This window comes from Herpailurus yagouaroundi, unplaced genomic scaffold (assembly GCF_014898765.1).
Source record: "Herpailurus yagouaroundi ecotype Mexico unplaced genomic scaffold, PumYag 428, whole genome shotgun sequence".
NCBI classification, from domain to species: domain Eukaryota; kingdom Metazoa; phylum Chordata; class Mammalia; order Carnivora; family Felidae; genus Herpailurus; species Herpailurus yagouaroundi.
The window spans coordinates 798,549-866,534 of NW_024412645.1; the positions used below are offsets into that span (position 1 = coordinate 798,549).

At 46.3% G+C, this 67,986-nt stretch overlaps 1 protein-coding gene across 6 annotated transcripts; it reads left to right on the forward strand.

Moving 5' to 3' along the window:
• The first annotated feature begins 29,153 nt into the window (after positions 1-29,153).
• PATZ1 (POZ/BTB and AT hook containing zinc finger 1) lies at positions 29,154-48,476 on the forward strand. Of its 6 annotated transcripts, none has more exons than XM_040464067.1 (5): positions 29,161-31,345; positions 32,750-32,813; positions 39,403-39,574; positions 45,366-45,503; positions 46,980-48,476. In XM_040464067.1, exons 1-5 carry the CDS (start codon positions 30,075-30,077, stop codon positions 47,393-47,395), a joined length of 2,061 nt encoding a protein of 686 aa, XP_040320001.1. In that variant the 5' UTR covers positions 29,161-30,074; the 3' UTR covers positions 47,396-48,476. The 6 variants fall into 6 exon arrangements, with proteins under 6 accessions (XP_040320005.1, XP_040320001.1, XP_040319999.1 ...); XM_040464065.1 differs by having other exon boundaries at positions 29,162-31,345; positions 46,977-48,476; XM_040464070.1 differs by having other exon boundaries at positions 29,162-31,345; positions 45,431-45,503; positions 46,977-47,122.
• Positions 48,477-67,986: the final 19,510 nt, after the last annotated feature.

Consider the following 67,986-nt stretch of genomic DNA (forward strand, 5'->3'; position numbering starts at 1 on the left):
TCTTTCTTTCTTTCTTTCTTTCTTTCTTTCTTTCTTTCTTTCTTTCTTTCTTTTCTTGCCAAGTGGGCGATTCCTTGACCCATATAATACATTCTGGTCATTTCAGTTCAGCATGTATTATGTGCCAGGGACTATGTACACTGGGGATACAAAGACAAGATACCTTGTATTTTTTCTCCTAGAAAGAGAAGAGGGGAGAGGTGAAGGTATGAAAATACTCAAACCTCAGTAATACAAGGCCCAGTGAATGAGGTAAGTATCAGAAGAGATATAAACAAGGAACCTTGTGGGCTTCAAAGGAGGTGCCCACATCTGGTTTGGGTCAGAAAAGGGCTCTGAAAGAGAGGAGCCTGGGAAGATAGAAACAGATGTGGAAGAAAGGAAACATTCCAGACAGATGAACAAGTACAGGGCAAAGGGAGGCACAGCACACATCTGTATTCTCCATGAGTACTGTTGGGCTGGGTAAGTGTATATGCTGACTTCCCCAAACAGAAAATTATCCTTGAACATCAACACACATCCTGCTCACCCAACTGAGATGGCATTGTGGTCACATAGGCAGTCTTCTTCTTCTTTTTTTTTTTTCTTTCTTTTTTTTTTTTTTTTTGGTAAAAAGCAAAATACTACTTTGTCAAAAAAGATAATTCACTTTCCTTCTTTAGCCACCTTCTGAGAAAGTTGTAAAGTGTTTAAAAAACTTGTTCAAGGGGCACCTGGGTGGCTCAGTCGGTTAGGCGTCCGACTTCAGCTCAGGTCACGATCTTGCGGTCGTTGAGTTCGAGCCCCGCGTCGAGCTCTGGGCTGATGGCTCAGAGCCTGGAGCCTGCTTCCAATTCTGTGTCTCCCTCTCTCTCTGCCCCTCCCCCGTTCATGCTCTGTCTCTCTCAGTCTCAAAAATAAATAAACGTTAAAAAAATTTTTAAAAAAAAGAAAAACTTGTTCAAAACAGAAGAAACGAAAAGTCACGTGGGTGGCTCAATTTTTCAATGACTTTGGCTAGGGTCATTATCTCACTCAGTGAGTTAGTGAGTTCGAGTCCTGCAGAGCCTGCTTCAGATCCTCTGCCTCTGAGAGATCCTCTTTCTCTTCCCCAACCCCTGCTCATGCTCTCTCTTTCAAAACTAAACATTAAAAAATTAGTAGGGGGGGCCTGGGTGGCTCAGTCAGTTAAGCATCCTACTCTTGGTTTTGGCACAGGTCATGATCTTCCGGTTTCATGGGTTCAAGCCCCGCATTGGGCTCTGTGCTGGCAGCATGGAGCCTGCTTGGGAATCTCTCTCTGTCTCTTTCTCTGCCCCACCCTGACTCGTGCTGTCTCTTTCTCCCTCAAAATAAATAAATAAATAAATAAATAAATAAATAAATAGATTCTCTTCCCTCCTCTTTAAAAAACAAAGAAATGGGGCACCTGGGTAGCTCAGTCGGTTAAATGTCCGACTTCGCTCAGGTCATGATCTTGCAGTTTGTGAGTTCAAGCCCCGTGTCGGGCTCTGTGCTGACAGCTCAGAGCCCAGAGCCTGCTTTGGATTCTGTGTCTCCGTCTCTCTCTGCCCCTCCCATGCTCATGCTCTGTCTTTCTGTCTCTCAATAATGAATAAACATTAAAAATTTTTTAAAAATTAAAAAACAAAAAAAATTTAAAAATTAAAAAAATAATAAAAAACAACAAAGAAATGAATTAAAGATAAATCTAATTAATCTAATTAAAATGGTAGAATATAAAAAACAAACAAAAAAACCTGGACTAGAAATGTCAATCTAGTGTAGCGAAATGGAGGCATTGAGAATGGGAAAGAACAGAGAAATAAATGTGCCCTAAAGACTTAGTCATTATTTAATTGTAGTATGTTAATAAAAAAAATACAGCTATGGGAAGGTAACCATGGTAGAAGTAAATAGCATAGTAGAGCTTCTAAAATAACAGGGAGAGTGGGGTGCCTGGCTGACTTGGTCAGAAGAACATGTGACTTTTGATCTTGGGGTTGTGAATTTGAGCCCCACTTTGGGTGTATAGATTACTAACATAACAGGGAGATAAGGAAATGTGATTAAGGCATAAAAGTAAGGAAAAGGACAAAGGGAATCATAAAGTAGAATAAATAGTAAGCATAAAATAGAACAAAAGGAATAACATCCGATGTATCTGTTATTATACAATAAACAGGCTGAATTCCCCCTTTCAAACAGATATTGTTAAATTGGATTTTTTTTTTAGACCAGTCTAAACAATGTGACAACGAAAGGTTATAAATAAATGAATGGGGGCACCCAGGTGACTCAGTTGGTTAAGTGGCCTACTCTTGATTTCAGCTCAGGTCTTGATCTCAAGGTCATGAGTTCAAGCTCATTGGGCTCTGCACTGGATGTGAAGCCTACTTTAATTAATTAATTGATTGATTAATTCAACAAATGGGGGTGCCTGACTGGCTCGGTCCATAGAGCAAGCGACTCTTGATCTCAGGGACATGAGTCAGAGCTCCATGTTGGGTGGATTACTTAAAAGAAAAGAATGAATGAAAACAGATTTATACATGGTCAAATATATGCCAGATAGGGGCGCCTGGATGGCTCAGTCATGGTATCAAGCTCCATATCGAACTCTGCACCATCAGGGTAGGGTCTGCTTGGAATTCTCTCTCTCCCTCTCTCTCTCTCTCTCTCTCTCTGCCTGCCCCCCCCAAAATAAATAAATAAACATTTTAAAATATGTTAAAATATATATGTGAGATAAATGCAAACAAAAAGCAAATGGCATTATTCATAATAGGTAAAAAGTAGAAATAAGCCAAATGTGTATCAACTGATGAATGGATAAACTGTAGTTATATCCATGAATAGAATATTATGCAACAATGAAAAAATGAACGAATTACTGATACATGCTACAAAATGCTTGAAACTTAAAAATATTATGTTGAATGGAAAAAGCCAACCAAAAATACCACATATTATATAATTCCACTCGTATGAAATGTTCAGAATAAGCAAATCTATAGAGACAGAAAGTAGATTAGTGGCTGCCTAGGACTTTAGGGGGTAAGGGCTGAGGGGAATAACTGCTAAGGGGTATGAAGTTTATTTTTGAGGTGATGATGTAATGTAATGATAGCTGCATAACCTTGTGAATGTGCTAAAAACCATTGTAGTAAAAAAATGCAAGAATACATATTTTAAGATTTTATTTTTAAGTAATCTCTATCTCTAAAATGGGACTTGAACTCATGACCCCCAGATCAAGAGCTTCAGGCTCCAGTGACTGAGCCAGCCAGGTCCTCCAATACAAGAATATTTTTAAAAATCTTTCAAAGACTCCAAATAGTAGAGATTACATAGGCTGCATTCTCTGAACATAATCCAGGAAAACTAAATATCAGCAACAAATATAGGAGGAAAATGTAACGACTTGGAAGTTAAGAAATACTTTCCTAAAGAAGTAAAATCAAAAAGTGAAATTTCAAGTTGTCTATAATCTTATGAATAAAACACTTCATACCAGACATAGGAATACTGCTAAAGATGTACTCACAGGGAATTGTAGAGTCTTTTTTTTTTTAACGTTTTATTTATTTTTGAGAGCAAGAGAGAAACAGAGTGTGAGCAGGGGAGGGGCAAAGAGAGAGGGAGACACAGAATCTGAAGCAGGCTTCAGGCTCTGAGCTGTCAGCACAGGGCCCAACATGGGGCTCAAACCCGCAACCACAGGATCGTGACCTGAGTTGAAGTCAGACACTTAACTGACTGAGCCACCCAGGTGCCCTGTGAGTTTTAGAGTCTTAAAGGTTTTTATTATTCAAAAAAAGATGAATGAATTAAATATTCAAAATTTAAAGTTAGTATAAGAACTGCGTAAACCCAAATAAAATGGAAAGAAAATTCCAAAAAAGTTAAAATCTAAAATTAACAAAATAGGGGCCCCTGGGTGGTTCAGTAGGTTAAGCCTCTGACTCTTGAGTTTGACTCAGGTCATGATCTCATGGTTTGCGAGATATGAGCCCCACGTGGGCCTCCTACTGACAGTGCAGAGCCTGCTTGGGATGTTCTCTCTCCTATCTCTCCACCCCCTCCCCCTGCTCTCTCTCAAAATAAATAAACTTTAAAAAATAACTAAACATAATAACAATTTGTCAAAAATAGTTTAAAGAATTTGAAAGGACCAATAAAATAGGAGAGAAAAAATATCTTGGCAAGCCTGAATAGAGGGTAAAGTATATAAAAAACAATAATAAACAGTAATCGTGAATGAGAAAGGAAATATAACCAGCAATAATAGCAATTAAAAGAGGATATTATGTGTAGCTCTATGCCAGATAATTAGAAAATCTAGGGGAATATATCCTGGCCAAAAAAAAAAAAAAAAAAAAAAACCAAAAAAAAAAAAAAAAAAAACCAAGAAGAAGAGAAAGAAGGCCTAAATAAATTAATAACTATAAAAGAGATGGGAAAGATAAGTATCAATCATCTTAGAAGGCACCAAGTACAGATGGTTTTACAACTGAACTGTCTTCAGTTTTAAAGAACAAGAGGAAACTTGGGGGTAGTAGATGTGTTCATTATCTTCATTTCTTCATTATGGTGATGGTTGCATGGGTATATGCATAAATCAAAATGCATCAATTATACACTTTAAACATGTACAACGTAGGGGCACCTGGGTAGCTCAGTCAGTTAATCTGACTCTTGATTTTGCCTCAAGTCATGCTCTCACAGTTCGTGGCTTTGAGCTCCACATTGGGCTCTGAGCTGACACTACAGAGCCTGCTTGGGATTCTCTCCCTCATTCTCTGTCCCTCCCCCTGGCCTCAAAATAAATAAATAAAACTTAAATAAGTAAATGTATACAATGTATTGTATGCCAATGATACCTCTAAAAAGATGCTTACAAAAAGACAAGAAAGATGTTACAAAAAGAAAGTAGGATGCCTGGGTGGCTCAGTTGGTTAAGCATCCAACTTCATCTCAGGGCACAATCTCACAGTTCATGAGTTCAAGCCCTGTATCAGGCTCTGTGCTGACAGCTTGGAGCCTGGAGCCTGCTTCCGATTCTGTGTCTCCTTCCCTCTCTGCCCCTCCCCTGCTCACACTCTGTCTCTCTCTTTCTCAAAAATAAATAAACATTAAAAAAAAAATTTTTTTTTAAGTAGGACTTCCACTCCAGTGATGATGAGCTAATCCTCTAATACTAAACAACTCTAAAACTGGAGATGATTGTTTTCAGGCATTGGAAAACAGGCAACATAGACTATGATTCTGGAGAAAAAGCGAAATAGACTAGATGAGTCCCACGTTTGTCCTGGCTTTCTGCCTGGGGATAATTACCCAACTGCAGTGAATCCCAAGCAAAGGAGTGGTCTTCCCAAGCTTAAGAGGCAGAAATCAGTATTCAGAGATGCTGAAGCAGCAGGAACTTGCAGGTCAGGGTACAGAAGAGCAGAGAATAATGCAACAGGGAGTAGGAGGAGGCAGAAGTCTACACAGACTTCTTGAGTCTTTGACCAAAGAAGGCTGGGCTGTGGGCTATGTGTGTACAGAGTGAGCCTCTGGGAGGATTAGCAGAGCACAACTGCTCAGGGCCGGGAGCTGATCAGAGATACCACAGTTTGCTCAGTGTTGGAACATGTTAGAGTTCAAACCTAACCAGAATAGGCCTGCTGAACATCTTGGGCATTCAGTTAAGACTCCAAAAGGCCGTGCGATGGGACTAAGGACTATGTCCTAGAGTAAGGGCCATGCCCTAGAACCAAAGACAATACCAAGAGACTCTCCCAAAGAAAACTTAAAACCAAACCTGATAGGTACAACAGGCTCCACCAGTAATTTCACCACCTACCAGAACAAAACTCAAACCACTAAAAAGCATGCAACAAAATTCAGATGCCCTACAATGTGTCATTCATGTCTACTATACAATAAAAAATTATTACCTTTGCAAGGATGAAGGAAAACAAGACACACAATCTACAGAAAGTCAATGGAAAAAGACCCCAAGAGGACCCAGATGTTGGAATTAGTAGAAGGATTTAACACAACTATTATAAACATGAGGAAACCACCCAGCAGAGAAATGGAAGATACAAAAAATGGGATCTATAGAATAGGTAAGTACAATCATTAAATGAAAAATCATTAAATGAAAAGATTAAAAAAGTGCAGAGTAAAGCTTGAAGGATCAATAACAATGATCTAAATTGAAAAACAAAGGGAAAAAAGTTGAGAAAAAAATGAAAAGAGTCTCAGTGTCCCTATAGGGTAATATCAAACTGTAACATATCTGTAATAAGAAATATTTAAAATGTAAAAAATATTAAAATGTAAAAAATTTTTAAATGTAAAACATATTAAAAATGTATAATATGTAAAAAATGTAAAAATTTTTTAAATGTAAAAAAGAGATAAAAGGATAGAAAAACCTTGTGAAGAAAGAAGGGCCCAAATTTCCCAAATTTGGCAGAAAACATCATCCTACAGATCTAAGAAGCTCAGCGAACCTCAAGGAAGATAAATACAAACACACTCCTGAAAACATAATATTCAAAGCACTGAAAACACTGATAAAGAGAAAGTCTAAGCAGTAGCCAGAAGGGAAAAGACACATTTACATATAGGTAGAAAAGAATAAATGTGACAACGCCCTTCTCAGCAGTAGCAAATGCCAGAAGATATCAGAGCAATATCTTTAAACTGCTGAACTAGGGGGTGCCTGGCTGGCTCAGCGGGTAGGGCATGTGACTCTTGATCTTGGGGTTGTGCTTTCAAGTCGAGTCCCACTCTGGGTAGATAGATCACTTAAAAACAAAATCTTAAGGGGCACCTGGGTGGCTCAGTTGGTTGAGCACTTGACTTCAGCTCAGGTTATGATCTTACAGTTCTTGAGTTCAAGCCCCATGTCAGGCTCTACACGGATAGCCTGGAGCCTGCTTCAGATTCTGTGTGTGTCTCTCTCTGCTCCTCCCCTGATCACACTCTGTCTCTCTTTCTCAAAAATAAACATTTCAAAAAAATTTTTAAAAGAGCACTGTAGGGGCGCCTGGGTGGCGCAGTCGGTTAAGCGTCCGACTTCAGCCAGGTCACGATCTCGCTGTCGGTGAGTTCGAGCCCCGCGTCAGGCTCTGGGCTGATGGCTCAGAGCCTGGAGCCTGTTTCCGATTCTGTGTCTCCCTCTCTCTCTCCACCCCTCCCCCGTTCATGCTCTGTCTCTCTCTGTCCCAAAAATAAATAAATGTTGAAAAAAAAAATTTTTTTTAAAAAGAGCACTGTAAATAATAAATACGTAGATAAATATTTTTAATTTTTTCTTCTAAATTATAGGTTAACTATATATCTCAGTGAACATGGAAAATTTGTGTTTTTTTTATTTTTTATTTTTTTTTTTCAACGTTTATTTATTTTTGGGACAGAGAGAGACAGAGCATGAGTGGGGGAGGGGCAGAGAGAGAGGGAGACACAGAATCGGAAACAGGCTCCGAGCCATCAGCCCAGAGCCTGACACGGAGCTCGAACTCACAGACCGCGCGAGATCGTGACCTGGCCGAAGTCGGACGCTTAACCGACTGCGCCACCAGGCGCCCCGGAAAAATTTGTTTTTTACATTTTCTTATTTTTTTAAGTAATCTCTACACCCAACTTGGGGCTCAAACTCACAACCTGAGATCAAGAGTCACATACTTTACCAACTGAGCCAGCCAGGCACCCCTGTTTTCTTATTTCTTTAAAAGACAACTGCTTAAGGGCGCCTGGCTGGCTCAGTTGGTTAAGTGTCTGATTTGGGCTCAGGTCACCATCTAGCAGTTCGTGAGTTCGGGCTCCGAATCGGGCTCTGTGCTGACAGCTCAGAGCCTGGAACCTGCTTGGGATTCTGTGTCTCCCTTTCTCTCTGCCCCTCCCTCACTTGCTCTGTCTCTGTCTCTGTCTCTCTCTCTCAAAACTGAATAAACATTAAAAAAAAAAAAAAGACAACTGGTTAGGTGCGCCTGGGTAGCTCAATTGGTTAAGCCTCTGACTCTTGATTTTGGCTCAGGTCATGATCTCAGTCATGAGATGGAGCCCTGAGTCAGGCTCTGTACTGGGTGTGGGGCCTGCTTAAGATTCTATCTCTTCCTCTCCTTCTGCCCCTCTCCCATGCTCAAGAGCTCTTTCTCTTTCTCTCTCCACAAAAAAAACCCAAAAAACAAAACAAAAAAATAAAAGACAATTGTTTAAAGCAAAAACAGTAATATCGTATTACAAGGTTTGTATATACACATGAAATATCAGACTACAATGGGACAAAGGATAATATTGGGGGTGTAAATGGAATTATAGTTGACCCTTGAGCAACATGGGTTTGAATGGAGCAGGTCCACTCAAACATCATTTTTTTCCACTAAATACAGTACAGCACTGTAAATGTATATTCTTACACTTTTTCTTTTTCTTTTTTTTCAAGTTTTTATTTAAATTCCAGTTAGTGGGGCACCTGGGTGGCTCAGTCAGTTAAGTGTCTTTTGGCTCAGGTCATGATCTTATAGTTCATGAGTTCGAGGCCCATATTGGGCTCTGTGCTGATAGCTCAGAGCCTGGAGCCTGCTTTAGATTCTGTGTCTTCCCCTTTCTCTGCCACTCCTCTCCTTGCACTCTGTCTTGCTCTCAAAACTAAAAATAAACAATTTTTTTAATAAAATAAATTCCAATTAGTTAACATACAGTATAATATTAGTTTCAGGTGTAGAATTTAATGACATTTTCTCTAACTTACTTTATTGTATGAATACAGCATATAATACATACAACATACAAAATATCTGTTAATTAACTGTTTATGTTATCGGTAAGGCTTCTGATCAACAATAGGTGAATATGTAAGTTCTGGAGGAGTCAAAAGTTATACGTGGATTTTTGACTGGGCATCGGTTGGCATCCCTAACCGTTGCATTGTTCAAGGGTCAACTATATATTGTTATAAGTCTTATATTTCACATGAAATGCTACAATACTAAATCTTTTTTAAAAATGTTTATGTATTTTTGAGAGAGAGAGAGAGAGAGACAGAATATGAATGGGGGAGGGGCAGAGAACGAGGCAGACACAGAATCTGAAGCAAGCAAGCTCCAGGCTCTGAGCTATCAGCACAAAGCCCAATGTGGGGCTTGAACTCACAAACTGTGAGCTCATGACCTGAGCCGAAGTCAGATGCTTAACTGACTGAGCCACCCAGGCGCCCCTTAAATCTTTTTTAAATGACCACAATTTAAAGTATTAGAAGAAACCATAAGAAAGCATTTATAAAACCGTGGGTGAGAGAAACCTTCTAAAATAAGGCAAACCCAGAGGCCTTAACGGAAATGACTGGCAAATTTAACTACCAAAAAAAATATGTATTTTTGGACTGCAGAAAACACCAAAACAAAGTAAAAAATAAATGACCAATTGGTAAAAAAATATTTGCCACACATATGAAAGACATACATTTACAATTACTACTATACAAAAAAGCCTCTATAAATTGTGAAAAAAAAGCTAAACAATCTGACGGAGAAGTGAGCAAAGGATATGAACAGGCAATTCCAAGAAGAAACTCAAATGGCCCATAAACATAAAAAAATCCTTACCCTGTCTACTGATCAGGGAAATTCCAGTTAAAGAAACAATGATGCTGCCATCATATCAATAAAAATACAGAAATGACATCCAAGGCACCCGGCTGGCTCAATCACTGAAGCGTGCAACTCTTTTCTTTTTTAAAAAAAATTTTTAATGTTTATTTATTTTTGAAAGAGAGAGAGAGTGAGTGTGCGTGTGAGCAGGGGAGGGGCAGAGAGAGAGGGTGACACAGAATCCGAAGCAGGCTCCAGGCTCCGTGCTCCATGCTGTCAGCACAGTGTCAAATGCAGGGCTTGAACTGACAAACTGTGAGATCATGACCTGAGCTGAAGTCAGATGTTCAACCGACTGAGCCACCCAGGCACTCCTGAAGTGTGTAACTCTTGATCTCAGGGTTGTGACTTCGAGCCCCACATTGGGTGTAGAGATTACTTAAAAAAATAAAATCTTAAAAAAAAAAAGAAATGATATCCACTGCTAATAAGAATGTGGAAAAAAGGGCACTTTCATTCCTTGCTATTAGAAAGGTGAATGGTTACAATCCTTTTGGGAAATGAAATGATAATATTTACTAAAATGCAAAACATACATGCTCTTTGACCCCACGTTCCCACTTTGGGAATAAGTACAAGAATGTTTATGGCTGTATTGTTTTTGACTACAAAAGAAAAGAAAAGAAAAAATCCTAAAACAATGTCCATCAGTAAGGCAACAGTAGAATCCATTATGTATATGAACAATATGATATGTTACATAACTACTAAAAAAGAATGTGTAAGACCTTTGTTATTTTTACTAAGAGTTATGGACATTGTATATAGTATATAAAATCAATTTAAGACTAATATGTACAGTTTACCTAATTTTTGTAAAAATACAACACAAAACCTCACCTAAAATCCTGTAGATACAAGTTTCCAATGGCTAAAGCTGGAACACTTTGAGCAACAAGATAAATATAGAAGTATTGGATTATAACCCAAAGCATAAGTAAGATATGTCCACAAGTCCATACTGATATAATTGATTGAATAAATATATCAATCGGAAGAGGAGACAAATCTGTGTAGAATTCCAAATGATTTATACAGACACTCCATCAACAAGGAAAGGGAACATAAGTGTGGGCTCTACATAGTGACTTTTCTAAAGAGTACAGTATGGGGGCGCCTGGGTGGCTCAGTCGGTTAAGCGGCCGACTTTGGCTCAGGTCATGATCTCACGGTCCGTGAGTTCGAGCCCCGCGTCGGGCTCTGTGCTGACAGCTCGGAGCCTGGAGCCTGTTTCAGATTCTGTGTCTCCCTCTCTCTGACCCTCCCCCGTTCATGCTCTGTCTCTCTCTGTCTCAAAAATAAAATAAACGTTAAAAAAAATTAAAAAAAAAAAAGAGTACAGTATGTATGGAGGTGGAGGTCGGGGGGAGTAACTTGGCAAAGAACTCTGACAAACACTATTGTAGCCAGGTGATTCAGGTCAATATCAACAGTGTTAAATCATGTACATAATATGTGCCCTTGGTAGGACAGGATGAACATGATACTTTACCTCTGCAGTCTTCCTCCTCCAAATCCATAACCTCAGTGTGATTATGAGGAGAACATCAGACAAATCCCAATAGAGGGATATTCTATAAAATACCTGACAAGTACTCCTCAAAACTGTCAAGTTATCAAAAACATGGAAAGTCTGAGGGGCCCCTGGGTGGTTCAGTCTGTTAAGCGTCCAACTTCAGCTCAGGTCATGATCTCTTGGCTCGTCGGGATCTGTGCTGAGGTTAAGAGCCTGGAGGCTGCTTGGGATTCTGTATCTCCCTCTCTCTTTGTCCCTTCCCAGTTCACACACTCTCTCTCTCTCAAAAATAAACATAAAGAAAAAAAAAACCATGGAAAGTCTGAGAAACTGTCACAGCCAAGAGGAAATGAAGGAGGCAAGACAATTAAATGTAACATGGTATCCTGGATGGGATCTAGAATATTAGGTAAAAACCCAAGGAAATCTTAATAAACTATGGACCTTTGTTAATAGTAACGTATCAATATTGCTCATTAATTGTAATAAATGAATGTACCATTCTAATGTAAGATGTTAATAATAAAGGTATATTAATAGGGGTGTAATAATAATTGGGTGTATAGTATACGGAAATTCTCTGTACTATCTCCTCAGATTTTCTGTAAATCTAACATGGTCCTCCTGACTGGCTCAGTCAGTGGAGTGTGAGACTCTTGATATCAAGTTTGTGAGTTCGAGCATGACGTTGGGTGTAGAGATTACTTAAAAATAAAAAATCTTAAATAAAATAAAATAAAACAAAACATAACAAAATAAAATGGTCTCAGTGAACAAACACTTGAAAAGATGCTCAATATCATTTATCATCAGGAAAATGCAAATCAAAACCACAATGAGATGTCACCTTACCTCTGTCAGAATGGCTAAAATAAAAAACACAAGAATTAACAAATGATGGGGCGCCTGGGTGTCTCAGTTGGTTAAGTGTCTGACTTTGGCTCAGGTCATGATCTTGCCATTCAGAGTTCAAGTCCCATGTCAGGCTCTGTTCTGACACCTCAGAGACTGGAGCCAGCTTCAGATTCTGTGTCTCCCTCTCTCTCTCTACCTCTCCCCAGCTTGCTCTCTCTCTCTCTCTCTCTCTCTCTCTCTCTCTCAAAAATAAATAAAACATTTAAAAGAAAGAAAGAAAGAATCAACAAGTGTTGGCAAGGATGTAGAGAAAAAGGAACCTTGTATACTATTGGTAGGAATACAAATTGATATAACCAGTGTGGGAAACAGTATAGAGGTTCCTCAAAAAATTAAAAATAGAATTATCATATGATCCAGTAATTTCACTACTGGGTATTTACCCAAAGAAAACTAACACACTAGTTGGAAAAGATATATGTACCCTTACATTTATTGCAGCGTTAATTACAGTAGCTGAGATATGGAAGCAACTCAAGTGTCCATTCCATCCATAGATGAATGGATAAAGAAGATGTGGGGTGTGTATGTGTGTGTGTGTGTGTGTGTGTAATGGAAAATGGAATATTACTTAGCCACAAAAAGAATGAGATCTTGCCATTTGCAACAACATGGACAGACCTACAGGGTATAATTTAAGTGAAATAAGTCAATCAGAAAAAGACAAATACCATATGATTTTACTCATATGTGGCATTTAAGAAACAAAACAAAGAAAAAAGAGAAAAAAACAGACTCTTAAAAACAGAGAACAAATTTGTGGATACCAGAGAGGAGGCACGGGGTGAGGGGTGATATAGATAAAGAGTATCAAAAGTACACTTATCCTGATGAGCACTGAGTGATGCATCGACTTGTTAAACCATTATATTGTACACCTGAAACTAATATAACAGTGTATATTAATTATACTTCAATTTAAAAAAGAAAAAATAAACAGGGGCACCTGGCTGGCTCAGTCAGTACAGCATGCAACTCTTGATCTCAAGGTCGTGAATTCAAGCCCCACATTGGATGTAGAGGTCACTTAAGAAAAGGAAAGAGGGACACCTGGATGGCTCAGTTGGTTAAGCATCTGACTCTTGATTTCGGCTCAGGTCATGATCTTACAGTTTGTGAGTTCAAACCCTGCATCATGCTCTGTGTTGACAGTGTGGAGCCTGCTTGGGATTCTCTCTCCCTCTCTCTCTGCCCTTTCCTTGGTCTTACTCTCTGTCTCTATCTCAACATAAATATTAAAAAATTAAAATATTAAAAAATAAACATTAAAAAAAAAAACAAGAAGGGCCTTGAGCTTGCAATGTAATGCCCTGCTGTCACCGTCTTGAAATTCTTAATAGTCTTACCTCTGAAATGGCATTTTGTAACTGAAGTCCTATGGGACAACAGACCAAATGAAACAAGTACAATATGGGTGTACTTATATAATTATATATACTTATATGTCAAGAATGGTCATAGAATTCTTTAAAAAATTTTTTTAAATGTTTATTTATTTTTGAGAGACAGAGAGAGAGTGTGAGCAGGGGAGGGGCAGAGAGAAAGGGAGACAGAGTCTGAAGCAGGCTTCAGGCTCTGAGCTGTCAGCACAGAGCCTGACATGGGGCTCAAACTCCTGGACTATGAGATCATGACCTGAGTTGAAATCGGACACTTAACCAACTGAGCCACTCAGGCACCCCAAGAAAGGTCATAGCATTCTTGATGCCCCATGAGCACAGAATTCCAGTGAACCCATGGAGCATGGGAGTTCAGGGAGACTCAAAGCAAATACAGGGTAAATGGGGTATTCTAAGAATGAGTAAGTGGGGGCACAGTCCTGGGAAGACATGTTTTCCATTTGAATCAGAACTTGCTTGAACACAGAGAACACAGTCCTGGGTGGCTCAGTCGGTTGAGCATCCTACTCTTGATTTCAGCTCAGGTCATGATCTCACGGTTCCTGGGGTCAAGCCCTGCCTTGGGCTCGGCACAGCGTGGAGCCTGCTTGAGATTCTCTCCCCTCTCTCTGCCCCTCACCATCCCCCCATCAAAGTAAATATAACATTTAAAAAAAAAAAAGTTAGAAGTCACTAACGTTCTTAGAAACACGAATGACAAATGAACCCTATTGTAGTCTTTCTTACTCATGTGCCTTCTCTGTATTAGCTGACTACTTATGCAGAAAATGCCAGAAAAAAAGGAAAAGATAGGACAACCCTTAGTTCCTTTCCCTTTCGGTCTTTCTTTACTCATTGGTGAGCTGAGAGAGAGTGTTGATGGAATGTACATGTATCAGGAAGTGAAAGAAAAACAGTTGAGTCTGTTTTGTGCAGCATTTCCAGTGTCATAGCAAGAACAAAACACAAATGCGTGTACAAGACATAAAATATTATTGTGTAAATTTGGTGATTCCACACACACATGAGTTAAATTCTATTTTTTGCATTGGAAACTGGCATCGCACAATAGAAACCCAAATGGTAATATTGATGCTAATAACTTAAAATTTTATTTTTTCTTTCCTTGGAAAGACATTAATAGCAAATATATAGCAAATAAAAAACATGTCAAGAAGAAAGCAAAAGCTTTACATGTTATCACTTTTTTAAAAAAATTTTTTAAATGTTTTTTTTTTTTAAAGTTTTATTTTTCAACGTTTTTTATTTATTTTTGGGACAGAGAGAGACAGAGCATGAACGGGGGAGGGGCAGAGAGAGAGGGAGACACAGAATCGGAAACAGGCTCCAGGCTCTGAGCCATCAGCCCAGAGCCTGACGCGGGGCTCGAACTCACGGACCGCGAGATTGTGACCTGGCTGAAGTCGGACGCTTAACCGACTGCGCCACCCAGGCGCCCCTAAATTTTTTTAAATGTTTACTTATTTTTGAGAGAGGGAGACAGAGTGCAAGCAGAAGAGGGACACACAGAATCTGAAAGCTGGCTCCAGGCTCTGAGCTGTCAGCACAGAGCCCAACACGGGGCTCGAATTCACGGACCCCAAGATCATGACCTGAGCCGGAGTCAGATGCTTAACTGACTGAGCTACCCAATCGCCCCAACATGTTATTACTTTCAACAGCACTTTTTTCTGCTTGTTTTTTTTTTAAGTTTATTTATTTATCTTGAGAGAGACAGCACGAGCAAGAGAGGAGCAGAGAGAGAGAGGGAGAGAGGGAGAATTTTAAGCAGGCTCTGCACTGTCAGTGTGGAGCCGATGCGTGGCTCAAACCCACAAACCATAAGATCGTGACCTGAGCCGAAATCAAGAGTTGGACACTTAACTGACTGAGCTACCCAGGCGCCCCTTCTCTGCTTGTTGTAAAAGGGGCCCCGCATCTTCATTTTGCATGGGATCCTACCGATTATTCAGCCAGCCCGGGGGCAGCCAAGATCCCAGAAATCTGAGGATCTCTGCCTTTGAATGAGGTGCTCACGGTAAAAGAAAAACCCCAGCTGAGACAGCAGCACCAATTTATTTGGCTTGAGTACAATGTGACATTAACAGTAATATGTGCCTAGGCATGTTAAAGTTGATATGTAGGGAGCATCTCTCTGCTTGCTACATGGGATGCTGCTGGATTAATGAGAAAATGAAAAAAGCTGATATGCAACTTTTTTTTTAACTTACCTTTGTCTATTTTACTCTGAATTTTTAAAATTTGTTTTGGATATCTTAACAGAAACACAAGCTCTCTATAGTTCATTCAGACAATATCTAATGAAGTAATATATGAAATTTTCCTTGGGGTGCCTGGATGGCTCAGTTAGGTAAGCATCCAACTTGGGCTCAGGTCATGATCTTGCCGATTCTGAGTTGGAGCCCCGGTTTGGGCTCTGTGCTGACAGCTCAGAGCCTGGAGCCTGCTTCAGATTCTGAGTCTCCCTCTCTCTCTCTCTGCCCCTCTTCTGCTTGCGCTTTATCTCTCTCTCTCTCTCTCTCTCTCAAAAATAAATAAACAGTAAAAAAAAATTTTTTTTAAAGAAAATTTCCTTTTGCTTCTCACTGGAATTCCTACTCCTCCCAGAAGAATCAGCAGCTAATCTGCCCTTTTCCAGAGAGGAGGTAACTGAGGCTCAGAGAGAGGACGTGAGCCATCCCAGCTAGTACATGGAGGAATCAGGACTTACACCCAGATAGGTATGCCTCTCATGTTGAGTGTGTTCCCCTCATGCCCTCAGCAGAACCATTAATACCACAACAAGCCAAGGCATACATTGGAGAGAGAGCATCACAAGTGCGTCTGGCCCAGATCCCACTCCATAATGACAGGCCTCCATGGCTGCTTGGGAAATCCCAACCGGATATTAATTTCACCACTGTCCATGGCCTTCATAATATTTTTGTTTTAAAGAATGATGATTCAGAGTAAGGAGATCAAGTACATTATTAGTTCCTGTGATCTTGACTCTCAGATGAATTCATGCAATTTAGTGCCTCCTAATGCAGTCAGATGGAAGTTCCAAAGCAGCTGGGTCGGAAATAACAGATTTCTAAATGAGCTTGACTGATATAAACACAATAATGGGGGCAGGGGGAGGGATCTACTGAGCAGAGATGATATTCCATTATCTTTGGATGGTCAGGGCCTGGCACAGTGCCTAGCTCAAGGTAGGTGCTCAATATGTTGGCCAAATTGAATTAGTCGGTGTGCACAAAGGTTTCTAACCCTGGTGTTTTTGAAATGAAAAGATGCCCTAGTTTTTCTGGGGCTTCAATGGAAGATAATGAAGCAAGAGCCTCATTTATGAAGATGCTTTCAAGCTTAGCAGTGCAACATGATGTAATTGCATTGGGAAGAAACTTCATCTTGTGAGGTATCTGACCAGTTCATAACAATCCACATTTTCTGAGAACTTCCTTCTCCCCCTGTGTGGGTCAGGGCAGCTATGGGGTAAGACAAGACCTCTCCCCTTCTCCTAGGGGAGAAAGACTGGCACCACAGTCAGCCTGAGGGACTGAGATCTGAGTGGGACTCATCCAATTCTCTCCCCAAGGGATTCAGCATTGGGCTCAGCAGTTCTAGTCCTGTGTCTAGTGTGGCTGGGATGAGGAACATAACAAAACTTAGAAAATTTTTGAGAAACCAATCTTTGAGGGTGAGGATGCTCCAGGGAAAGGAGAAACAAGAGCCAGCTCCTGGCCGCTTTGTTTGCACCATCCTGCCTGTGACCAGAGCTGACTGGACCCATGTGGCAACAGATCCAAGTATGGTCACTTAGTCTTTCCCCTAGGAATTTAGTGAGAGGTCCAGTCTTTTGTGTTCTAGAATGACACACATGACACTGGGATGCTGGGGAACAAGGCACATTGGATTCCCCACAGAGACCAGAGAAGCAGAGAAACTGGTGCACATGTTGGAGACAAATAATGGAGAGAAAGGACTTCCTTGGTTCCCAAAGTGCTCTTCTCTCTCCTGGAAGTTCTGGCATTTCTGTTTTGTCCTAGGAGATACCTGGTGTCTTTCGAAAAAAGTCCTCTTTTACCGAGTTTGAGCTGACCTTATTACCTGTACCCAAAAGAGCGCTAACTGATTCTCAGGACTCCTGACTCCTTCCTGAAATGTCTCATTGCAGGCCTCTGAGGGCCCATTACTTTTGGGTTTGGCAAGATGTGACAGTGCCCTTCCAGTAAATTCATATTCTGTTCACTTAAGCTAGTTTATTTAATTTTTATTTATTTTTAATTTTTTAATGTTTAGTGGTTTGTTTTTTTTTTGATGTTTATTTATTTTTGAGAAAGAGAGACACAGAACACGAGTAGGGGAGGGACAGAGAGAGAGATGGAGACACAGAATCTGACACAGGCTCCAGGCTCTGAGCTGTCAGCACAGAGCCCGATGCAGGGCTAGAACTCACAACAGGCGAGATCATGACCTGAGCCGAAGTTGGACACTTAACTGACTGACCCATCTAGGTGCCTCTAATGTTTAGTTATTTTAAAGAGAGAGAGAGACAGTGTGAGTTGGGGAGGGGCAGAGAGAGAGAGAGAGGGCGACACCGAATCCGAAGCAGGCTCCAGGCTCTGCGCTGTCAGCACAGAGCACAACTGGAGGCTTGAACCCACAAACCGCAAGATCATAACCTGAGCCAGTTAGACGCTTAACCGACTGAGCCACCCAGGTGCCCCTACTTAAGCTAGTTTTACTAGATCTTTGCTGTTTGATTCTAAAGGAGCTTTGACTAAAACAACACAGTGAAGGTATGGACATATGCCCATATGTATGTGGAAATCAACATTGAACAAAACTCCCCCAGCCTTAGTACAGGATGTCTCTTTATGACTGTTTTCACTGGCCTCTCTGTCCCCTGCACAATCTTTAGATGCCACATGTGCACAGCTAAGAGAATGCAGGAAGTGACTGGGGGATTTCCCTTAAGAAAGCAAAGAATAGGACTTGGGAGGATCTGGGTTTCAGTCTTGGCTCTGCATCTTAGCTCTAGGCTTTGGGCAAGCCCTAGGTTCCCCCGAACCTTAGTCTGTGCATCTATAAAATGGGAATAATAGTCCTTACTTTACGGATCACTGGAATTGTTCGGTGATCAAAGAGTATAAGAGAGTCAATGATGTAAAGAACTGGTATTTTATAATGACTACAAAGTGCATACATTGTTATAAATAAAATTCTTTTTTTTTAAGGATATTTATTTATTTGGGATGGGAGGGGCAGAGAGAGAGGAAGAGAGAGACTCCCAAGCTGTTTCCATGCTGTTACACAGAGCTGAATACAGGGCTCAATCTCACAAATTGTGAGCTTGTGACCTGAGGTGCAATTAAGAGTCGGACGCTCAACTAACTGAGCCACCGAGGTGCCCCTCTTTTCTTAAGTAGGCTTCATACCCAGTGCAGAGCCCAATGTGGGGCTTGAACTCATGACCCTGAGATCAAGACCTGAGCTGCGATCAAGGGTCAGTCAGCTGCTTAACCGACTGAGCCACCCAGGTACCCCAGTTGTGTAGAAAACTTTGAATAAAGAATAACATGAAAAGGGAAGTAGAAAACAAATTCACCTGTAATTCTGCCTGTGACTAAATGCCATAGGTAAGGTCTTTTTTTTCTCTATCTTCTTTTTGCCTGATAAAATTAGAATCCTACTCTTTCAACTCAGGAACAATTTGTAAATATTTTTCACAATTCTTTCACCTCATTTTTAACAGCTGCATAGGATTTCATCCTAGAGCTGAATCTTAATTTTCACAACCATTTCCCCTTCACTGCAAGACCCCATCCTGGATACTGCAGTGGCTTAATGGTGGGAGAGGTCAAAGTTACTGGGATAAAGGATAGAGATCAAGAAGGACTTTGCTGCATTTGAATTTTGAGTGTGTTTGTGAATGTATAACCTATTCAAACTAATAGATGGATGAATATCTTTAGAGAGCAGTTGAAATCTGAGCTGACTGTTGAAAAACAAGAAGGATTTTTTTTTTTTTAGAAGAAAACACTGTAGGAAAAGGGGAATTCCTGTAGGATTTCAAGCAAAGTGCCTCTGTAGAGGCAAGAAACAGAAGTGGATTATGGAACAAACTTATTTATCTTGAAAAAGGGCTAACACCAGGAGCTGGCAAGTGACAAAGCCAGGATTTGAATCTGGGCCTACCTGACTCCTCTAAGTGCTCACTAGTAACCACCATCCGTTCTGCAGGGATCTGGACCTCCTGGATTTGGGGCAGATTGCTTCCCACTCTGGGTCCATAAAGTGATGGAATTGAACTTGATGATACCTAAGGCTCAGTCCAGGCTTACTTCCTGTGAATCCAAGTTCTGAGATACAATTTGCCTGCCACTCTGGGTAGATTATATGAGTCTTCCAAGGGTGGGGGACTCTGCCAAGGTTTCTAGGGATTTCTAAGAAAGATATACGTTTCTGGGAGGCTACCAGAGACTTATCTGAAGGCCCAGGCCCCATCTCAGAGGGCTTCTATGGTGGGGGTACAGCCTGCAGGCTCAAAGCACTTGATCTCACTGTCCAAGGTCATAGATTACATACTATAGCAGAGAAAGGCCCATTGGGGAGTTCCGGGAGCAATTTTCAGGCACATAAAATGGCAAACTGAGTCAGAGGACTCCTCTGAGAAGAGCCATCCCAGGAATGATAAATTGGGGGCTGGAAGCCCACTCTGGCCCACTGGCCTGTTTCATTTGGCCACTTTACTGAATGTTTGCCAAAAAGGTTGGACCTGTTACCCAATCTCTTGTTAAAAATGAGAGATTTTCAAGTTTCTAGATTCTCATGAAAAATGGGAAGACCTGACAACACTGGGTCCTGACAACACTGGGAAGAACTGACAACACATTCCCACTGTTGGCTGGACTCTGGTCATCCCTTTCTGTGGTGTCTTCCTCAGCCCTGAAGTCCCCAATGGACCCCACACACTTCACCGAGTTACTTGGACCCCAGAGGAATGTGAGTTTGAGACCCTTCAGCTGAGTCGACCACCTTGTTTTATAGGTGAGGAAACTGAATCCTAGAGAAAGGAAGGGACTTAGCTGGGGTCACAAAGACTGGAAACTCCAACTATTTTCCAGGGTACAACTCCTAGTTCTGTTTCTTTTGGAGAATAAGCCATGGACCAGAAAAGCAGGAATCCTCATGCCTGAAGTGAAGGTCAAAAGACTACTGTATACCAGGGCCCCACATAGAATGGAATAGCAGTTCCTGCTATAACCTGCTACTCCAAACCCTCCACCTCCTCACCCCTACTCCAGCCAGGTTTGGGAATCACCTGGCATTGGAATATTGTACATTCTTTCTCAGAATGGTCTAGCTGCCAGAAAAGAAATACCCTGGGCCTTTCTCCTTTACCATTCAGGATGTGTTGACGGCATCCTTTAGGAAGCTTGCCCTGCTCCCCCAGACTGGGTTTCATCATCCTTGATATGAGTTTTCATCCTGTGCTTCCCTCATCACAGCATTTAACATTAAATTGAAAACAATAACAACAAAATAGCTACCATTTGCTTCTGCATTTGCAGTCTGCATAATAATATTCTCACTAATTTCCCATAAGAATGGCCTAGCTTCTGGGAAGTAAAGTAAATTTACCCCAAATCCCACAGCTGGAAGTGGGTTCAGACCTCTGTCTGACAAGAAGCTGATACTCTTCCAGGGCGCCTGGGTGGCTCAGTCAGTTGCATATCCGACTTCAGCTCAGGTCATGATCTTACTGCTTTGTGAGTTAGAGCCCTGCATTGGGCTGGCTGCTGTCAGCGCAGAGCCCGCTTCAGATCCTCTGTCCCCTTCCCTCTCTGCCCCTCCCCCACTCACATTCTTTTTCTCAAAAATGAATAAACATTTAAAAATTAAAAAAAAAAAAAGCTGATGCTCTTCCTATTTTCTGTACCTCAGTTGCTATAAGTCAGAACCAAATGAGACCTGAAAGCCTGAAGATGTGCGTTTACTCCATCACCTTGACTTTTCAGGTTCTCTGTGTGAATCTTGAAAGGTCAGGTCTGCACAGATGGGGGCTGGGGAGTCACCCTAGGAAGGAACCTCAAAGAGCTTGGCAATGTTTTTGTAAATGTGAACCAAGAATCACAAAGTTTTGCTTGTATCGCCACCTATGTATCCTTGTCCCCAACCCAGGATTGAGGTGACTGACCATTAACCAGCTTGGACTGACACTCCAAATTCCTGAGTCAGAGTGGACCCAAGGGACCATTCTGCCTTCTCACAGTCTGGTTGTGCTGACACAAAGTGCCGAAAAGGGGCTGCTGGTTGGATCACACATCACCCCGAGTCTTCAGCTAACTCAGTCCAAGCCCCATCACTTTTGTTCATGCAACTGACCCCTACTGTTGACATTAAATGGTATCCAGTTTTCATTATCGAAAACCGTGCTCCAGTAAACACCCTTGAACCTACATCATGACGCACAGCTCTGCTTATTTCATCAGATTCCTACAAGTGAAATTGCTGGGTCAAAGGGGAAGTGTATTTCCTAGGCTTTTAAAATGTGTCGCCAGACCACTTTCTAGAAAGTTGTCCCAGTGTAGCCTCCCAGCAGTGTGATATGAGAACACTGGATCCTTCTAGGCCCTTGCCAGCCATGGTGGCAGGTCGCAAAATATTTGAGAATTTGATAGCCAAAAATGATTTTCCATGTATTGATCCAACAAAAATTTATGAGACCCATGGACTCCACTGAGCAATGGAGATGCTGTGGGGTCAAAATAGTAAGAGTCCTTGCCCTTGGAGACTCAGTCTAGTGGGAGAGAACCCAATTTAGGGGGTAATTATTACCTTAAAGAGTAGTGGTGTCAGTGTTGGGGAAGCTCAGGGCGCTGTTGGAAACGTAACAGGATTTAACTGAGAGACAGCCTCTTTGAGGAAGCTGCAGAGGCCAATTGGTATGTTGGAAATAGTATTTAGTTTTGTTTTGTTTTTTAAGTAGGCTCCATGCCCCGCGTGGAGCCCACTGCAGGGCTTGAGCTCGCAACCCTAAGATCAAGACCTGAGCTGAGATCAAGAATCAGATGCTTAATGGACTCAGCTATGCAGGTGTCCTTAATATTTAGTTTTTATAGGCCATTTGTATTTCCTCTTTGGGGAGTTGTCTACTTGTGTCCTTTGCACATTTTTTTTTTTCCTTTAGGGCATTCTTTTATTTTGTTTTAAGTTTATTTATTTATTTTGAGAGACAGAACATGAGCAGGCTAGGGGCAGAGAGAGAGAGAGAGAGAGAGAGAGAGAGAATCCCAAGCCTGATATGGGACTTGAACTCACAGACTGTGAGATCATGACCTGAGCCAAAACCAAGAGTTGGATGCTTAACCGATTGAGCAGGGCATTTTTTTCTTAAAGAAATTTCAAATTGAGGGACACCTAGGTGTTTCAGTCAGTTAAGCTTCCAGCTTCGGCTCCAGGTTATGATCTCATGGTTTGTGAGTTTGAGCCCCACATTGGGCTCTGTGGGGACAGCTCAGAGCCTGGAGCCTGCTTCAGATTCTGTGTCTCCCTCTCCCGATCCTCCCCTGCTCGTGCTCCCTTTTTCTCAAAAATAAATAAACATTAAAAAAAATTTGTTTTAAAGAATATTTAAATTGAGGTAATATGCATATATAAAATTCACCATTGTAACTATTTTATTTATTTATTTTATTATTTTCAATAAGGTTTATTTATTTATTTTGAGAGGGAGAGCAGGGGAAGGGCAGAGATTGAGAATCCATAGCACTGTCAGTGCAGAGCCCGAGGCAGGGCTAGAACTCTCGAACTGTGAGATCATGACCCGAGTTGAAATCAAGAGTCAAAATGCCTAACTGATAGAGCCACCCAAGCGGCCCCACCATTATAACCATTTTAAAGTGTACATTTAAATTCATTGTGGCATTTAAGTTCTTTCACAATTTTTATAATTAATTTATTTTCAAAAATTTCAAATTTACAAAATGTCTAAAAAACAGTAAAAAAATACCTTGAGTTTTTTTTTTAAATCCATCTTTTAAAAAAAAAATTTTTTTTAACGTTTATTTATTTTTGAGACAGAGAGAGATAGAGCATGAACGGGGGAGGGTCAGAGAGAGGGAGACACAGAATCGGAAGCAGGCTCCAAGCTGTCAGCACAGAGTCCGACGCGGGGCTCTAACTCACGGACCGCAAGATCATGACCTGAGCCGAAGTCGGCCGCTTAACCGACTGAGCCACCCAGGTGCCCATCCGTCTTTAAGAACTCTATCTACATTAAAGAGATTAACTCTTTGTCATATATATATATATATATATATATATATATATATATATATATGCATACATACATAGAGAGAGAGAGAGTTTTCTGCCATTGGCGTGTTTGTCACAGGTTACCACCTGCCATGTTTTCCTTCCCCCATGTCACCAACAGCACCTTCACTGTCCTTTAGTTAATTAGGAACAAAAAAGAGAGGCTTCATAAATTTGAGTACAGAAAATGTAGAACAATTGCTTATGAGGATTTTTTTCCTTTCTTGTTCCTGATTAACTGAAAAAGAGTTAAGGTCCTGTTGGTGACCCAGAGGCAGGAAATGACTGCAGATGATAAACCATGGCCCACAGGAGCACTGTCACCCCCAAAGACCACAGCAAGAGGGCCCCAGATAACCCTGGTGGGGGCAGGAGGCAGGAGCTTCTGAGCCTGTGCCTCTTGCATGATTCTTAGTGAAGCTAAAAGAGCAGGAAGAACAGAACAGGCAGATGATTTGCACACTCTTTCCAGTCACAAAGGGAACCCAATCGTCAAGAGAAAGAAAAGAGGCCCAGGGTTCAGTGGAAACAGCCTGGCTGTCAGAGTCAGGGGGTGCTGTACTCAATTTGGACCCCATCCTCACCGGTGCAGACTTGGATGAACCACCTAACTTTGCAGTTACCTCTAAAAAGTGGGCAATCATTCTAGTCTCAGAGAAAGACTGGGGGAGCTAAGTATACTGGCCCAGTTCACCCAGAGCTACACTGTTAGCAAGAGGCAGAGCCGGAATTGAACTCATGTCTGTTTGGCTCCAAACCCAGAGTTCTGCTCCCGCAGGAGGTGATTACTCCATGAATAATCTTGTCGCTTATTGTTATTAGAGAGCCAAACACAGCGCAGCATAAGAGAGTCATCGAAGGAGGTGGGTTGGCCTCACAGGCCTTCTAAGCAAGCCCAATAAGGATGAGTAGGCGGTGGGGGGTGTCTGACTGGGTTCAGTTGGAAGAGCAGGGGACTCTTGATCTTGGGGTTGTGAGTTCGAGCCCTGCATTGGGTGTAGAGATTACTAAAAAAATTTAAAAACTTAAAAAAAGAAGTAAAGGCAGGTGGGGAGGCTTCTTGTTGTCCTGCAGAAACAAGGGTGCCTCTCTCCTGTGCTTTATTCTATCAACTCCTCCTATTGGGTCCCTGGCTAATGGCCGATCATTCAACAAAGACTGGCAGCTGGGGTTCATGAGGAAGTCCCTAGGAGCAAATCAAGGTCCAGGGACCACTCTGTCTCATGCATGCTTTTGGCCATCACTTTCCTTTCTTTACCTGGCCAAGTCCTGAGTTTCTTCATTTGTAAAATGAGAATCCCAGAGCAGACACCTCATAAGGGTGTTTTGAGAATTACAGAGGGTACACTAAGTAATGCACTCAGTACCGTGGCTGGCACAGTTTGCGTTCAACAAATGTTCTCTGTTATTATCAATGCCCTGTCCATGCCCTTGGGGAACTTCAAAATGTGCTGGGAAGAAAATATATTATTATGAGACAAGATTATAAAGCAATAACTAAAATAGGACCCAGTTCTGTTAAAAACAACAACAACAACAACAACAACAACAACAACAACAACAACTAAACCTGAAAAATATTATACACATGTAGAAAGGGGAAAAGACCAGAAGGAAATGCTTACCTCTTGGTGGTAAGATTTCAGATCTTTATTTTTCTTTGTGTTTTCATGTCTTTTCTACATTTTCTGCAATGCACATATCACTTGCCATCAGAAAAAAAAAAAGCGCTGTGAGAGCTGAGAGAAGCTATCACTTGGATCTGAGCTTGTGAGGAGGATGCCCCAGGGGAAATGGGATTTGAGCAGGGCTTGAAAAAATGGGAGAATTTGAAGAACTGGGGAAAGGAGCCAGAAAAAGCCTTTTTTATTTCTTTGTGTTCTGTCTGTCTCCTCCCCGAGGCTGTGAGCTCCTTGGTAGCACCATCCATGGTCTAGCTTGTCCACAACTATATCCCTAGTGTCTAAAACAAAGAACCCCAACACCTAGTGCTTAGTAGGTGCTCAATAAATACAGACTTAGTGAGCGAATAACCTTGACAGCTCCACTTAGCCTGGGAGACAAGGATGCTCTCAGTTCCCTGTCCAGCTGGTGCACTGCCAAAACCGAGGTGCGTGGTTTCCATGGCAACAGAAGAGAGGCCGCCAGGCCAGCAGCAGGAGGCAGATGCAGGGATTGCAAGGTCTGCATCTTTTCAAGGTGCAGCCTGGAAATTGGGAACATGGTGGTGGGCTCTTTCAACAAATGTTGAGAGAAGAGAAAGAGCTTCATAAATATGGTTAACTTAGTTCTTCACTGGACAGGTTTGTCAAATATATCAATGAATGCTCAGGATGGTAGTTTGGGCCTTTGAGAGGGTGGGAGGCTCTTGGTGGGTGAAAGGTTAGAGACTCAGGAAAGTTTGGTTCTAGTCTGGACCCTGCTGTGTGACCTTGGAGAGATTAACCTGTCTGAGCCTCAACATGTTCATTTATAAAATGGGAAGCTTGACCAACTGTAAAATTACTTATAAACATATGTGTGTGGTAAGAATGTAAAACGGTACCACAGCAGTGGAACACAGTTTGGTTTCTCAAAAAGTTAAACGTAGAATTATCTTATGTCCCAGTACTTCCATTGGTAGGTATATATCCAAGAGAATTGAAAATTGGAACTAAAACAATTATTTGTACATGAATGTTCATAGCAATACTATTCACAATCGCCAAAAGACCATAAATGGATGAATGGACAAAGATAGTATATACCTACAATGGAATTTAGCCATAAAAAATTATGAAGTACTGATTTATGCTACAGCATGGATGAACCTCAAAAACATTATGCTAAGTGAAAAAAAGCCCAGTTCAAAAGATCAAACATTGTGTGATTCTATTTATATTAAATACCTACAACAGGTAAATCCATAGAGACATAATGCAGCTTGCTGGTTGAAAGGGGCTGGAAGTGCGGAGTGACTGCCTAATGGGTACAGAATTTTCTCTTGGAGTGATGAAAATGTTTTGGAACTTCATAGAGGTATTGTTGTAGGACACTGAATATCATGTGTGCTACTGAATTACACACTTTAAAATGGGTAGATTTTGTTATGTAAATTTCGCCTCAATTACAAAAAAAAAAAAAAAAGTATGTCCTCTAAGCACACCTTGTAGCCTGAAGTACAGAATGGAATCCTGGGAGGGAGCCTAAAAGAGATAGGCAAAAACGAAGGTCGAGTTAGAGATTAATTTGAGAGATCATCACAGTCTTTGTGCTCCCCTAACAATTCTACTGCCTAGGTGACATGCAGCTGGAGCCAGAACTGAGATCTGATCTGTCTCTGGCCATTTCTCCATGGTGGGATCCTGGGCCAGTCACTCAAGCTCCCTGAACCTCAGGCTTCCTATCTGCAAATGGGGTTGATGCATCTTCTGTTACCCTCACTGCACTGTGGATGAGGGTCCATCCTGAGCGCACTCTGTGAATCCATCTTCACTGGGCAAACCCTCTGGGATGAAGCCAGTCACAGAATGGTCTTCTAAGCAAGGCACTGGAGAGCCAGTTCATGATCATAGCCAGATCATGAGGCACTGGTATGGAAAGGGCACACTCAGGTTAACTGGTTGGATCTGTGTGACCTTGGGTGAGTCACTCATTTCCCTGTTTCTTCCGCGGGAGAATGTATCTATCTACATGTACCTTAGAGAGATGACGTGTGTATACCGTAAGCACTCAATAACCAGATCTCTTTCCTCTTTGTGGCTGCTCCCTGCACACACTTTTGAACACAAATATTGTGGATCCTGGGGTCCGCCCAAGAACTCTGAGCTATGGCTCAGAGAGGATAAAACACTAGCCTGAGGGGACACAACCAGTTTGGGTTTAGAACTTAGATTGCCTAACTCCTGGGACAGGGAACTTTCCTCAAGCCTCCAAGCTTCATGTATTCTCTCCAACAGGCGTTTAGCACCTACTACGCCCTAGGAAGGGCAGAGGTGAGGGAGAAGAGAGACCCACCACAGAATTGCGTGCTGTGTAGACGTGACCTTTTGAATCCTCATCACTTCATGAGACAGGTGCTGCTGTCCCGGTTATACATACTAGGAAACCGACTCTGAGGCTTCAGAGCAGCCAAGTGACACCAGAACACACAACCTGAAAGCCGAGGTCTCGAATTCGAACTCCGGTCTCCCCAGGGCGCCTCGCCTGGAAGCCCCCCAGGGCGCGCGTGGCTCAGCGAAATCCAGGCGCGCGGCGGTGGGAATCCCGAGCGGAGTTGGAAGCCGGGACCGTTCATTTGCATGCTAATACCCAGAATGCTTTTCCCCTCACACCGCTTCTCTTAATGGAAGCGCTCAGTTTGGAACCGTGAAAAGTTTGGAACACATACTTTGCTCCCTCTTTGCAACTGTGGGAACTTCCCTCCCGCACACGCGGTGCCTGCAGCTCCGAACTCCAAGCACCGCTGCCCGGCGGCGGTCGCCAGCGCTTCCCGGGCAGGCGAACCTCCGTATCCAACCCGCGCACGGCAGCATCCCCGGGCCCGCCGGGGACAAAGCGCCCTGTCTTGCCGGCGGGGCCCGTGGCTTGAGCGCTCGTCGACTCTCTGGGCTGCGGGCACTGGGGATGCTATCGGCCCAAGGAGGCTTTACGGCGCTCCCCGGACCCTCCAGTAACCCCAGTTCCCTGGGGGGTGCCGGGGTGCGCGGAGCCCCCTGCTCCTGTCCACCGCCCTTGACTCTATGTTGTCGCTTCCCTGAGCTAGTGACTTCCCGCTCCCAGGGGCACAAAGCTCGGCGTGTGGTGTTTGGGGGAAAGGCTGGACGATGGCCTCATCTCCCCAGCTCTCCCAGGCACGCAGCCCCTTGGGTTCGGTCAGTGAGCGGGGTGCAGAAGCAGCTCCGGAGGTTCGGCCTGCCCCCAGCCAGGACCCCGGGCCCTCTCTGGGGTCGGGAGCAGGGAGGCGGTCGCCGGAGACTTCTGGGGTTTCGCTCATCAAAGTGGGGCTCCGAAGGGTAACCGACGCCCGCTCCATTTACGGGTGCACACCACAGGCTGGGGGGCCCCGATCTGCACCCCTCGGTCCCTCACCCCCTCCCTCCCGTCCGCTCGCCGCCACTCTCGGCGGGGAGGGAGGGACAGTGGGAGCTGGTTTGCTGGCTTGGCGCTTCGTTTGCATTGGTCCGGGGGGGCTGAGACTGCAGCCCCCGGCCCCGCGGGCGGGGTGGGGAGGCGGGGGCCGGACGGGGGCTCAGTCTGCGCCAGCATTGGCGGAGCTGGGGAATGGGGAGGGGGGGCAGGAAGCGGGGGGAGCGGAGCTGCGGGGGGGGGTGTATAAATAGGGAAGGGGGGACGTGCATCCTCGGCTGGGTGAGGGGGGGGGCGCTCGGCACAAAGAAAGTGGAAAGTTTGCAGCGCAGGGCGGCCCGGGCCAGAGATCCGGGTGCGCACGTGCAGGGCCGGGGGCGCCGGGGGCCCCCCACGCCGAGCTCGCCGTTTCTTTTTTTTTCCTCCCTGCAAGCGAGAGGGGGGGTGTTGTTGGTATCGCCCCCTCCTTCTCCTCCCCCCAGGGGTGAAAGTGCAAGAGGAAGTGCAGCCGCTGCCATCTTTCCTCCGCTCCGAACACACGGAGGCCGGGGCCGCAGCGCCGCCGCTCCGCCGCCGCCTTCGCCCGGCCCGGGGAAGGGCCCATCCTGACGCCGCCGCCGCCTGCTCGCTCCAGCGTTCTCCGTTGCTACCGCCCGCCAGGCTCCGGGACCAAGCCCGCGCTGCCGCCCCTGTGCGCGCCCCGCCGCCGCCGCCTTCGCCTTTTGTTTCCTCCGCTCCGGCGCCCCCGCCCCGGCTCGCGCTTTGCAGGGGACGCAGCGCGCGCCCCCAGCGGGCCCGGGAAAAGCCGCGGCGCGCGCGCGCACGCCTGCGCGGCAGACCCCTCCGCCTCCTCCCCGCGCGCGCGCGCCCATTTTGGCTGCGCGCCGGCGCCGCCTGGCGGGCGGGAGGGGAGGTGGCAGGCGCGTTTGCAGGAGGGGCGCACCTCTTTGCTCGCGTACCCCCCCGGAGGTAGACCAAGAAGGGAGGCGGGCGGGCGGAGAGGAGAGAGGAGCGCGCAATCGGTGGGGGCAGCTATGTGGGAGGTGGTGCGGCCTGCCGTCTAGACAGTACGATCCGGGCAGGGGGCGTGTGCGCTCGGGGCACCTGCGAGACTACAGAGCCCGGGGCCGGCACGTGTGGGGAGTGTAGATACGTCGACTGCGCCCCGTTTCTTACTGCCTAGGGGAAGGGAGGGGGGCGGGCAAGTGCCGCGGCCGGGTTTGTGGGGAGGGGGCGGCGGCCATGGAGCGGGTGAACGACGCTTCCTGCGGCCCATCGGGCTGCTACACCTACCAGGTGAGCAGGCACAGCACGGAGATGCTACACAACCTCAACCAGCAGCGCAAAAACGGCGGGCGCTTCTGCGACGTGCTCCTGCGGGTGGGCGACGAGAGCTTCCCAGCGCACCGCGCCGTGCTGGCTGCCTGCAGCGAGTACTTTGAGTCGGTGTTCAGCGCCCAGTTGGGCGACGGCGGAGCTGCAGACGGGGGTCCCGCTGACGTGGGGGGCGCAGCGGCGGCTCCAGGCGGCGGGGCTGGGGGCAGCCGGGAGCTGGAGATGCACACCATCAGCTCCAAGGTGTTTGGGGACATCCTGGACTTCGCCTACACTTCCCGCATCGTGGTTCGCCTGGAGAGCTTCCCCGAGCTCATGACGGCTGCCAAGTTCCTACTGATGAGGTCGGTCATTGAGATCTGCCAGGAAGTCATCAAACAGTCTAATGTGCAGATCCTGGTGCCCCCTGCCCGGGCAGACATCATGCTCTTTCGGCCCCCTGGGACCTCGGACTTGGGCTTCCCTTTGGACATGACCAATGGGGCAGCCTTGGCAGCCAACAGCAATGGCATCGCAGGTAGCATGCAGCCCGAGGAGGAGGCAGCCCGGGCTGCTGGTGCAGCCATTGCCAGCCAAGCCTCTCTGCCTGTGTTACCTGGGGTGGACCGCTTGCCCATGGTGGCTGGACCCCTGTCCCCCCAACTGCTGACTTCCCCATTCCCCAATGTGGCATCCAGTGCCCCTCCCCTGACTGGCAAGCGAGGCCGGGGCCGCCCAAGGAAGGCCAACTTGCTGGACTCAATGTTTGGGTCCCCAGGGGGCCTGAGGGAGGCAGGCATCCTTCCATGTGGCCTGTGTGGGAAGGTGTTCACTGATGCCAACCGGCTCCGGCAGCATGAGGCCCAGCATGGTGTCACCAGCCTCCAGCTGGGCTATATCGACCTTCCTCCTCCAAGGCTGGGTGAGAATGGGCTACCCATCTCTGAGGACCCCGATGGCCCCCGAAAGAGGAGCCGGACCAGGAAGCAGGTGGCATGTGAGATCTGCGGCAAGATCTTCCGAGACGTGTACCATCTCAATCGGCACAAGCTTTCCCACTCGGGGGAGAAGCCCTATTCCTGTCCAGTGTGTGGGCTGCGGTTCAAGAGAAAAGATCGTATGTCCTACCATGTGCGGTCCCACGATGGGTCGGTGGGCAAGCCCTACATCTGCCAGAGCTGTGGGAAAGGCTTCTCCAGGTGAGGAATAGCGTCCCTCCTCATGACCTGCCCTGTTTCTGGCTCATGGGACAGTTTCTTGCTGAGATCAGGGGGTGTGGGATTGGTGGGAGTCACTTGACCCTCTAGGGCCACATCAGGTTTGGAGACAGCAGAGAGTATTTTAATGGCCCTAGTTTTGTGGTCGGGAGCTGCTTTCTCTTCCCTCAGGGAAGTTCTCTGGCACTAGGCATGCCCTACTGTCTGTCTTCCTTTGGGCCTTGTGGGAAGGGGCTGGATTCCTCTGGCCACAGCCACTGGGCCTCACCATTCTTCTCCCCGGGCTCCCTTTGTGTTTCCGGCACCAGGCGTGGGGCCCCCTCTGGGGGCGGGAGGCTTTTCCTCCACCGACTTTCCCTGCTTGAATGGCTGCCCAGGGAGGGGCTGAAACAAGTGCATCTGGGACTCTATGCTCCCTGCCACCAAATCCCTCCCCCAACAGAGCACTGGCGATCCTGGATGGGCACACTCAAGCTTCGCCCTTCTCAGCCTCCTGGGATCATGGGGCACAGAGTTCTGCACCCAGAGTCTCCTAGCACCAAAATCTTTGATCTCCTCTGATCTGGTAGCTCCAGAGCCTAACTGAACCCACAGATCATCTTTATGTTTTCAGGACAGAGAGGAGGGGGTCAAGATGTCCTTTTAGATTCACTTTTTAGTGAGCCTGATAGGAAACTAAGGACTTGTCTGGGAGCAGAGGGCTATTTTGTTTTTCATCTTAAGAGAATATTCAGAATAAAAGGCCGGTTTTAACTTGCCTGGATACTTAGGACTTGTGTCTGTGTGAACCCACAGAAGGAGAACTCCCTCGGAGGGGCCCCAACCAGAAACCAGTCTTACCGGTCAGGCAGCCCCTGCCCACCTGCTCCAGCGGGCATCTGGTTTACCAGCCCAGCTGGGGACTTAAGGCTCTATCCCTTGGCCTCTGGGGACTGAATTCCATCCGGGTGGCATTCATTGGCTGTCCTGGTGGGAGAGGCTGGGGGAGGGGAATACTGAGTTTCTAAGGGGCTTTAGTCTGGACAATGAATCACACATACCCCCTCCCAGAAAGGCCTCAGTAAGGCAGCCTTGTCCCATTCTAAAGCCACCTCCTCGGGTCTTCGAAATCATTTGAGCTTCTGGTGGGGGGGGGGGGGGGGGTGGGGGGGTAGGCAAGGTCAGAGACACTCACTTCCCTTCCCCCTTTAGAGAAAACCGGGGCAGAGAGGCCCTGGGCCTGTGGAGCTGGGTGGTGACTTTGTCTTAGTCACGCTAGGATGGGGAAGAGAGAGTCCTCTCCAACGGGGTGTGTGCAGGGGGCGGGGGGGGGGGGGCTCTGGCCAAGTTTGTAGCCCTGTCTTTTGAGGTCTTGTTTTAAAGTCTCGTCTTGGTTCTCTTTTCCAGGCCTGATCACTTGAATGGACATATCAAGCAGGTGCACACTTCTGAGCGGCCTCACAAGTGTCAGGTAGGGGTCGGGCCAGGGCAGAGATGGGCTGAAAGAGAATGCTGCTGTTTCTCACAGCCCAGCCACAAGCCAGCTGATTGTGTATGCTGGGCCGGCTGACTGACCACCACCGCTTTGCACACCTCCCCCTCTGTCCCTCCCCACCCTCCATCTGCTTTCATCCTTTGTTCTTCCCCCTGGCCCCCTCTCCCCCCCCCCACCAACTGCTAATGTCCCCTCCTTCCTGGTTGCTGGGTCCTGGTTCCCACCCTGCCTCTGTCTTCGCTCTTTTGCTTGGCTTTCCTTTCCTGGCATTTGCCAGCTCCTTGAATGGTGGGTCACATTGTGCAAGTGTCATCCTGGGGACACTGGCTCCCCATTGGGCCTGCTTCTGGTTCCCAGCAGTTTGCAGGGGCTACCATGGCGAGGGCAGGGTTTGTAAGGAGCTCCTGGTGGTTCAGCTAACAGCTCTTACCCCTTGTCTGCCAGGCACCCTGACCTTCTGGATCCCCTGAGCTTAGGGCACAAGGGGTGGCAGTAAGAATGACAGCGAAGGAGGATGAGAGTGGATGGTCTCATTCTCTGAGTGCTGGCACCTGTTTAACTCATTCTGAACCACATGTGCCATCAGCTAGGGCTTCTGAGGACTTAGAGAGGAGGGTGGTTTCCTCCTTGTGAGCTCTTTGTGTAGCAGTAGGTAGGGAAGGCTGGGCAAGATTCTTACCCTTGGTTTGTCTGCTTCAACAATATCTGGGGGCCCTGGGTGACCAGAAAATGGAATTTCCTCTCCTGACCACTGAGCAATCCTGTGTGGATGGAAAATGCCTGTGTCTTCTTGGCTATCTCCCCTCCCGTGCCAAGTTCCTGCCATCTGAGGGGGAGACAGAGTGGTGGGTGCTTGTTTTACAGCCTCTGGTAGGATAACCTGTTTCTCTTATCCTGTTGGTGGCAAGGAGGGAGGGAAGGGTTCAGGGGGACCTGCAGGGAGGAATGGACGTACTGTAGGTAGGGCAGTGAGCCCCCAGGGGCCAGGTGTGGTCGGTGTTCACAGCCAGCCAGGTAGCCTCCCCCAAGGACAAGGACGCAGGGTGGGCATGCTGGGATCCGTCTGTGCCTCGCTGCCTTCTCTCTGTCTCTGATTCTCTAATCACGGAGCACATTCTGACTCTCCCAGGTAGTGTGCTGAGCAGCCTGGCAGAGTAGGAGGAGCCCAGAGGGCAGTGGGGGCGTGCCCGGTGGCCTGGGGGGGTAACCTGCACTCTCTGCCCTTTTTCCAGGTGTGGGTTGGGAGCAGCAGCGGCCTGCCGCCCCTGGAATCTCTTCCTAGCGACCTGCCATCATGGGACTTTGCCCAGCCTGCTTTGTGGAGGTCGTCCCATTCGGTTCCTGACACCACCTTTTCCCTTTCTCTAAAAAAATCATTCCCAGCCCTTGAAAACCTGGGCCCAGCACACTCCAGCAGCGCTCTCTTCTGCCCAGCCCCGCCAGGATATCTGAGGCAGGGCTGGACTGCCTCAGAGGGCAGCCGGGCCTTTACTCAGTGGCCTGTAGGCTAGCCTCGGCCTCCCCAGAGAGGGTTTTCTCTGGAGGGGAACGGGAATGGCGGTTGCTCTGAGACCCCTGCTTTTCGGAGAGCCCAGCACAGTGATTCCTGCCCATGATGCCCAGCTCCTCCTTGTGTGACTTGGAGTCTTTCCCAGCTCAGGGACCCCAGGGGTAGTAAGGAGCTCCTTTCTGGATCCCCCTCATAGCCTCCAGGTTTCTTTCTGGGTTCTCTTGCCTTTTTCTCCCCCTTTAACAGATGGCACTGCTGAGTGCCTGCCTGTCCTTGCTGGGGTGATTTTAGAGTCTGGTGCTTTCCCAATAACTAAGTCACTGGTTTAGGTGTTTCCCCTCCCCTACAATGGCCTCCCCTAAGGTGTGGGGTTTCTAGAATGGGGCTTGGCTGCCCCTCTCCCCTACTCTAGGGGTGAATCCCCCTCCAGAGGAGAATGGACCAATTCCAAGTGGGTCAACTCGTGCTGCCCTCTTCCCTTCCCACTCACACAGGTCCTGCTTTCATTTCTGGCTAGTGAGTTAGACTTTTGTGTTTTTGAGGTTTACTAGCAGGTCTGCTCAGGAACTAGACTAACCAGTAGCTTTATATTGGGTCACCCCAGTATATGGCTTTGGGGGCTGAGAAAGCAGATGTAGACACCTCCCCCCTCAGATCCCAGTGGTGTGCCCTTTAGCCCCCGCAGCCTCCGCGGGGATAACAGGAGTGATGATAAAAGTTTTCATTCTAACATTTGAGGCTTTGTGTGTTTTGTCCTTGGTCTCTGTCATAACACTGACATCATTGTCCCTTGGTGTACGTACAAGCCCGCTCCTGCCCTGCCCCTCCAACACACACTCTTACAGACCTGCTGGCCCCACCTCCAGCCCCTTAGCCAGAATGCCCCTCATGGTGACCCAGCAGGTGAAGACATGGTGGCTTTCATGCTCTGGGCCGGCCAGCTGCTGTGCCCGGACTTGGTTTAACAGCAGGGGCATCTGTTTTGCATCGTGTGTATTCTGAAAGCGTCAGAGGTGAAGAGATGGGCTCTCTGGGAGTTGGTTCCCTGGGCAAGAGCTGGGCGCGGGGTATACCTCTCCACCTCTCCTGATGCCATAGATGACAAAAGGGGCCAGTTACAGAAACTGATGCCACAGCTTGCATGAAAAGGCCATTTGAATATTGGGGCATGAAGCCTCAGGCTTGGCAGTGACACACAAATCTCTCTTAACTGGCTCAGATGCCTCAGGCATTGCTGGCTTAATGGTGCAGTGGGGCTGTGGCATTATCTCCATGTGGAGTTTGGCCTGAAGCCGAGAGACCAGAGCAACTCAAAACCTCTCCCATTGCTTCCAGTCGCCCCACTTCTCAGGGGCAAGTTAGGGTGGTTTGGGCTGGAGGATAGCTCATTAGAGAAGGAATGAATTGAAGTGGGAACAAGGGAGCTGGCACCCCCAAGAAGGGGGCCAGTGAGGACAATGGCACTAGGCCTCCATTTATTGCCCTTAGACTTTTCCAGGGCTATAAAAAAGACTGCTTAAGACCATGCCTCCATCCCTACCCCCAGGCTGCCAGACTTCAAAGGCCACCAAAGGTTGGATGTGCACTAAGTGTCCCTGATACTATTTGGGCCCCATTCCTGAGCTGCTCAACCCCTGGGAAGAAAAGCTTTAGGAATTCTGGGATGGGGAGAAACTGTCGGGGGAGTGAAGGGAGCATGACTAGGACTCTGTTGAGTGGTGATGACCAGAGGTGGCCCAAGCTCAGGGTGGCTGGGCCAGGACCCGGCAGGTGTGCTCCTAACAACAGGCTGCCTGTGCACAGGGCCGGGGCAAGGTGCGGCCATTCCAAACATCAGTGGTGATCAGAGCATGCTATGCTGGCTCGCTCTTGTCCCATCAGGGACCCTCTGTCTTCTCCCTGTCTCTAGGATGGGAAATGTCTTTCTCCTGAGTGGCCCCAGTATAGAGATTCTAGGTGTCCCTTTCTTTGGGATCTGTCTCCCCTTTGGCCACTCTTTTGTGTCCTGTGCCCAGACTCTTTATGTTGTGTGTTGTCTGAACTTCGGGCATGCCTAGACTCAGGCTTGTACACTTTGACAATTCCCCCCGAAAATCTTGGAGACTTGAGCCATGAAGGGTCAATTCTGGCACAGAGAAGCCAACAATCACTTCAGCTTGGCTTTGTAATACAGTGAAAGTTTTTGTTGTGTTTGTGCTTCCCCCCCCCCCCCCCAGCAGCAGATTTCTATTCCTAATTATGTTTGCTCAGGCCAAAGTTAGCTTTCATTCCTTGAAAGATAATCAATGGAGGAGGGGGGCGGGGAAAATCTGCTTGGTCTGGGATTTTAATTTTGCCTAGCTAATCCCTCAAATGGATAATCTACTTGTGGATAATTGAGATTTGGCTGTCCATTATCTTTAGGTAGCACAGTGTGACAAGCAATGCTTTAAAGGACAGACCCCGAAAGGAGGTTGGCAAGAGAAACAAGGCATTGCTTTCACATCTCTCTAGTGGCGCTTTTCCCAGGGACCGCGGAAGATGGAATTCTGAATGTGTCTTTGACCGCACTTTCTTACACCTGGTCCATCTTTGGTTCCTTTGAGTCCTAAGGCGTAGACCACACTGCCTCTCGTTGTGGGGAGCCGGTCCTCAAGTCACTGGTTGGCAAAGCTGGCTCTATCCCCAGATAAAAAGGCAGGTGCACCCCTCTCTCCTGGGGGTGTTTTTGGCAGCCCCTGCTCTGGTTTATAGGCCAGTGGGCTGGTTGGAAGATGGAATTTTCTCCCCACTGTCACCTACGATTGGATCATGAGGTCCCTGAGGTGGGGCCCACTTGGGGCCTTGAGGCCAAGCACCCATCATGCTTCCTGAGTCACCTGAGTGCTCGAGTTTGTCTGCACAAATTCTGTCACCTCTCCCTTTCAGGGGAGTCCTGGCCACCCCACACACTGCGTTAGAAAATATCAGTACCGGGGCGCCTGGGTGGCGCAGTCGGTTAAGCGTCCGACTTCAGCCAGGTCACGATCTCGCGGTCCGGGAGTTCGAGCCCGCGTCGGGCTCTGGGCTGATGGCTCAGAGCCTGGAGCCTGTTTCCGATTCTGTGTCTCCCTCTCTCTCTGCCCCTCCCCCGTTCATGCTCTGTCTCTCTCTGTCCCAAAAATAAATAAACGTTGAAAAAAAAATTAAAAAAAAAAAAAGAAAATATCAGTACCTTTCACTCTCCAGAAGCTATGGGTGCCAAGTCTGGAAATGGGAGGGGCACAGGCTCAGGGGCTAGTTCCTATTCCAGCAGTCCTATATCCCCTCAGGGCCTCTGTCTGGCCAGCTGTAAAGTGGGGAAGGGAGGGATACCTCAGGGAAGCTGGGAAGAAAGGACGGGTAGGGGACTGGCCTGGCAGTGGCAGTGTTTTGACTGCTGTTTCCTCTAGTAGTAGAGTCCTGTACTTCAGGCAAATCGCTCTCCACACTCAGCTTCCTCATTTGTCAAATGAATAAACTCAAGGCATAAAACAGTTACAGTTGGTATCTCATTAGCATAAGGTGTTCTGTTCAAATGTGTTAACATTTACTTAAAAGCTAATGACCGAGAATGGTAAGGCCTGTCCTGATGTGCACAGACGTTTGGGACTGGAGTAGGAACAGAGGTGTCTTTAGCCTCCACGATATCGAATACATTGGTGTCTTCCTTTGATTACACAGTAAGGAGATAAACGTTTGTACCTGAGGTGATGGGGTTCAGACATTTACCTTGAGGTCTCGGGATCTCAGGCTATGCTTCTGTTAAACAGAGACGGCAGGAGCAGCTCCACTCTAGAGAGTTAATGGGGTGGCGGGTCTTCAGTGGGTTAATGGTCACTCTGTAATGCACTTAAAGGTGAATGTTGCTTTCTCTTGGGGTTCTAAAATAGTAAACACGCACACATAGAAAAGGAGTCAGACTTGACATGAACCTCTAAAACATCTCCATGGAACCAAAACAGCTTGAACGTCACCAGACTATAACTCTCCCAAGGACTTCCCTGACATTCTGTGACCTCCAAGGCTGGGGTAACTGGGTGAGCCCCATATGAGGAAGGGCTCTTGGTGGGGAGAGGTCAGGGACTGAGACTGAGTCAGACCCTCGGGTACAGGAAATGCCTGGGGACCTGGGGCTGCCTCCCAGGATGCTGGTGCTGACCGTCAGCTTCTGGGTCATCCGCTCAGGGTCTTGCTAGGAGTTGGTGCTCACACCACAGCTTTCTATGGCTATCCTCCCCTGGAGGGTGATAACATGGCCTGCTTTGGAGGGCTGCTGTAAGGCTGGATTGCAGGAGATCAGTGTCTTGGAAAGGCTAATCGTGGTGCCTGCCTGGCACAGAATGCATGCTCTATCAATGTGGGGTGGTATCATTCTTGTCATTACCAGCTTTTCCCCAGCTTCATGTCCCACAAATGCTTCTGAATCATGCAGCCTTCCTTCTCTCTGCTCAATTCTCACGTTAGCAGAATCGACTATCACTTTATGGGCTGCTTTCTCAATACAAGCCCGCAAGAGTATTATAAGGAGTAATCTCTGTGCTTCGTCCTGCCTTTCCTTTCCATTTCCCCATGGCCAAGACTAATGTCACGTTTGAATAAAGTGGATAAATTGAATTCTTTGCATAAAGCAAGTAGAGAAAACTCAGGATGGAGAACAGGAAGACTGGTCTGTTCACATGCCAGTTTACTGCTGTAAATTCACTTATAGTCAGTGCAACTAAAGTCAGTTCTTCATGTTTAAGAATGAACAAATGCCTCATCTTTCTTTATTCTGTAAAGGAGTGTGGAACTTAATGTGCCAGGCTCTGGACATGTTGTGGTAGCCATCTGGAACCAATAATTCCAACTCAGGTGTCTCATGAGGAGGCATCATGGAAAATAAGAGCAGCTTACTTGCCATTCTGGGGAGAAAGCATGAGCCACATGTAAAGCTCTCTTTATTACAGGGAGTCTATGTGTTGGCCAGAAACCGTTTTTGTTTCCTGGTGTGCTTGGTGGGAAGTCAGGAATGTGATGCTAGTTTTCACCTCATCTCGTTTTCCTTTCTGCCCTCAGACCTGCAATGCTTCTTTTGCCACTCGAGACCGTCTGCGCTCCCACCTGGCTTGTCATGAAGACAAGGTGCCTTGTCAGGTGTGTGGGAAGTACTTGCGGGCAGCGTACATGGCAGACCACCTGAAGAAGCACAGTGAGGGGCCCAGCAACTTCTGCAGTATTTGTAATCGAGGTAATCTCCCTGCTGTTTCCTCATTTCCAGGGGATGGGCCTGAGCTTGTGTGGGAGGCCAGGGGTGTCCTGATCACCTTGCCTCAGACTCCACTCCTTGCACGGCTGGCCCTCCCTTCCCACTGAACGATAAACACCTTCGTTGCCCAGGCGGCTATTTGCCACCTCTTCCTTCCCAGACTTGGGGTGCTTGGGATAGGAGTTCCCAGGAGATCAGCAAGTGGGAACGGAAGGAGAGAGTACTGTTTCCAAGTCTGGGCTCATAACACATGTGCTGGGCAGATGGCAGGATGGATACATTTCGTAGACACCACTGAACTACTGAGGTTGGTGGGAGAGTCGTTAAGCCCCAAGAAGTGGGGGAAAAAGAGGGTCCTGCTTGAGAGCTTTGGCTGGCTGATTTCACTGGCATGTGAAATTCAGCAACCAAGGAAGGAGGTTGAGTCTGGAGATGGACAAGGGGCAGAAAGTTTCTAACACAAATGGTCAGGAAAGAGCCCAAACCCAGGTGACTGTGGCCTGGATGAGACAGGAATGTAGACGGTGCTCTGAGCAGGACAGTGTGCTTGAGGCCGAGGTGGGCCTAGGTGGAGTCTGGTTCTGTGGCCCCAGTGTTGTGTTGGATGAAGTCTGGCCTGCCCCTGAGCTTCCGCCAGGGCTTGTTGGTGGTTGGAGGGCTAAGGTTTGTGTCATGCAAGCACAGTGTCAGTGGAGGAGGCTTGCGCCGTATCTGTGCCGAAGGTTGGGGCAGCCGTCTGTGGTGGGCATGAAGATGCTTCTGCACGGTGTGCTTGCTTTGGCCAGGTGGGGACCTTGCTGGGAAGTCCTTTCTCCTGGGACTCTCTTGTCCCAATGCCTCTGGAAGTCTTGGGTATGGCTTAGTGGATTGAGTACTGAACTGGAGTTGGACTGAGGGTTTAGTCCACGCCCCTCCTACCTTGCCCTACTCTGTGACTTTGAGCTCTCCCTTCCCCTTTCTGAGCCTGTTTTTTCATCACTTAAATGGGGTTAAGAACACCCTGCCTTGCCTACCTCGTAGGGTTGTTGTGATGATCCCAGGAGACAAGGTAGGTGAAAGATCTCTGAACTCCCCACAAGGACCTGCATCCTTGGGAGGTCCCATCCTTGCGCTTTGTAACAGTGTTAGGAAAGACACAGCTCACTGACACTCTGGTTTGGACCAGGCACCCCTGCAGTCCTTGGCTGGAATCTTTGGGTGCTTCTGCTGTCTCCATATGCCCTGAGGTCGTTGGTGGAGGGAGACTGCTGAGTAGCTGGGTGTTCTTGGTGCCCTGGAGCTGGGTCCCTCCCTGGGATTGCACACCTGGGGTTTGCCTTGAAGGCCACTGGATATAGATGTTTGTACCACCAGGAAATCTGCTGTGAAAGTGGAGAGGTGGAAATAAAAGTTGCTTAAGCGTCTGTCCTACTTTCTGACACGTCAGTTGAACCCTTTCTGGCAGGAGCTTCCCCTGGGGGGTGGGCAGTGGGGTTGTGCGTGCAGGGAGTTATCAGGCTGTGGCTGACCATCTTAACTGTGGCTGCCCCAGCTCTAGAAAAAGCTGGTTTTTTATCTTGCTTCATCCTAACCTGGCTTTCTGACAGAATCCCCCCTGTCCCCCGACCGGCTCCTTACAAATAACTAAACCTGCAACATGCCATCAGCAGGCGTTTGGTGTTTGGTCAAGTTTTCAAGCCTGAGGTTCTCCATCTGAGAACTGAGGTCAGAGACCAGAGGCTGGAAAACAGTGAGAGCAGAGAAGGATGTTAACGATGAAACTCAGAGCCTAGCTCAGATTGCCGAGTCGGGCAAGAACTGAACGGGAGACCCAGGGCCACGGCCCCTGGGGGCCCAGCTCAGGAGGAAAGAAGAGCTGAGAGCAGCAGGGAACAGCAGGGAAAGTCGACCCAGTTAGGAGACAGCTGATGTGGCAGAGCCAACAACTGGCGTACATCAGGACTTGGGCAGCAGCCACAGACCACGTGACTGGACTGGGGGAGCTGGAAGAGTCAAACCAGAGCTCACCTTTGCTCAGAAAAGCCAAGACTAGATCTGGATCATAGGCTAAACAGCTCTGGGTCTCAGAGTCAGAATGGGAAGCCCCATCCCTCCAACAAGACGAAGAGGACTCTGGTCCCACCCTCCTACGCATACAGGAGGAAGAGAAAACAATTTTGGTCTTTATAAGAAGTGAAGGAGCGGGATTCTATCTCAGGACTCATTCATTGGCAGAAATAGAAGGAGACGACTCCTGAGGAAATAAAAAGAAAAAGGAAGAGGATAAGGATACCAAAGACATCGAGACCTGGAATCAGAATGCAGAAAACTCTGGGTCATTCTTCTCCCTGCCCACCACCAAGGCTGTGATATAGGAAGAGGAGCACAAACAAATGAATGTGCTTATGTCCACAAGGGTTCAAGCAAAGGCTGATGTCAGCCAGATGGTCAGATGGTCGAGGTTGGATCAGGTACCCTCTGACACCCTTCAATCTCAGGCAGTCAACTTAACTACCTATAGATCCACCAGTCTTTGCCACACAAACGACTCTTGCCCATGAAGAATAAGAAGGGAGGCAGGCAACCTGGCTGCTCTAGCCCCGCATTTGAAATAGATGACATTGTCTTTGTCCTAGAGACATACCAGGATGTGGGTCATACCATCTGTAGAGGAAGATTATTTGCAGTGGAAGGAGTTTTGATGCTAGAAAAAGCTTGTTTCTTCATTTTCAAATTGAGGAAATGAGTTGAGCTGAATAGTGGGAAGGAGAGAAGGACTTGGTAGATTCACCATGATTTTCTTCTTTTTAAAAAGTTTCTGTAGCAAGGTCTTTGTATATATGCACACGTACTGGTATGAGAAAGAGGGATAGCTTATTGGAAACTTGCCTTTGACAGAGACAGCATTTGAACTCCAACATCATTGCTTAAAGGGGAGGAAGCCTTCTCCCCAGTGAGAGGTGAGCACGCAAGTTGTCACCGGTGCCAGTAATGGACACAGCCAGCCTGCCATTCCCCTGGACTGAGCTGATACACACCTACTTAGTGCCTCCCTCCAGCACAGCTCTGTTGGGCATGGTCCCAGCAGGGTTTGGACAAGAAGAAAGCAGTCCCTGACCCCTCTGTGTAAGTGGAATTTGTGAAAGGAGATTGCTTCTGGAGTGCAAATTGCAGCGCACCAAGCAAGAAAATGCCGTGGAGGAGCAGCAGTCTTTGGCTGTGAACTCTTCATCTCTGGAGTGCGGGGGAGGCTAGCTTGTTGGTTGTAGTGAAGTCACATGTGTGCTCACTGTCTTGACATCATTCTGGTGCCTGTATCAAACTGCCTCTCTGGTTCTTGGTTAATCAGTGGTGAATGGGCAGGTGAGTTCAGAATTCCCACTAAACGTTTCTGGCTTCAAAGATGTGTTCTCCGAAACTCAGCTTCCGTTTTATCCCAACACTTGGCTGCTGAGTTGCTCTGTGTTTAAATTCTGGGCTTTAAATGGCAGCTGTGGATCCACTCCTACTACCCTGCCATGTGGTTTTCTATAGATAGTACAGTCTGCAGCTGGGGTAAAGTTAAGAGGACCTAGCCATGTGTTTCTCAGACTGTTTTTCAGGAAAACACAGCAGATTTTCATTGAGCATTTGCTGTGTTCCCCTGGTGTAGTTCTTTCCACAAGGAGTAAATATAATAATTCCCGGTGCTCCTTTCCTCCTTTCCCGTCCCCTTTAATCTCAGTGGACCTGCTCTGCTATACCATGGAGAGGGCTTCACACCACTTCCGAGGCTCCACGGGAATTAAAAATCAAAAACAAAACAAATCCCTTCTAAAATGGAGTTGTGATGTTCTTGGAAAGGCCTGGTATCTTATGCTGGTTGCCAGGGGCCACAGTACCAATCCCAGGGGGCAGGGCTAAGGTCCTCTTTCCTGTTAGCCTTGTCTACTCATTCCTGACTGGAGCCTCCCTCATAAGAATGTTTATATGGGACCCTCTTAAGCCAGTCTGTCCCCCTTGGTTGGCCCCAGGCAGACTACTTGGTCACAGCACAGGATAACTTGGCTCTACTAGGCAGGGCAGGACTCCAGAAACTGGACCAGGGGTCTATAGAGTAGCTGTATCAGGAAAGAAAGGAACAGTCACTCAGTGCCCCTTTCCTCCGAAACCACCAACTGCTACTGTCAGGGGAGTGTGTGTTAAAGATTTTCACAGGTCAGCTCCTGTCTACTGGCTGCTTCCATTCTAACCCACCAATATGGCGGAAATACGTAAGGGGAAATGGTGATAAATGAAACCTACCACCGAAATCCAAGGGATGTTTCTGCGGCCAGGGCCTACTAAAGAGTCTGCTCAGTGGTTAAGGACCACACGGTAGCACATGGTCCTGGGGTTGGAGTCCAGGCTCTGCCATCTAGTAGCTGTACATGTGACCACAAGTCACTTAACCTTACCAACCCTCTTGTTTTTTCATCTATGAAATAGGTATACTCATAATTCCCAGCTCATAGGGTGACTGGTGGAATTCTATAGAATAAAGCATGCAACGTGCTGGGCCCTGGCACACCATTATCACTTGCTAAAAGTGAACCTAATAAACTGTTCCAGCAGCATTTGAAAGGCCATGCCAAATCAGACTTGTGCAGACATTACACAGCACCCTGCAGCCTCTGACATGTTCAGAGTGGATCCCACTGTTATCCTATAACTGTAATTTTAAAGGGGAATAAAAGCACTTGAGAATGTGTCAACCAGATCTGGAGTAGATTAAAGGGCACTAGACACCAGGTGGACCTTATGCTAAAATGCTTCGGTTCCTGCTGAAAGTGCGTCCTGATCCTTGACCACTGTGGAGTTTGATGACACAACTTCCTGCAAAACCCAAGTCAATTTCCTTTGACTGGCCCACCTGGTTTCATGTCCTCAGACTTGTGGCTGGTGTGGAAGTTGGCCCAAGATCTATGCTTCCCAGCGTGAGCTATCGTATGGCTCGAACTGACCAGAACATCTGGGTTGGGCTGCTGCAGTTTTCAAGATGGCTGGATTGCCCCTCCTCCAAAATGAAGGCAAAGATTATCTCTTTTTCCTCCTTAAGTGAACCTGATGGATGCTCCAAACCCAAACCAAAAAGATGACCGTGAATAAGAGCTGACTGAGCCTCTTTAATGTAACTTGCTATTTTTGTTGTTCCTCAGAAGGTCTGAAGAATTACTAAATCCAGTTATTTGGAAAGTGAGAAAGTTAGCAAAATAGAACATGTCCTGCTAGATAGAAGGAAGGGGACTCCTGGAGGCATTCCTTTGGGATTTCATCTTGCCTCCATCTGGTTTGTTGTGCAGTTTGCCTTTACAAGTGTTAAGCAGGCGTTCTGCTGGCTGGAGTCCTGTGGCTGCCATTGAGCCTCATTGCTTTTCTGACTACATTTCTAGCCAGGGTCTCTGCAGCTGACCTGGGGCTGTGGGACATCTTCTCCAACCGCTCATTACTGAGGCACCAAGCAAGCCGAGGGGCATTTGGCCTCTGGCCCTGGCAGGAGCAGGATCTCAGGCCATCCCTCCAGGCAGCCAGCCTGGGTCCTACACCTCAGCCTTGCAGAGTGGGCTCTGCAGAGAAGCCGATTCGAGGACAGTGCCACCCGTCCTGAGCCAGGTGGCTCCTGTGGTTGCAACCGTTTTTGAACCAACAAGGGGGCCCCTTCTAGGTGCAGCTGACCTGGGAATGCTAGCCAAAGCGGCCAGAGGAGAGGCGTGGGGGAAGCAGAGAGGTACCTCTGTGCTGGCCGCGGGATCTCATCTCCTTTTGTCTTGTTTAGGTTTCTCCTCTGCCTCCTACTTAAAGGTCCATGTTAAAACCCACCACGGTGTTCCCCTTCCCCAGGTCTCCAGGCACCAGGAGCCCATCCCGAATGGGGGAGCAGCGTTCCACTGCGCCAGGACCTATGGCAACAAAGGCAAGCGACCCCTTGCTCTGCACTTTGCTTCTCTGCGCAGACTGTGTTGTGGGGGCGCTGGGCCGGGCGTGGGGAGGCGGGAAGGCTGCCGGCTTGCTGGCCGCCTCAAGGAGGCTCTGAGATCTGAGTGGCAGTGGCCTCCAGGACAAAAGTCACAAGTGGGTATCTCACTCCAGGGCAGTGAGTGAGGCTTTTAGGGCACTGCCAAGATCCAGCCCCCGCCTCCTCTTCCCCAGCCTTCCTCCCTTGCTCCTGGCCAGCCCCCACTGTCTGGAGCCCTGCAGGGATGCCCCGGGCCCAAGGCTGGAAGCAAGTCCTGCATGATGAGTCACTCTGGGCCTGTCCATTGCCTGTGGCCCTTTAAGGATGGTGTGGAGCTGCGGCTGAATGCTTTCTTTTTCTTTGACCCTGTGGGCAAGGGGGAGCCAAGGGCTGGCTTCCTCCTTGATAGGGGTGATTGGTTGCTGTGAGCGGCCCTTTCTGGCGGGCCTCTGGCTGCGTTTGTGAAATGCATGGCGATAAATGAGATATGTGACTGCCTCTGACTTGGAGTTGGTCTGCAGAGAGCTCCCTAGGGCCCACCTTCACGTGTTGATTCAGGTTGTTCTGTGGTATTTCTAGTTGTTGCCTTGGGGATGATGCCAGGGGCTTGGCAGACGGCAGAGATGGCAGAGATGGCATGCTCCACGCTCCCATCACAGACCTCCCTTCCCGGCATGGCTCTCTGAACTAGGCAGGAAGCTTCTGACTGGTGGACTGCAGTGTGGGCAGGGCAAGGCAGAGCAATGAGGATTGTCTTGAGGCCCAGCTTGTCCTGAGCCCTGTGTGGGGACAGTCAGCTGACCGAGTTGTTCAAAGTTACTTTTTAATCTCTATGCTTTGGCTGCTGGGCCCTGGATGGGTTTTGGCAGAAGGAAGGCAATAAGGGCAGGGCTTGTGTTTGCAGCATTGGGAAAAGGATTGGCTTCTGTCTCAGCCATCAGTGGGGTCTGCCGGGTTGAGGACCTCACGGCTTTGGTTCTGCCTTGCTAGGGTGCAGCTAGTCTGGTGTGGAGGTGAGGCCATTGATATACCTGTTCAGCATCATCAGAACAGCCATCTTACCCCCAGGGGCAGCCAGCAAAGTGCCTAGGAACTGGGGGTCTTTGAGTTGTTCTGGGTGGAAGCAGTGGAGGCCCCTTCTCCGTACCCTCTTCCTTGAAGCAGGCTGAGATGGTGGTGAGCGATACACGTGCACCTGCATGAAGAGTCCGCGGCGAGGGAGGCTGGCAGCCCCAGGGCCCTGCTGTCTCACGCCCATAGGCACACCAGGCTCCCAGACTGACCAGCTGAACCTCCGTGGGTTCTGCCAGGGCAGTGGCTGGCCATCCGCTGCCCTCCACAGGCCTATGAGCTGGCCTTTCCCGACCCCTCCAGGAGGGGGCATCTCCAAAGCCTGGCCTCATCTCTCCTGTGTGTTTTGTTTTCTCCTAGAAGGCCAGAAATGCTCACATCAGGATCCGATTGAGAGCTCTGACTCCTACGGTGACCTCTCGGACGCCAGTGACCTGAAGACGCCTGAGAAACAGAGCACCAATGGCTCCTTCTCCTGCGACATGGCAGTCCCCAAAAACAAAATGGAGTCTGACGGGGAGAAGAAGTACCCCTGCCCTGAATGCGGGAGCTTCTTCCGCTCCAAGTCCTACTTGAACAAACACATCCAGAAGGTGCATGTCCGGGCGCTTGGGGGCCCCCTGGGGGACCTGGGCCCTGCCCTCGGCTCACCTTTTTCTCCCCAGCAGAACATGTCTCTCCTCGAGTCCTTTGGGTTTCAGATTGTTCAGTCAGCGTTTGCATCATCTTTAGTAGATCCTGAGGTTGACCAGCAGCCCATGGGGCCTGAGGGGAAGTGAGGCAGATGCTGTGTCCCCACGGAAATGGCCACCGGGGACCGCTGAGAAATGCTGTGAATGCGGAGGGAAGTAATGTCTTTGGGTTCTGTAGCTGAGAGATTTTTATTCGTTTTTAACTCCCCCTTCCCCCCACCCTGTCACCCCCCCACCCGCTCCCTCTCCACCACCCATCCCTTCAGTGGTCTTTAGAAATAGATTCTCATCTGATACTCTGCAGAAATATCTGCAAGACCTGGTATGGGACAAGGGCAGAAAACACTACATAGGCCTCCAAGGCCACACCAGTCCCGGTTTCTCTAATGGGTGGAAGCTGGAATTCCTGGTGCCCAATTCTTAGTGATCCCAATCCCAAACCCACACGTGACGGCATTCAGGGACCTCAGTGATTTGGGTCCCCTCCCCCTTCTCATATCCCTTAAGAGAAACCACATCAGGGTCTCCACCCACTTACACAGTGCTGATGCCCAACTATTTTCAAGAAAGCTGGAAGCCTACAGCATCCCATGGACCATGGGGTGAGTGCCCTCTGAGAGCCCCTGAGCTTAACCCTTGACTTGGAGGGCCTCAGACCTTTCTGAGCCCTACCTAGAGGCTAGCATTTCGCTACTAGGACAAGCTGGGCTATTGAGGACACCCCCACCCCAAATTCCAGTTCTTATGTGATTTTAACCATTCAACTTGCTGTTGGGTTTTAATTCTCTAATTATTATTATTATTGTTATTTTTTAGGACCAGTTGTAGTGAATTGCTACTGAAAGCTATCCCAGGTGATACAGAGCTCTTTGTAAACCGCAGTCACACGTTAGGGTTAGTATTAAACTTTGTTTAGATGTACCATAATTAACTTGGCTAGTTGATTGTTTGAAGTCTATGGAAGAAATAGTTTTATGCAAAATTTTAAAAATGCCAGTCTGGTCAGGGAAGTAGCGGGTTTCAGTGTTGTTGGTAGCCAGGAAGGCAGGAGAGCTGGCAGGTGGGGACATTGTTGTGTACCTCGGCTGTGTCACGTGTGAGCAGGCCCAGGGTGACCTGGTGCTGTGAATTGATCTGATCAGACTGTATTAAAAACGTTAGTACGTTACTCTGCCTGCTCCCCTGAGTCCAGTTTTTCAGCTAAGGGTGCGGGTGGGGGTCTTTGGGATGCAAAGGGAGGGCACCTGGGGGAGAGGTGGGATCTCAGGAGACCTCTCTTCCTCCTCATTGCACCAGCTGCAGCTACACTGGGATTGATAGGTGGATGTTCCCACTGAGGACTCTGCTGCCGGCATTCACCCATTTGTTCAACAGATACTCACTCCTTGTTGTCTGCACTGCTGTGTGCCAGGCTCAGCCTCAGACCCTGGGGGCATGGTGGTGAGCAGGACACCCTTGTGGAACTTACTGGGAAAGAAACAGTTAACAAATAAGCAGAGCTAACCATGAGTTCAGGTAACAAGACGTCCAGGGAGAAAAACTGGGCAAGGTAGGGATAGTAACAGTGGGAGGGTAGGTAGGTTGGTCCAGGATGGTGAGGGCCTGGGGGTGGAGCTCTGGGAGAGAAGACCTGGAGTTAAAGGGGACCCAACATAATGACTAGCTAGGACCTAAGAAGGGACATGGGCAGGGAGAGGGTTCTCATGGCCAAAGGGCTCTAAGAAGTTCAGCAACATGAAACAGCCCCCAACCCTGTGTTACCTACAGGGTTAGGTAAAAGGTTGTTGCACCCTTTGTGGTGAATGTATCAAGACAAGGGGGAGGGGCACCGGGGTGGCTCAGTCAGTTAAGCATGGACTGTTGGTTTTGGCTCAGGTCATGATCTCGCAATTTGTGGGTTCAAGCCCCACATCAGGCTCTGTGCTGACAGTGTGGAGCCTGCTTGGAATTCTCTCTCTCTCTCTCTCTCTCTCTCTCTCTCTCTGACCCTCCCTTATTTGTGTTCTCTCTCACAAAATAAATAAATTAATTAATTTAAAATAAAAGAAGGGGGAAAGACAACAGCAAACAAGAGGCAAGAAGTGAGCACAGTGAAGAATTAATGGGAGCAAGAATTTTAGTGAGAGGGTATGGCAGATTTAAATCAGCCTGGGCATCTTGAGAAACCTCGAGAAAAGAGGGAAACCCCTAAACTAAAAGAAACAGCATTTAACCTCCAAACAAGTAGAAAAAAAATGATAAAGGAGAGAAAAATAAACATAGACCAGGAAGAATAAACAAAGCACAAAATTATTTAGACCCACATTAATATTAATTACGATGCTCTGGTTTAAAGGCAAAGGCTCTGAGCTGGATTTTTTAAAAAACCTCTAAGCCATCTACATGAAATCTTGGGAAAGTTGCTGGGTTCTGTGGAGTGTGTGGGATGGAGGCTTGGGCCATTCGGTGTCAGTATCAGAGGAAAGGGCAACTTTGAAATGCTGAGGCCCTGTTCATGTGGCCTTGTGACCACAAGATCTGCCAGCTGGTGGCACCCTCCAGGTGTCAAGGCAGAGAATCTGGCCTTGAGCTAAAGACATCATTGGCCCTGTTCCCCCAAACCCCCCACCCCCACCGCAAAACCCCTACATGTCCATGGACAGGGAGGGACCACAGTTAGGAAGCAGTATCTGTGCATGGCAGGAGGGGAACGACAAAGCAAGCAGGCTGCTTCTTCCAAAGCACTACTCACCTGGAGGCCTGAGCAGCAAGAGGAGGTACCCTTGCCTGCCTCCCAACCTCTGCATCTCCTCTGTACACCTGTGCCCTTCAGGCCAGAGGGAGGAAAGCTGTGCAGAACATGGGTGTGTAAAGGTGGAATTACTTTGCCATGGTTAAGGGTAAAGAGCCTGAGCTTTGGGGGTGCCTGGGTGGCTCAGTCGGTCAAGCATCTGACTCTTGATTTAGGCTCAGGTCATGATCTCAACGGTTCTTGAGTTCGAGCCCCACGTGCTTGGGATTCTCTCCCTTTCTCTCTGCCCCTCCCCTACTTTTTCTCTTTCTCAAAAATAAATGAATAAACATTAAAAAAAAACACACAAAAAACACCTGAGCTTTGGCTGTACAGATCCACCATCTGCTTGCTGTCAACCCTGGGCAAATCTTTGAGTCTCAATTTCCTCATCAGATAAACAGGCATGAAGAGTAAGGGAGCCCATCATGAGCTAACATTTTCTGTGCTTAATTCTCAGCACAACCTGTAAAGTTGGTTCCATTACCATCCCCCTCCTGCAGGCCAGCAAACAGGCTCAGAGAGGTAGAGGCATCCCACCACCCCTGTCACATAGTGTCAGAGCCAGCATACAAACTCAGTTCTGACCTCTGACTCCAGAACTTTCATTCCCAAGCTCCAGCAACAGTGCCTTTACACACATGTAAATGTCCACTACCGTGCTCAGCACAGAGCAGGCCCTTACTCTGCCAGGGCCCTGGGACAAGGGCTTGCACAGTGCAGCACGAAAAAGCCACGGAGGAAGCCAGGGTTAGTGCTGGAAAGAGTGCCCAGAGACCCTATTGGGTAAGCACTCTTCATGCTTAGGTAACCCTCTCAGGTGACTTGCACCCCACTCCCAAGTCACTTGCTCCAGGCAGAGCTGCCACACCAGAAGCCTGTCCAGCCACTGCCTGATGGCCTGGGCAAAGACTTGGCCTCACTTCCCCACAGCAGTGATCACCCATCTCTGCCGCTGGCATAGGCGAGGGAAGCCCTGTGGCACCAAGGAACCCCTGGTACATAGGGCTACTGAGAAATCTGTCCACTGATAGCCAAAAGTGGGACCTGGAGGCCTGTTGCATTTGGGGCTATGGCTAGTCTCCGGACATACCTTCTGAGACACTTATAATTCTGGCAATTCTCCAAGCCTTGGCTTCCTTATCTGAAAAATGGTGTCAGGACTGACTTGGGAGGGTTGTAGTGAGGATTAATAATGTATACCAGGTGCTGGGCATAAAGCCAGGCTCCTGATGGGTGACAGTGAACTTTAAGCCCTTCCCTGACTCTCTCTGTTCCTTTGTCCCTCTAGAGCCTTGGGGGGGGATCCCCAAAACTAACTCTCCACAACAACTTGCCTCATATGTATTTCCCTGGCTCCCATCCCACATTTTTTACTTGATATGCCCCAAGCACAAGTCCCCACTTGTGCTTTCATTTTTCATGTATCAGGCCTTTGTTTATGCCAACCTTCAACACATCCAGTTTCTGACAACAATAACCTCAATAATAACAGCACATGTTGTGTTTACTGAGTGCCAGGTGCCCTTCTAAACACCTCACACACATTGCTTCAGTCTGTCCTTACAGCTGCCCAAGGAGGTAGACACTATTTTTACAGTTAAGCAACTTGCCCCAAACACACAGCTTTAAGAGGTACACTGAGAACCTGAACGTAGGCCCAGACTGTTTCTTCACGACTATCCTGCACCGGAAGTGTCATGGCTTGACCCCAGCTGTCCCATCCAACTGGAGCTCCCCACTCTGCTCCTTACATTTTCAGTGTGCACCATTCATTGCCAGCCCTGGGCCTTCACCCAGGGAACACCCTCCACCTGGGAGGCTCTCCCTCCATGGCTCTGGGCATCTGAATCTCACCCTCCTGGGTCTTCACCACGGTGCCCTGGTTCACAGTGGTCTCTGGGGATAGCCAGCTGGGTGCAGAGCCCAGCGCCACCACTTTCTAACTGGGTGACTTCTGGCAGGTGTGTCTCCTCTTCCTCATGTGGAAAACAAGGATAGCAAACAGTTCCTGTTCACGAGGCTGCTGCGAGGATTTCATGACTGATCCATTATGAGCACATTAGGAAACACAAAGCTCCCTTTTAGTTTACCTGCACTATCTCCTTCTCCAGGCTACGCTCTCAAAATAATGAACGCAGGCAAACTTTTTCTGTAAAGAGCCAGAGGGTAAACATTTTCATCTTTGTGGGCCATATGGTTTCTGTCACAGCTACTCAACTCTGCCATTGTGTAAGAGCAGCCAGGCACAGACAATACATAAATGGATGGTCATGGCTGGGCTCCAACAGAACTTCACTGATGGACACTGAAATTTGAATTTCATACAATCTTTACATGTTACAAAATATTCTGCTGCTTTTGATTTGTCTCCAACCATTAAAAAAGGTACAAACCATTCATAACTCACGAGCTGTACAAAAACAGGTGGCAGGCTGGACTTGTCCCTGAGGCTAGAGTTTGCTGACCACTGCCCAAGCCTGTTTCTCCAGGTCCTCCCCTGGTTTCAAATCTTGGATTTCACCCAGACTGGGGTCCCAGCCCACCACGGGCTCCTTGTTTGTGTGAGTTAAGCTTATCTGACCCGCAGAGCTTGTGATTTCTTGGTCTTCGGATCAATCCATCGATCCATGCAGAGTGCAATGCCACATTGCCAAACCAAGGTCATTCCGAGAACTTCAGAGCCCATGCAAAGAAGGGCCTAATGTGCTCAGAACAAGAACTGTCTTCCGGGGTCACCTGTCCTGTTTCCTGGTCCTTTTGTGTTCCTTTAGGTCTGCTTTTGGGGGTAGAAGTAGGAGGGGAAGGAAAAAGGGAAGAGAGTGGGCAGGGAGCTGGCAAAAGGAAGGAGTTGGAGGGAGTGGTGAATGAATCCCATTACCATCTGCCCCAGTTCTTCTGGGGGCTTATCTATCTGCTTTCTGGCTTTTCTGAAAGGTCTGGACTCTGAAGCACCAGGGATGAAGTCATGGCTGCCAGCCTGGGCAGCAAATTCAGAATTTCCCAGTTCTCTTGAGGGCCCCTTGCAAGAGGAAATTCCACAGTCGTGCCCTCCCTCACATTTGAGTGACAATAGTCAGCACTCACCCTAAAGTTACCCTGAAACTGACCCTAATATTATCAGCAGCATCTCTAAAATCTATCCTGGGCCCTGGAGAAAGTGGGCTGGTGGGACTTCCTCTAATTTACATAATCATCCCTAGCCACTGGGTACCTGGCAGCAGGGCCTCCAGAATTCTAGTCCTTACACAGCCAGCTCCCCGCCCTCCCTATGGCTACCTCTGACCCTCCTCTGCACCTCTCTAAGAGTGGAGGGTGCCTTCATACCCTGTGAAGCAGTTCTCACGGGGGTGGAGAGGAGGAGGGTAGAGCAATTAATGTCTGGATCTGCAGCTCTTGCTAAACTGCTGTGAAAGGAAATGCCAAATATTTATCTAAGAGAAGAATTCTTCCTAACAAAACAACTTTCCTTGGAGGACAAGGCAGTGTGGAGGTAGGTGCTTCTGAATAAAGCTTTTTTGTATCACTATGGATTGGCACAACAGGCAAATAATTTATTTTTGCTTCAGGGAAAGTCTGTTGCCCTCCCCAAATCTGGTGCCCTATCTGGTGGCCTGTCCATACCAGGCAGAGGTCAAAGCCTGCAGCAACACTGAAAAGGAAACTGCGTGATTGTTGACATCTCTCTCCCTCCTGCAAGGGCATTCGCTCCTGATTTTCTCCTCTTCTGAGTCAAAATCCATGCCTTGAGCCTGTTGACTGCTTTGGTGTCCATGTTAAGGAGCACAAACTCCGTGAGTGGCAGGGCTTTTGGATCCTGATAAACTATTTGCTTATTCATGTAGTTTCCTCTGCCTGTAAAGTCCTTATCTCTTGCCTACCTAAGAATTTTTATTCAAAAGCTCAGCTCAGATGGCCCCTCGTCTCCACAGCTTTCCCTCCCCCTCCAGAAGGGAGATAGCTTTCTTTCTTCTTTTTCTTTTTGTGTGTGTGTGTGAGAGAGAGAGAGCAGAGGAAGGGCAGAGAGAGAGAGAGAGAGAGAGAGAGAGAGAGACAGAGGATCGGAAGCAGGCTCTGTGCCAACAACTGAAAGCCCAGTGCAGGGCTTGAACTCATGAACTGTGAGATCATGACCTGAGCTGAAGTTGGACACTTAACCAACTGAGCCACCCAGGCACCCCAGTTTTCATTTATTACGTCACTACCATGTGCCACACACCACACTAGAGGCCTTATGTGTATTGACAACCCTGTAGGGTAGGTACTAATTTATTCTCACTGAGACCCAGAGAGAAAAGGTAACCACCAATGTCACACAGCTGTGAAGTTGGCGGAGCCAAGTGGGGTCCTGAACTGCCTGACTGTGGAGCCCAGGGCTCCATCACTGTGCTTCCCTCTGTGCCATCTCTCTGTTCTGCACATATTTCTACTTCTGCATCACGTTTTTATGAATTGATCTCCCCATAGGAGACCAGGTTTCTTTGCAAATGGTATTCATGCAAAGATAATTCATTTCTGTATTCTCAATACCTAGAATAGTACTTGGCACTGAGCAACGACTAATTCATGGAACAGATATTCTGTGTACTAAGAAAAACTCGATTCCCATTCTCAAGGAGCTTACGAATACAGAGTAGGACATGGGACATACACATAAGTGGATGTCTGTACCATAAGAGAGAATGTAATGTGAGAGGTGAAGGGAAATAAATGCTCTGATGATTTGGAGAAGGATGAAGTGCCAGCCAGGTCTGAGAAGGTAGTGTTAGAGTAGGACCTTGAGGTACCCTTAGGACTTGAAGATGTAGAATGGGTGTGGGAGGAGCAAGGAGCTCAGAGAAAGCAGGACATGGGGAAATTTGCCCTTGAAGCCCAGATAGGAGCTGACAATCAAAGCGACAAACCCCTTCATGTCACTGAGGGAAAAAAGGGTCATTTCAGACTGTGTAGGAGCTGCTGGGAAAAGTCTGCCAGCCATCAGATTGAGAAGAAGAACTGGTGAGGGCAGACTGTCCTCCAATGTGGGGGCCAGTGTGGGTGACTGAACAAAGACAATTTCCTAGGAATTCTGCAAATCTTCTCTCATTATAACAAGCACCACTGCTGTTTACTGAGGTCATGGTTCTGATTCTCGTGATCATGACACATGCACTCGTCTCCATTTCACAAGAAGACCAGCACAGAAATTTAAAAAATAAATAAATAAAATAAATAAGTAAATAAATAAAAGCCTGAGATTTAGAACCAGAAGATCTTCCAAAGCTCACTCTTATTTTCCTATGCCACTAGAAGAACTTTTCTGGAAAATTATTAGAATTTATCAAAAGTCTAAAAACGTTTCTATCTTTTAAACCAATAATTCTACTCATTGGGAAATATCTAGCAAGGTAACCCCCAACAGCTTAATGCACAAAGATGTATATAAATTGTGGAAGCAGACTAAGTGGCTGGTTAGTGTACAGCCACTTGAAAATGATGATTACAAAAATGTTTAAGACCATGGGGGGAAATGTTTGTATTAAGTAGTGATGAGAAAACAACAGGTTACGGGAAAACAAACTTGCCTAGCTGGTAAGATCTGAACAATGTTAAAAAGATACATGGGAAAAAGGCTGGAAGGAAATGCAATTGCCACTGGTTTTTCTGGGTGTCATATCCTGTATAAACTTAAAGGTTTTTGATCTTTTTCAATGGCTGCCCTCAGTGACGCCATGTCAAACCCCTTTTTTTCACTGGGTAGCTTAATGATGGATGCCACGGATTCTCAGCTACTTTTAGGAATTAGAATAGTCTCCCTCTGGTCTTCAAGATTAATTTTAAATGTGTACACAAATAAAAATATTCTTTTTTGAAATGTCCATCTCAAGTTCCCCTTCAAAGCTCCTGCCCTGCCCCTCCCAGGGAAGCTAGACCTGGCCATGGCTCTGGTGGTTTGAGGGGAGGGGAGGGGACACAGCCTGTTCTCCACTTTCCTGCTGGCTCTTCTTTGTGAGAGGGCTGGGGACAGGGCTAGGGAGGTCTAGGTCTTCCTACCTGAGAGCCTTGGGTAAGAGGTGGTCTCTCTGTTGGTTGACTGCTACTCTTAAAGGCTAACTGGCTGCTGGTTGACATCTACCTCTGTGAGGCAACATTCAAACACTGCCTCTCTTGTGCAGAACCTTTCTGAGTCTCAGCTTCCTTACCTGTAAAATGGAAAGAAACAAATTACCTTATGTGGGTGATGTGGAAACAGAATAAGCATTGTCAACTGTAAAGCATTGTGTAAATGGTATTAGCTATTATTATTCTTTGGGGGAGCCTATTATTTGGAATGTCTACTATAATTTGAAATGGATACCTCCACTAAGAAATCAAATAGGTATTTCACTCAATAGGTGGAAACAGAACTGGTGAATTCTCCCCATTCTGCCCCAATCTGCTCTTCTCTCAGTCTTCCTCATCTCAATAAAGAGCAACTCCATTCTTCCAGTGACGCAGGCCAAAACATTTGCAGGCAGCCATGGCCCTTTCCTCCTCTCACACCCCACCTCCAACCCATCAGCAGACTCTGCTGACTGTACTTTTAAACCACATTTACAAGTCAAGAGCTTCTTCCCACTTTCACTACTACTCTGGTCCAAGCCACCTCACTCACCTCTCTCTGGCAACTGTCTTCTAGTTGGTTTTCCTTCTCCACCCTTGCCTCCTTCTGATTGGTCTCTACAGTGTAGCCAGAGTGAGCCTTGTAGAACCTAAGTCAGTTCACATTGCTTTTGGTTCCAAACCCCTTTAGTGGCGTTCCATCTCACTCAAAGCAAAACCTAAAGCCCTTGCGAAGGTGTACAAGCCCCCATATGATCTGGCTGCTGGTTTCTTCTCTGACCTTGCTCTCTCCTTCACTCACCTAGCTCCAGCCACTTTGTCTACTCACTGCTCCTCCCACAAGCGAAGCATGCTCCTGCTTCAGGGCCGTTGCACTCTCTAGTTCCTCTGCCACGAGTATTCTTTCTCCAGATGATCACAGACATTGCTCCTCACTTCAACAAAATTGTTTTCTCTGACCACCAAATTTAAAACAACACACTCTTGCCCTATTCCTCTTTCTTGCTTTTTCTTCTTTCTTAGCATTTAGCATCCCTGACATGTTACATATTTATCTGCTTTGGCCTCTGCTACATCCCCTGAATTGTCCAGTGGTAATTTTCATGCCATTGGGTTCTTCTGGATTGGGTTCCTTTCCTTGTATATTGGGGAAAGTCACATGCTTTCTTCTAGGTCCTGAAAGGTAACAAAAGCCTACTTCCATGTTCAACTTTAAGTGTAATTACCTTGGTACTTGGGGTTTGGGGTTGGAGAGAAGAGGAGGGGATTTGCCCCTAGTGTCTGGCCATCTTTAACCCTCTTCCTGATGTCTGTAGCTGGCTGGAGTCTGGCAAGATGCATTCTGCCACAGCCCACTTTCTGAGAAGTTGCGTTGTGGGAAAGACAAATACATGTAAATAACCAAGAAATGTGATAAGGAGTGGTAGGTGTGGGGCATTTTATTGTTTTTAAAGAGGGTGGAGGGAGGAGGCCCCAGTAGAGCATACACCCAGAGCTCCACAGAGATTTTATATTATTGGTCTTAAGAGCTGGAGATGGGGTCATGTATCCAACATAAGACCATGAACTCTAGGGACACTCCCATCTACATTCACCACCCCACTTGCCTGAACTTTCACAGGAAGCCAAAATAAAACCCTGTAGCCACTTAGCCTGCATGGTGACTATGTCTGACCTCAGGGTGCTTTGTCTTAAGGAGACAAGGAGCACATGTCTATTGTCAATGTAGAGGCTGATCCCCACCTAATGACCAGCTCATTTATGGGCCCATGTGGTCGTGATACTTGTGGAGTTCTAGTGCTACAGGCTCCAGATCTGTTTTGACCTTTGCTGGCATTGGGCTACCATCCCTGCCCCTTATACAGAAAGCTGCACTTCCCTGAACTGTTTTCAACAAGCTGCTCTCTTCCTCCTCAGATCTGCCTGGACTGGCTAGGGCACTCCACAACAATGTTCTATTTTTCCTTGGCAGAACTTGGCTCTGGCTCCAATTCTTTGCCACCTGAAGCACCTGTATGCAACTACCTGGGAGAGACCAGCAGGGGGAGCCAGGAAAATTCAGATTCTTCAGCTAGACAAGGGGTCAAGGATAAAATCTACTTCTCAAGAGGCTCAGTAGTTTTCTCCTCACTGAAGATAACAGAACCAGGGATGCCTGGGTGGCTTAGTTGGTTGAGCATCTGACTCTTGATTTTGGCTCAGGTCATGATCTCATGGTTCCTGAGATTGAGCCCCATGTCAGGCTCTGTGCTGATAGCATGTAGCCTACTTGGGATATTCTCTCCCTCTCTCTCTGCCTCTTTCTTTCTCTCTCAAAATAAACAAATAAACATTAAAAAAAAGATACATAGAACCAAGTGCACTGTTAAAACAGCTGATTGTGAGGTTTAGGTGAGTGTAAAGCCATATGGAATTCCTCCATTCAGTCATCAACAACATTTATTAAGCACCTATTACATGCCAGGCTAGGCACTGTATATAGGGTAATTAATGACAAAGACTGTTTTTTTTAAAATTTTTTTTAATGTTTATTCATTCTTGAGACAGAGAGAGAGACAGAGCATGAACGAGGGAGGGTCAGAGAGAGAGGGAGACACAGAATCTGAAGCAGGCTCCAGGCTCTGAGCTGTCAGCACAGAGCCCGATGCGGGGCTCGAACTCACGGAGTGTGAGATCATGACCTGAGCCGAAGTCGGCCGCTCAACCGACTGAGCCACCCAGGTGCCCCGACAAAGATTGTTAAAGTCTCTAACCTCATACTTTAGAGTTAGTGAACTAGGAGAGTAAGTAAGTGGAGGTCTAGGCACTTGGATCAAACCTGACAGGGTCATAGGACTCTGGGGAGGGAGAGACAAAAGAACAGAGTGTGAAGCCAGAAAACTCCTGTGATTCTACCAGTGCAAAAAACAAAAACAAAAAACAAAAAACAAAAACCTGCCAGAGAATGTCAGTCTCAATAAAAATGCTAAAAGTAATCTAAATGAGAGCACACATCCCAGTATCTAAGGCAAATAGCTTCAACAACTAGAAACTGAAAACTTGATCAATATACTGGCTTTGGTTCAAAATAATCCGGTGGGGAAAAGGAGTAAATGGTAGTAGAGATAAGACAAGATTGGCCACATGTTGATGATTCTACAAGCTGGGTGGCAGGTACCTGCTAATTCATTATATTATTCCCTTTATTTTTGCATATATTTGAAAATTCCAACTTGATCAATAACCACTACAATCAAGTTTCACAGAAGACACCCTATTTGTTATGGGGGAAAACTGAGCATCTCTGCTCATCCAAAATTCCTAAAGAGTTCAGAACACATTGAGGCTATAGATTATTTTCTCTCCTGTCTCCCTTCTCTCATAGATCTGTTGCCAGAGCCCATGATTTTGATCTTTCAAAGAGTGGTTCAATGAATGCAAGTTATCCACTGAGGCCCCTTACCTGTGTTATTTACCAAAGTAGAAGAAGAAGAAACTTGAAACCTCCCTTGGGGAAAATATTGAGAAGTAAATTCTATCTTCTGTTGACCAATAGAGAAGGAGTGTGGGGTAATGATGATGAGAAAGGGATCAGTGGGAATGGTGGATGAATTCTGTTCCTCATAGCATTGTAAGGTCACTGGGTAACCTTGAACAAATCCCATAATCTCTGGAAGCTCCTCCTTTCTAAAGACAGAGACATATTGCATATGGAAACAGCATTTGTAAATGCTTGTTTTGGCAGCATGAGAAAAGTTCAAAAGATAGGTTCTTTCCCATGTGTCTCATCAGTATGATATTTCAGGAATGGTAATTTACAAATATGCATACAGCAGATTGTAAGGTTGGTGCCACTCTTGACCTCTGGAGAGCTCTGCTTCAAGAAATATGTTTCCTTAGCAGGACTTCTACCCCAGAAATTCAACTCACAACTGGCAGGAAGTATTGAGTCTGAGCTGAGGCAGATGGGAGCGGTCTGAGTTTCTGTGAAGATGACCTAAAAACCGCAGCTAGCATTCTCTGACATCCAGGGGGTGGGGCTTGACAGCTAATGAGTCTGGTTCCAGAAGAAACAGTGCAAACAAGGCTATCTAGAAAAGTTAAAAGAAACCCAGGAAATAGAGTGAAATAAAAGCTTAACAAAAGTAGCACAGCACAGCAAGGCAATAAAACAAACACTTCATAATTATTTTAAATGACAAAGGTACTGATAATACATATGATCCACGAAGAAGTACATGTTCCAAAAAAAAAAGGAAAATACAAAATACTGACCACAATACACAAATGTACTCAGAAGCACACTTGAAATAATAAAAGTAGAGAGAATTCACAAAGCTACAGTAATCAAAACAACATGGTACCAGCATAAGGATAAACACATATATCAATGGAATAGAGAACTAAGAGTCCAAAAATAAATTCATACATCCATGAACAACTGATTTTCCACAAGGTCTCAAGACCATTCAATGAGGAAAGGATAGTCTTTCAACAAATGGTGCTGGGACCGCTGGATATACACATGCAAAATATGACACCAAAAGTACAAGCAACCAAAGACAAAACAAACTAAACTTCATCAAAACTGAAAACTTTTATTCATCAAACAACTATCAAGAAAGTGAAAGCAGGGGTCCCTGGCTGGCTCCATTGTTGGAGCTTGCGTCTCTTGATCTCGGGGTGGTGAGTTCAAGCCCCAAGTTGGGTGTAGAGATTACTTAAAAATAAACAAACAGATAAATAAACAAACACATAAATAAATATTTTTTTAAAAAAGAAAGTGAGGGGTGCCTGGGTGGCTCAGTCGGTTAAGCGGCCGACTTCGGCTCAGGTCATGATCTCACAGTCCGTGAGTTCGAGCCCCGCGTCGGGCTCTGTGCTGACAGCTCGGAGCCTGGAGTCTGTTTCAGATTCTGTGCCTCCTTCTCTCTCTGACCCTCCCCTGTTCATGCTCTGTCTCTGTCTCAAAAATAAATAAACATTAAAAAAAATTTTTTTAAAAAGAAAGTGAAAGCACAACCCATAGATTGGAAGAAAATATCTCATATATTTGATAAAAATCTACTACCAGATTACATAAAGAACTCTAACAACTCAACAACAAAAAACACAAACAACCCAATTTAAAAATGGGCAGGGGTTGGAAATGCAAGCTGGTGCAGCCACTCTGGAAAACAGTATGGAGTTTCCTCAAAAAACTAAAAATAGAACTAACCTGTGACCCAGCAATTGCACTACTAGGCACTTATCCACGGGATACAGGTGTGCTGTTTCGAAGGGTCACGTGCACCCCCATGTTTATAGCAGCACTAGCAACAATAGCCAACGCATGGAAAGAGCCCACATGTCCATCGATGGATGAATAGATAAAGAAGATGTGGTATATATATATATATATATATATATATATATATATACACACACACACACACACAATGAAGTATTACTTGGCAATCAAAAAGAATGAAATCTTGCCAGTTGCAACTAGGTGGATGGAACTGGAGGGCATTATACTAAGTGAAATTAGTCAAAGAAAGACAAATATCGTATGACTACACTCATATGAGGAGTTTAAGAGACAAAACAGATGAACATAAGGAAAGGGAAACAAAAATAATATAAAAACAGGGAGGGGGACAAAACATAAGAGACTCATAAATATGGAGAACAAACAGAGGGTTACAGGAGGGAGTATGGGAGGGGGGATGGGTTAAATGGGTAAGGGGCATTAAGGAATCTACTCCTGAAATCACTGGTGCACTATATGCTAACTAATTTGTATGTAACTATTTAAAAAAAAAATGGGCAGGGGCACCTGGGTAGCTCAGTTAGTTAAGTGTCTGACTTTGGTTCACATCACATCACGATCTCATGGTTTGTGGTTTTGAGCCCTGCATCAGGCTCTGCACTGACAGTGCAGAGCCTGCTTGGGATTCTCTCTCTCTCTTCCCACTCTCTCTGCCCCTCCCCCATTCTCTAAATAAATAAATAAATAAATAAACAAGCTTTTTTTTTTTTTCCTTTCAACGTTTTTATTTATTTTTGGGACAGAGAGAGACAGAGCATGAACGGGCGAGGGGCAGAGAGAGAGGGAGACACAGAATTGGAAACAGGCTCCAGGCTCTGAGCCATCAGCCCAGAGCCCGACGCGGGGCTCGAACTCACGGACCGCGAGATCATGACCTGGCTGAAGTCGGACACTTAACCGACTGCGCCACCCAGGCGCCCCAACAAACTTTTAAAAAAATGGGCAAAGGACTGTAATAAACATTTCTCCAAAGAATGGCCAACAAACATGTGGAAACATGCTCAACATCTTGTTATTACTCATTAGGAAAATGCAAATCAAAACCACAATGAGATACCTACCACTTTACCCCACTAGGATGACAATAATGAAATAAGGGGGGTGGGTGGGAATAACAAATGTTAGCAAGGATGTGGAGAAATTCTAACACTCACACATTGCTGGTGAGAATGTAACGGTGTAGCCTCTATGGACTGGCAGTTCCACAAAAAATTAAACATAGAATCATCCAGCAATTCCACTCCTAGTTATATACCCCAAAAAACTTAAAACAAGAGGGGCACCTGGGTGGCTCAGTCTGTTAAGCGTCCAGCTCTTGACTTTTGCTCAGGTCATGATCTCACAGTTTGTGAGTTCAAGCCTCACATCAGGCTCTGTGCTGACAGTGTGGAGCCTGCTCGGGATTCTCTCTCTCCCTCTCTCTCTGCCACTCCTGACTCGTGTACTCTCTTTCTCTCAAAATAAATAAATTGTCCGACTTTGGCTCAGGTCATGATCTCACAGTTTGTGGTTTTGAGCCCCACATTGGGCTCTGTGATGACAGCTTAGAGCCTGGTGCCTGCTTCGAACTCTGTGTCCCTCTCTTGCTCTGCATCTCCTCTGCTCATGCCCTGTCTCTCTCTCAAGAATAAACAAACATTAAAAGAAAAAAAATTTAATTTTTTTTTAAAATTTTTCAACGTTTTTTATTTATTTTTGGGACAGAGAGAGACAGAGCATGAACGGGGGAAGGGCAGAGAGAGAGGGAGACACAGAATCGGAAACAGGCTCCAAGCTCCGAGCCATCAGCCCAGAGCCCGACGCGGGGCTCGAACTCACGGACCGCGAGATCGTGACCTGGCTGAAGTCGGACGCTTAACCGACTGCGCCACCCAGGCGCCCCAAAAGAAAAAAATTTTAAATAAATAAATAAATACATAAACAAACTTGGAAAAAAAAAAACCCTTAAAACAAGTATCAAACAAGAACCCGTACATGAATATTCACATCAGCATTGTTCGTAATAGCTGAATGTGGAAAAAACCACCACCAACTGATGAATGGATAAAAAAGTGTGGTATACCCATACAAAGGGATATTATTCGGTCATAAAAAGGAATGAAACACTGATACATGTTACAACACAGATGAATCTCAGAAACGTTAAGCCTACTAAAAGAAGCCAGACGTGATAGGTCAAATATAGTATGATTCCACTGACACAAAATGCCCAGAATAGGCAAATCCCTAGAGACCGAAAGTAGATGAAGGATTGGGAAGAGGGGAGGATAGGGAGTGATTGCTAACAGATAATAGCTTTCTTTTCAGAGTAACGAAAATGTTCTAGAATTAAGATGGTGATGATGGTTGCACAACCTTGTTAATATACTTAAAACTGCTGAATTGTAGCTATAAATGGAATTTTATAGTATGTGAATGATAGCTCAGTTAAAAAAAGAAGAGCATTCATAAGTTTTTTTGTTGTTCGATTTCCTTAAGCTCACTCTATTTTGTTTTTAAATGTGTTTTACATGTGTCTGTGTCTTAATGGTGCAGGGACATACTGAAATCTGAAGGCTCGTGTGCCTCTTTTTTTGCAACTCATGAGTCATCATCATTTCCCAACTCATCCCTGATCCCCAGCTGCATATCAAACCTCTAGCCATTACCAGAAGCCATTACCAAGGTCTTTCATTCTTCCACACCTGTGCTCATGCTGCTCCTTCTGCCTGGACACTCATGCCCTATGTCTACCTCATCGAATCCTATTTTGTCTTTCAATACCCAACACAAATGTCACTGGCACCTTGAAGCTCCTCCAACTTTGCCCTGACCCAATTCAGAGAAATGTTACTTTCTCTGTACCTCTCTCGGTATGTTCCTCTACAGCGGTATTTCTTATACTATATTGTAATGGTTTGGTGCCATGTTGGTCCCTCTTCCTCCCTCTTCCCTCTTCACCCCAGGCAAAGACCCTGAGGAGGCACAGCTTTCCATTTCATCTCACTAGCACCAGTGTAGTGCTTAGAACAGAGCAGGAAGAGAAGAAACCAACACTGAATGAACACCTAATAAGTGCGCAATGATCTTCACAACCATCCTGTAAAGTATACATTACCATCCCCATTTTACAAATGAGTAAACATGTTCGGAAAGGTTGAATAACTTTCCCAAGATCATTCAGTTTTTTAAGTGATGGAGTAGAGGGGTTGAGATCAGAAGTGGACTTCTGCTCAAAGCTAGGGTTCTCCCTGTCAGTACAATGAAGTGGTTTTTAGCACAGGCTATGGGATCAGACTGCCTGGGTGCATATCCTGGCTCTTCTTCCACTTACTATCCTTGTGCTTTAGGCAAGTTACTTAACTTCTCTATGATTGTTTCTTCATTTATAAAATGAGGATAATAATTGTGTCTGCAGATAGGTTTTTAAAAAATTTTTTTAATGTTTATTTATTTTTGAGAGAGAGAAGGCGCACGCAAGTTGGGGAGCCGCAGAGAGAGGCGGAGGCAGCAGAATCTGAAGCAGCTCCAGGCTCTGAGGTGTCAGCGCAGAGCCCGATGCAGGGCTTGAACTCATGAACTATAAGATCATGACCTGAGCTGAAATCAAGAGTCGGATGCTTAACCAACTGAGCCACCCAGGCGCCCTTGCACATGGGGTGTTTATGAAGAATAGATGAGATAGTATATATAAAAATACTTAGAGCAGCATCTGGCACATACTAAGAGCTCAATAAATGTTAGTTATGATGCTTATTTTTACTGTTTACTCTTTGGTAAACAGTAGATGGCTGGGTAAAATGTACATCATTCTATGCAGACATTGCTGGATTATTCAACCCACTGTCAAGTGAGGACTATAGTCTCTTAGGAAACCAGAGGACAGATGTTAAAGCTCTAACAAGCAAAAATACTAATGTAATAACACTTGGACCTTTTTAAGACTTTTTGAGATGATGATGGCTACAAAACTGAGAGGAAAGCAAATATTTTCAACTCCATTTCTGGATAATTTGGACTTGCTTAAATTATCCAGCATAACAAGAGCAAAATCAGAGGTTCAGCTAGACTCTAGCTTCTGATCCTAGATGGTATCAGTAACAACAACAACAACAACAACAAACAACAATAGCAGAAGCTCTCTATATGTGTGAGGCACTCTTTTTAAAAAAATTTTTTTTTATTGTTTATTTATCTTTGAGAGAGAGAGAGAGAGAGAGAGAGAGAGAGAGAGAGAGAGAGACAGAGCATGAGCAGGGGAGGGGCAGAGAGAGAGGGAGGCACAGAATCTGAAGCAGGCTCCAGGATCTTAGCTGTCAGCACAGAGCTCAAAGTGGGGCTTGAAATAACAGACTGTGAAATCATGGCCTGAGCTGAAGTCGGACACTCAACCCACTGAGCCACCCAGAAGCCCCTGTGAGGCACTCTTCTAGATGCTTTACATATATTAACAATTTAATGTTTATTGGGGCAGATTTTCCTACTATATCCACGAGGGCAGAAACTCAGAGCAAAAGGCATGTTACTGCTCTGATAGCAGAGCCATTCTAGGAATGGGAGGCTTTCTCATAAATAACGATGACTTGTGAAGGTGACAAAAGGTTAGGCCACTCAGTGTTGGAGAGGACAAGATCCTAGAAAGTGGAAGTGGTCCACCACTGCCTCGGTAGCAACAGCCTGGCTGCAACTGGGCAAAATTTCTATTTCTAATGTCAGGATAATAAGGAAGTTGTGGCCAATACTGCATAAAACTCAAGACACTTAGCAGTGATGGCTGACTTCCAACTGAGCCATTAAGGTAAATGTAAGAGAAAGCTCCAGGTAGAAATATCATTAAGAATTCAGAGAATACACTGAGTATTTGAAGCTTGTACTTAACTTCCTATTATCGAACTCAGGGTCTTGACACGCTGGGGCCAATCTTGAGTCCACTTATGACACTCCCTTGCATCCATAATACTACTCATTTCTGTTATCTGGGCTTCACAGAGGTAATTAGGGCAGCAATCTCTTATGGCTGGGTCTCAGAGCAGGAAGATGTTGATTTTTCCTGCCCTTCCATTTCCTTTGAGTCACAATCATTCTATGATCTTCTTTGGGATTCTTTTTTTTTCTTTTCTCCATTTTACTGTAACAGAGTCTGGAGAATATATAATAGTTATTAGTATTTCCTGACATACAAATCCTTTAAAGGATATCTCTTAAGAAGAGGTGGGATGGAGCCAACCCATGAGAAAAGATAGGTGAAGAGTTTCCAAGAGAGTAGTCCACGTGACAGTGCAGAGTGAGAGAGACACCTAGGAAGGAACTGAGATGATAAAAGGAAAAGCAGTCCCTGACACAGAACATACTCAAGAGCTGTTTGCTGACTGAGAGAATAAACAGTAATAGAAGAATGAAATACCAGGATTCTAAAGGTGGAACAGAAATATTTTCCCAGCTACCTTGTTATTCCCAGACCCAGCATATATTTAATAAACATCTGATTTACATATTGTTTACATAAATACAAATGCTAACTACAACCCTGAGTGATAAGAGTAACTCATGGGAAACACCACAGTCAGGGCTTGGCATACCTGAAATACACAGATGAGCTTTATTTTTTACATTTTGAAGACACAGCAAAGATTAGGGCAAAAGTGTTGCATTCCTAAAGTTAACCTACAGGCCCATGCCACGTCACTGCCTAGACTAGGTCTAGCATTTGGCCAAGGTCAGTTGCTCCAACTCCAAACTCAGGCTTTCCTTTCCTGCTCCCTCTCCCTAATGGATTAGAACTCCTGAGCTCCATCTCTGAACAACTATGTTAATTGCAAATGATCTTGATAAGCAACGAAGTCTGGATTTGAGGCTTGGTTTCTTACCTCGACTTTGAGACCCATTTCCCACCCACCAGCACCTGCCTTCATGGAGTTCACATACTCTCATTATGCTCATGAGATCTAAGGCTAGATCCAGAGTTCCTTTGAGCCTTCTTCCCAGCCCGCTTTTGTCCTGGTACCTCCTTAGCACATCCCCGCTTACCTACGTCTTACTCTGATTTTTCTGTCATTAGTCCCATATCAAACTGCTTGCTGGGCATTTCTACATGCATATGTCAAATTCAAATTCCCTATGTCAAATTCAGAAGCACTGAAGCCAAATCCATTACTTATCCTCAAATCAGCTCCCTTCTTAACCTCCCTGGCATGGCTATGAGTCAATTAGAATGGATGCACAACCAGTCAGAAATTGACCTACCAGTCAGTAGTCAAATCAGTGCATTCGGTCCAATGTCAGCCTTGCCCATATCCTTCCAGCCACTTCTAGTACTACTCAGCTAAGCTTCTTGAGAGAGTTGTCCATTCTCACATTCTCCCTTCATCATCTCCTTTTCCTTCCATAATCCAAACATTTAACTCCCCCAGCCCCCAACACCAAAATTCCTCGTGACAAAGTCACCTATGGCCTTCTTTTTGCTAATACCAATGGATTCTTTTTATTTTATCTATCTATCTACCTATCTATTTTAAAGTTTATATGTTTATTTTGGGAGAGAGAGAAAGCACAAGTCAG

What these genes read in the sequence shown, in the direction of transcription:
- PATZ1 (XM_040464065.1), top strand. Translation starts at nt 30,075, where the DNA reads ATGGAGCGGGTGAACGACGCTTCCTGCGGCCCATCGGGCTGCTACACC. An exon ending in TGTGGGAAAGGCTTCTCCAG is followed by an intron (nt 31,346 to 32,749) that starts GTGAGGAATAGC and finishes TCTCTTTTCCAG; the next exon opens with GCCTGATCACTTGAATGGAC. An exon ending in CTGCAGTATTTGTAATCGAG is followed by an intron (nt 39,575 to 45,365) that starts GTAATCTCCCTG and finishes TGTCTTGTTTAG; the next exon opens with GTTTCTCCTCTGCCTCCTAC.